The sequence below is a fragment of the Pyrus communis genome, chromosome 6 (assembly GCF_041283825.1).
Source record: "Pyrus communis isolate YQ-2024b chromosome 6, ASM4128382v1, whole genome shotgun sequence".
Taxonomy (NCBI): Eukaryota; Viridiplantae; Streptophyta; class Magnoliopsida; order Rosales; family Rosaceae; genus Pyrus; species Pyrus communis.
This window is the reverse complement of record NC_142570.1, coordinates 14,869,268-14,941,356: the sequence shown is the minus strand read 5'-3', so window position 1 is coordinate 14,941,356 and position 72,089 is coordinate 14,869,268. Positions and strand designations below refer to the sequence as shown.

Below are 72,089 nucleotides of genomic sequence, written 5' to 3'. Positions count from 1 at the left end.
GGAGCTCCCAAATGTGATTGTAAATGAGGGTGGAGAAACTAATGTCGAATGGTTTCTGTGAGTGGTGATAGTCACATTTTGCATGCATGTATAGCTTTCTTATTTGGCGTTTTTGTATTGTTTTTGGATTAAACTAGTTGCATTTTACTTTGTTTGGTGTTAGTGTGCAGCCAAGTGTGTAATAAGATCAATTGGAAGGCAAATGAAGGAATGTGGTGAAATTCGGCCAAATTGAGTGATTCTAAATAAAACAAGCATTGAAGTCAGATTAGGTGGTTTCAACACCAAAACATGCATTCACATGCATGTTCAAACACTTTGCACATGTTTCTTGGATTAAATATCCACATACCTGCAGATTATGTCCATTCCTTGCATCCTTTATTCCAGAAATTCCATTTCATGCCATCATTTCAGAAATCCAACCCATTCCTTTGTCCATGCCATGTGTTCTTCCCATTTCCAGAATTTGTACAAACATTTCAATTGTGGCAGATTCCACTCACTTGTTGCAGCAAGGGCACATGCATTTTGATTAAACAAACCTCATCTTTGCAGACCTTGTCCTTGCCGTGGGAACAACATCTCAGAAACCCATTCAAGTCCAGCTCATTTGATGCCTTTCCATCACTTATGCTCTGCCATCTGAGTTAAACAAAGGGCAGATCCAATCTGAATGTTGGGGGATCACACACACTCTATTTGGCTCCATTTTCTGTCCATCATACACACTAATTCGCCCTCTCCATTGCATTGCATTCTACATTCTTTTCCTTTCACAGAAACTGTCCATTACACTCCCATAACCCCCCCCCATTTCACCTATAAATACTCATTCATTCATCTCATTTCAAGGACAATTCATTCACAACAAAACTGCCTTGGGGCCGTGCCCTTCACAAAGTCCATCCATTACATTTCATTCACTCATCCATTTCAGAATGTAGACATCAAACTTCCCTTGTGCCGTGCTCTCCCTTACAATCCAAACACCATCCTTCCATTCCTCCACCACTTCCCAAACCATCCACACCATCAACCTATCCCTAGACCTTGTGCTACAACGAAGAGGAAGAGAAGAGTGCCTAAACGTTCATACAATTCAAGTTTGAGTTGTTGGAATGTTTAGGTGTTTCTTTGATTTCAAGGTTTAATTTCAATACTCTTTGTTTTGTAAGAATGAGGAATGGAAGATAAGAAGGCCTAAACGTTCATACAATTCAAGTTTGAGTTGTTGGAATGTTTAGGTGTTTCTTTGATTCTCTTTGTTTGTACCATGAGGAACTTTCTCTTTCGATGTAACCTTGCAAGAGTGCCATGTAGTTAATTCAGAATTCTCATTTAATCTATCTATTTCTTGTTTCATTCTCCAATTTAATTGTGACTTAGTGTGTTGATTTTAGTGCTTGATCATCATTTGAATTAACCACAGGTTGTTTAGCCAAGATTAAAGCACACATCATGCATAATCTTGGTGGATATGTGAATGAATGAAGGGAATGTTTTGCAAACATCCTGCCAAGTGTTCCCTTTGGTTTAGTGAATGTTTCTTATGCATTACATATTCTTGATTAGGAACCAAAGTTGCACATCATAATTAGGTTCATGATTAGGGACATTTGATCAAATCCACACATCATATGGCTGATCATATCTAAGTGAAACAAACTCAAGAAATAAGTAGAGGGATGAGTATAATCTGACTTAACAAGCATGGACTTGGTTTAGCAATGGTGAAATCGAATCTCTAGCTACATCTCTATTTGTGTTATCTCATTTCATTAGTTGTCGATTTATTCATTTTGTGTTTACTTCTTTTCCTTATGCTTTAATTTACAATCTGTCATTTAGTTTAATCAAAACATAAATCCCCCTTTACTTTAATGTCCAATTTAGTTAGAAATCATTTTAGTTTGTGCTTTTAAGTGTTTTGATTCATTTCATTTCCCAATTTCGTCCAAATTCACCAAAGTGCTCAAAACTGCCCAGAAAGTGATTTTAAGGCAGTTTTGAGTGTTTTGGGTGATGTTTGAGTCTTTTGGTTTGTTTTAGTGTTTTAAGTGTTTAGTTTTGCATTACTTGAGTCTAGTTAAGTGTTTTATATTGTGTTTTTACATTTGAATCAAGCCATAATCTTAAATTCGTCCAACATTGGATTTAAGGTCAGAAACTGCTTAGTTAGTGTTTTTAGGCAGTTTTGAGTCTTTTGAACTTGATTTGAGTCCTTTGAGTCTTTGTGAACATTTTTAACTTTGTTTTTACGTTTTTGAGTCAAATCCAAGTGATTAACAATCCCTCCTAATCCCCGGTCCAGAACGATCCCTACTTACATATATACTACAATTTGACGAAAAGAGGGTTTAATTTATGCGCGTATAATTCTCGCATCAAATTTTGGCGCCGTTGCCGGGGATTAGAAAATTTGCTAATTCCTTGGATTGTTCGTTTTTATTATGTATTTTAGTTTTAGTTTCTGATTTGTGTTTTGTTTTTTTTGTTCTAGGTACTAGTTTATGACTCGGAGTTCTCATACGATTCGTGAACATATCCTGGAGTGATTGGGTTCTTCGTCCGGCTGCAAGACATAAAAGAAAGCACTACTTGGGAGGCAACCCAATGCACTAAAAAAAAAAAAAAAACAAAGCATGTTCATATAAAAAAAAAAAAAGAGGATACTAAACATGGAGAAAGATGGAGCTTCACAAAGGTTGTTTACGTGAAGCCCCACTACGAGGCGTCGGAGCGGAAGGCATAGAAGCAGGAGGCATAGAAGCGGGAGGCATAGAAGCGGGAGGCATCGGAGCGGAAGCCATCGGAGCGGAAGCCATCGGAGCTAGAGCATTCCAGGCCTCAATACTTGGCCAAGCGCTGGATGACCCAGGAAAAATATGCCTCTGGAAGTAAGCCGCAAGCCTTTGACGGTCACTTTGACGGTCACTTTGCATACGACCATTGGATTCTTGCAGCTCATCAAGCTTCCTCTTCATGCCCGTCGAATAGTTGTTTGCAAGCACATGCAAACTTCTATTCTCGTACTTAAGAAGTTTGATTTCCTGCTTGAGACTTTCCACCTCTGCCATCAATGATTCCACCTGACGGGAGCGGGCAAGCAGGCGTTGGCCCATGTTGGACACAGAACTCGCACACTGGACACTAAGTGCGAGGGACTCTTGAACGGCCAACTCATCGGACCGTCCTGACAGCAGCCTGCTATCTTTTGGAGTAAGGAGGTTTCTAGCTACTATTGTAGCTGTTGTGGCGTCCTGCATCACGGAGTCTTCACCTGTAAGAAGACCGTTAGAAGATAAAAAAGAAGGACGCCATACATTACCTTGACGGGGCGCAACTGGATCGCTGCTGAGACTCAAATCTAAGCTAAGGTTCGATGGGTTTGCCATTTTTCAAAAGTGTTCAAAGAGATGGGGTGGATGGAGTTAATTCTCAAAGGGCCGGAGTCGATTTTCAAAGAATGGGAAATCTTCGGAGTGTGTTTGTTACGGTGATCGATACATCTATAAGAAGCCAAGGCGACGAGTCCATCGATTCAAAAAGCCGGAATTTCCGGCGTAAGTTAGGCGACGCGTTCTCGGCTTTTCAGAAACGCGTTCAACTTTGTCAAAAGTTCACGTGGAGGTCATCATCGCAGTTACACTTTTGCCGACAAGCGTAAATTTCGGCGACGCTTTCTCTGCTTTTCAGAAAACGCGTGCGACTTTGTCAAAAGAGCTCTGACAGAGCCGCGTACGCACTACTACGTGTCGTGCAGAAATCGAAGGGGCGTCGTGCAGAAATCGAAGAGGCGTCCGTTCAGAAATCGAAGAGACGTTTGTCGACACGGGTAAAAGAACACACTTGATATTATCTCTATATATGTCGACCTTCATCTTTTATGGCAAGGCAAACCTGAAGAAAATGCCCAACTCTTCCTCACCTCTGAGGGCGCACTCCCAGCGAAGCCTCTTGAAATACTCAATTTTTTCTCCCCCAAAGAAGATACCAGAAACCTGGAGTACAAATGAGGCAGAAGGAAACGGTCGATCGAAGCATGTGGAGACAACCACAACAAATACATGTGCTGCTTCATTCGCCATTTCTTCAAAAGCAAAGGTATCTCATATCATCAAGGTCTAAAGCAAAAGTATCTCATATCATGCTCTTTCCCTGTCCTTTTCTTTGTCCTTGTTATTACTCGCATGGCAAAGTAAAACGAAAGCAATCAGAGGCACTTGGAGTCAGTCTTCTGTTCTGGAACCGACTGCCTGGAATCCATTCCTGATTGCTTACCTAGCGTTGCTCTCGACCACTTCTGCAAGGGGAGCAAGCAAGGCAAGGAAAATGATACATTGAAGCATGTGGAGACAAACATAGGCTGAGTTATCCTCCAACCCTTTTCAATACAAATTGGAAAGATTGAACAAAGAAACAGACCAAAGGAGTAAGCTCAGACCTTCGGGGGAGACCAAAAGAATCCTGCTGCCCAGTTCAAGAGTAGCACAAAGGAAAATCAACGATGGGAGGAACCCCTGTGGAGTCAACAACATCAAGCCTCAATGCAATCAACAAGGAGAAGATGGAATTTACATTCCACAACCAGATTTGCGTCTCTAAACTCTTCTCTTTGTTAATTACATTTTGCCATGTTTAGTATGTTTAAGTGCTTTTTGTGTGTTTACTTATGTTTTGTGTGAATCTATGCTTAAAACATTGAGGACAATGTTTGATTTAAGTGTGGGGGGGTAACTAATGATGTTAATGCAAATTCGTGGGATTTTATCACCCATAACTTTAAATGTTGTTCCTTGCTGTTTTAAGGTGTTTTTAAGATGTTTTAGAGTGTTTTATTATGTTTTGTTTTTATAACTCCGAAAATCACATAAAAAGTTGAAAAATATGTTTTGAAAAGCCTAAAAAGAGTGTTTTGAGTCGTTTTTGTGTGTTTGTGTCTTTTGGTACCTTCCAACACAATGATAAGGATTTGGTTTGGGGGTGTGGGATGGAAGGTTTGTGTTTTGTGTTTGTTTTATGTGTTAGTTTCGGTTAAGAGTGTTTTTGCATGCTAATACGAATGTATATGAGGATTATGTTTGAAAACAAACGATTAGGTTGCTATGGAAAAGAGTTGCATCTTGTTGTCATTTATAAAGCTATAACTCTTGAAATTATGATGATAGAGGTACCATACTCAAATTCTAGAAGAAGAATAGTGGAGACTACCCTAGTGAGTTATTTTGAGCCTATTTGCTTCTTTGAGAGGGTTTAAAGTGTTTCTACTCCTATCTCTTTCTTTCAATTTCACTTTAAATGATCTCATTACTTCTATTTTGATTGGATGCTAAGAATTACTCTCTTTGCAGATACCATGTGTTTAGTATCATTCGTGAATGAACTCAATGAGATGATGTTAGGCTATGCATGTTTAACTACTAAAAGGCTTAAATCCTACCCATTTGTGTGTTCCATTCACCCTCGTTGCAGCCAAACACTTTAGCCCAAGTCTTTCATCACCCACACCACATTCTAGCCCATTACAAGCCATGCCTTATAGTTTGGGGAATACCAAGGTGATGAAGACTAAAAGTAAATTGAGCTTAGAACAAGATTGTGGCATGTACCGAGAGCACCTATGTTGAAGATGTTTCTAAAAAAAAGGGGGTTATAAAAAAAAAAAAAAAAAGAAAAGAAGAGAATTAAAATGGATACAAGTTCCAAATCTCCTCATTATAAGACATAGGGCCTGGATGCCAAAAACAAAGAAGAAAGAAAACAAATGCAAGTGAAGAGCATGATCCTCAAGAACACTTTGGTAAGCCCCAAGCTCTAGTATTTCATATCACTTCTCTCGTAACCTATAACCTAAGCCTTACATTACAATCTTGAGAAAGACCTAGCTGATCATTGAGGATGTATTCATGGGTGATGGTAAGTGTGTGTGTTATCTATATTCTTAGCATTTGATTCATTTCATGAGATCTACTCAGAAACTGTGCTTCCATTTCAGATTTCATATGTGAGAATTTTGATTTCATTGACATAATTTCACTCATATATGTTGTTGAGAGACTAAACCTTAAGATCTGAGTGAAAACTTGAGTGGATTCTGTGAGGAGTAGAGTTGAGGCGAATTCCTTCTTAAGCATTTGGGTATGGTGATCTTGAAGTTGTAAGACTTTGAGAAATATCTTTATACGTTTCAATTGATACGATTCTTTGAAGTGGCAATCTTTTGAGTTGAATGAATGACAAACAAAATCTTCATTGGTTCTTATTAGTTTGTTTAAAGCATGTTTTAACCAAGTTGTTTGCAGATTTTGTAAATGTTTGTGGGTGTCATCACTGTAAACCCTCAGGAGACACAACTCCTCCAACTAGGGACACCTAGGGGTTCAAAGGCTTGTTGCACATGCTCAGTGCAATCGTTTAGCCAGCGAAAGTGGTTTAGTTAGATGTTTGAGTTTTGTGTGTTTTAGTTTTAAGTTTGCTCGAGGACTAGCAAAAACCAGGTTTGGGGGTATTTGATAGTCACATTTTGCATGCATGTATAGCTTTCTTATTTGGCGTTTTTGTATTGTTTTTGGATTAAACTAGTTGCATTTTACTTTGTTTGGTGTTAGTGTGCAGCCAAGTGTGTAATAAGATCAATTGGAAGGCAAATGAAGGAATGTGGTGAAATTCGGCCAAATTGAGTGATTCTAAATAAAACAAGCATTGAAGTCAGATTAGGTGGTTTCAACACCAAAACATGCATTCACATGCATGTTCAAACACTTTGCACATGTTTCTTGGATTAAATATCCACATACCTGCAGATTATGTCCATTCCTTGCATCCTTTATTCCAGAAATTCCATTTCATGCCATCATTTCAGAAATCCAACCCATTCCTTTGTCCATGCCATGTGTTCTTCCCATTTCCAGAATTTGTACAAACATTTCAATTGTGGCAGATTCCACTCACTTGTTGCAGCAAGGGCACATGCATTTTGATTAAACAAACCTCATCTTTGCAGACCTTGTCCTTGCCGTGGGAACAACATCTCAGAAACCCATTCAAGTCCAGCTCATTTGATGCCTTTCCATCACTTATGCTCTGCCATCTGAGTTAAACAAAGGGCAGATCCAATCTGAATGTTGGGGGATCACACACACTCTATTTGGCTCCATTTTCTGTCCATCATACACACTAATTCGCCCTCTCCATTGCATTGCATTCTACATTCTTTTCCTTTCACAGAAACTGTCCATTACACTCCCATAACCCCCCCCATTTCACCTATAAATACTCATTCATTCATCTCATTTCAAGGACAATTCATTCACAACAAAACTGCCTTGGGGCCGTGCCCTTCACAAAGTCCATCCATTACATTTCATTCACTCATCCATTTCAGAATGTAGACATCAAACTTCCCTTGTGCCGTGCTCTCCCTTACAATCCAAACACCATCCTTCCATTCCTCCACCACTTCCCAAACCATCCACACCATCAACCTATCCCTAGACCTTGTGCTACAACGAAGAGGAAGAGAAGAGTGCCTAAACGTTCATACAATTCAAGTTTGAGTTGTTGGAATGTTTAGGTGTTTCTTTGATTTCAAGGTTTAATTTCAATACTCTTTGTTTTGTAAGAATGAGGAATGGAAGATAAGAAGGCCTAAACGTTCATACAATTCAAGTTTGAGTTGTTGGAATGTTTAGGTGTTTCTTTGATTCTCTTTGTTTGTACCATGAGGAACTTTCTCTTTCGATGTAACCTTGCAAGAGTGCCATGTAGTTAATTCAGAATTCTCATTTAATCTATCTATTTCTTGTTTCATTCTCCAATTTAATTGTGACTTAGTGTGTTGATTTTAGTGCTTGATCATCATTTGAATTAACCACAGGTTGTTTAGCCAAGATTAAAGCACACATCATGCATAATCTTGGTGGATATGTGAATGAATGAAGGGAATGTTTTGCAAACATCCTGCCAAGTGTTCCCTTTGGTTTAGTGAATGTTTCTTATGCATTACATATTCTTGATTAGGAACCAAAGTTGCACATCATAATTAGGTTCATGATTAGGGACATTTGATCAAATCCACACATCATATGGCTGATCATATCTAAGTGAAACAAACTCAAGAAATAAGTAGAGGGATGAGTATAATCTGACTTAACAAGCATGGACTTGGTTTAGCAATGGTGAAATCGAATCTCTAGCTACATCTCTATTTGTGTTATCTCATTTCATTAGTTGTCGATTTATTCATTTTGTGTTTACTTATTTTCCTTATGCTTTAATTTACAATCTGTCATTTAGTTTAATCAAAACATAAATCCCCCTTTACTTTAATGTCCAATTTAGTTAGAAATCATTTTAGTTTGTGCTTTTAAGTGTTTTGATTCATTTCATTTCCCAATTTCGTCCAAATTCACCAAAGTGCTCAAAACTGCCCAGAAAGTGATTTTAAGGCAGTTTTGAGTGTTTTGGGTGATGTTTGAGTCTTTTGGTTTGTTTTAGTGTTTTAAGTGTTTAGTTTTGCATTACTTGAGTCTAGTTAAGTGTTTTATATTGTGTTTTTACATTTGAATCAAGCCATAATCTTAAATTCGTCCAACATTGGATTTAAGGTCAGAAACTGCTTAGTTAGTGTTTTTAGGCAGTTTTGAGTCTTTTGAACTTGATTTGAGTCCTTTGAGTCTTTGTGAACATTTTTAACTTTGTTTTTACGTTTTTGAGTCAAATCCAAGTGATTAACAATCCCTCCTAATCCCCGGTCCAGAACGATCCCTACTTACATATATACTACAATTTGACGAAAAGAGGGTTTAATTTATGCGCGTATAATTCTCGCATCAAGTGGTGCATAAATGGAGAGAAATGGACAGTTTCTGTGAAAGTGTGAGAGTGTCGAATGCAATGGAATGGAGAGGGGGAATGAGAGTGAATGATGGACAGAAATTGGAGCAAAATGGTGTATGTAATGGAATGGATCCGAGATGGAGATTTATGAGTGTTATGGACAGAAAATGGAGTGTAATAGGCTGTGTGTGATCCCCCAACATTCAGATTGGATCTAACATTTGTTTAACTCAGATGGCAGAGCATAAATCAGATGGAATGATGGGTTTCTGAGTGTGATACCTGCAAAGCATGGACATGATCTGCAAGTGTGGTTTATTTAATCCAAAACACATGTGGAATGTCTGCAAGCATGAGTGGAATCTGCCAAAAGTGAATTGTTTGTACAAATTCTGGAAATGTGAAATGGGCACACGGCATGGGTAAAGGGATGAGTGAATTTCTGGAATAAAGGATGCAAGGAATGGACATAATCTGCAGGTATATGGATATTTAATCCAAGATACATGTGCAAAGTCTGCCACAAGGGAGTGGACAATCTGAAACTGTTAGAATAATCTGGAATTGGGTATGGAAGTGCACGGATTGGACATGAAAGAGATGGGAATGCAAAGGTGATGTGTAGAAATGTAATGGAGTGCACGGAACGGATGTTTGTGTTTGTTGGTGTCAAAATGGCTGAAATGAATTAAGTGATGGAAATGGGATTGTGAGGAATCTGATTTGGTGCTAGAATTGCATCAAATGATGGGATGATATGGGAACACATGGCCAAGGTTGTGACATGCATGTGAATGCATGTTTTGATGTTGAAACCACATAATCTGATTTCAATGCTTGCTTTGATTAGAATCACTCAATATGGCCGAATTGCACCATTTAACACTTCACATCATTTCTGGAATGTTTTTACTTCATTTGCTTTCCCTTTGATCTTAGTACACACTTGGCTGCACACTAACACAAAACAATGTAAAACGCAACTAGTTTAATCCAAAACATCACAAAGACGCCAAATAAGGGAGATATAGATGCATGCAAAATATGACTTATCAGTTGCATGATCTCATTATTCCTTGCTTGGTTGCTACTTAGAATGCAATTGTATCATGATAGAACTAAATGCTAGAACTTATATCCGTTTCATTCAAAGCATGATATTGATTGCATAACATATATCAAGATGAAGTTGTGTAGTTGCCACCATAGCCAAATAGCCTTACTTCCCATATTTCGTATATATTGTAAGTCTTAACCCCGTTGAGCCTCGTTTAACCTATTTTCTTTGCTAACCACATCAACCCTTACCTAGCCTAGATTAGGACCATCCGTACCCTTGTTCTTAAAAGATAGTGAGCATGACTTAAATGAATTCCTTTTGAGTACATTATGAAAGAAAATGAGTGTGGGGGAGAGAATGTTTTGTTCTTAAGCGTTTATGTATGTTTTGAGAAAAAAAAAAAAAAAAAAAAAATTGTGAAAAATATATGTAAAAGAAAAACAGAAAAGAAAAGAAAGAAAGGAAAAAGAACTTGTTCCCCCTTGATCAAAAGTTGAGTTTTCATTCAAAAGTGATTTCTACGTTAATTCAAATGCTTTGCTCGCTATTTCTTTGAGAACCTTTGTTTTCCATATACCTTCTTTAGCCAAACACCTTTAGCCCCGTTACACCCCTTTGACTTCTATCTTGATCGTTATGTGTTTAATAATGTGGAGTTTGGAATTGATATGAGCTTATGGAATCACTGGTTCTCATTCTAAGTAGTAGCATTCCATTCATGAGATCATATTCATGTCGTTATCGTAAATTCAGAAAATGCTTTCCTTGTTATAACATATGTGAGTGTTCGTCTACATGTTTACATCAATCTTCTCACATATAACTAGTGTAGGGTGTGTAGTCAGAAAATCTATGTGAAAATAGAGTGCATTCTAGTAAGGAATTGAGGGAATTCTCTAAGGCATGTTACTACATTCAAAACATGGTTTTAAATGCTTAATTGTGAACTAGTATGTGGTGACTATGAGTAAGAATGTACTTAAGTGTAAAAATGGCTAAAATCTGTGGGAATAATGATTTTTAACTTGTCATGTGCTTTGGAAATCCCTGAGACGTTTGTTGGAAGGTTTAGGTTGTGTTTTACTTGTTCGTTTTGTTTTGTTTCTGGTTTCTTTTGTTTTGTTTTGCTCGAGGACTAGCAAAGATAAGTGTGGGGGTATTTGATAGGAGCATTTTCATGCAACTTAAATGGCTTGTTCTCGTGCATTTACGTTATGTTTCTTTAGTTATTTTAGTACTTTAAGCTATTTTCGTGTGTTTGTAGGTCGAAAGGGCTAAAGGAGCAAAAAGATGCATTTTGGAGACTTTTGGAGCACTTTTGGGCTAAGGACGGATAGCTTATGCTTGAAGCCAAAGTGTTGGACGAAATTGAAGACCTAATTGGAGCCAAAGTGTTGGAACCTTGTTCTCTTTAGTTTTAGGACATTTAAACCTTTCCTAATCCCAATCATGCCATGCATAACACACATCCATTCTAACACATTGTCATTGCACATGCATTTCCTTCATTAGTTAACCCACATGCACTTATCACTTATCATCACCACATATCATATCACTTAATCACTTATCACTTATCATCACCACTTAACCACTTATCATATCATAACCACATATCATATCACTTATCACTTATCACTTAACATATCATCCACCTACTTCACCTACAACATCCACCTACTTCACCTACAAATGACATAGCCATATGTTCCCTCCACTACTCCTATAAATACCCTTGCATTCATTCATTCATGGACATCTCATTTTTCATACACAACACACCACAAACACTTCCATCTTCTCCCTAGCCGTGAGTCTCTCCATTTTCTGCACCATTCCCTTCCCTTTCTCCTCCATTTCTTCCATTTCCATAATCCCCCAATCCATTCAACACACCAACAACATCCCTTAGTCCTTGTGCTACAACGAAGACGAAGAGAAGAAGGCCTAAACGTTCATACAATTCACGTTTGAGTTGTTGGAATGTTTACGCGTTTCTTTGATTTCAATGTTTAAATTCAATTCTCTTTGTTTTGTAATGGAAGAGAAGAGTGCCTAAACGTTCATACAATTCAAGTTTGAGTTGTTGGAATGTTTAGGTGTTTCTTTGATTTCAAAGTTATGAGGAACTAAACCCTTTTTGGCTAGGGGTGATTTCAATACCATGTTTATTTATGTGATATGAATTGATGAATTCCGGTTATGAACTCTTGATTCGTGAATGCAATTGGCTTAACTATTTGATGATTAACTTATTTGTGTTTGTTGATTGAGGGTCGACACTTAATTAGCATGCATGAATACGTGGCTAAAGTTTAAGAAGGTTTCACATAATCGTTACTAACTTATACTTGAAAGTAGTGAAGGTCGCTTGTCACGATCGCGTTAAGTTTAATTCTTAGCATGAGTAACATGATGTCATAGTTACAAATGCTTTGTCAATGCTTATGGTTTTCATTATTCTTAATGATCTTCGATTGTATCTCTATTATGATGACATGTAGGGAACTTTTGAGAATGTTTTGGGTTGTCGAATGATGCCATCCAATCCAATAATATAAGGAAAATCTAAGGGTTAACTAGTGATGTCACGGTTAATTTGGGGCATTGTCGTTCATAATTCAATGAAGGAATAACTGGAAATTGATTCATATGCATAAATATCATGTGTAGAGAAAGAACCCTTAGCTAGCTTCCCATCCATTCATTTCCGTCAAATCCATATTTACAATTTGTTTTGTTTCCAAGTATTCATTTTAGTTTAAATTCGTCCAAATCCAATTCCCCCCCCCCCTATTTCGTTGAAGTCTTAGTCTTAATCTTTCTTATTTTTAGTTTTGCTTTCTTCGAGCATTAAATAGTGTTTTATATTGTGTTTTTATGTTTTTAAGTCAATTTAGAAGGTTTTAGCAAGCCCTCCTAATCCCCGGTCTAGAACGATCCCTCACTTATCCATTCTACTACAATTGTCAAACGAGGGTTTAATTTGAGTGTCAAGTAATTCTCGCATCAAGAAGAAGGAGTGTCGTGGCTTCCATAGGAGAAAGACCATCTTGTGCCGCAAGAAATCTGCATCCATTGGAGACTTTTAGAGTTCTTTCTTCCCTTGTTTCGTTTCCATGTTTATTTTAATTTGCTTTTCAATTGTTATGAACATGTGTAACTAAGTTTTTCTTAGTTAGAGGTGAATTCAAAGCCATGGGCATATGTTTTATATGAATTGATTTCCTCCAGATTTTGTTTCTTGAATTGTGGATGTGATTTACTTAATTGATTTATTGAGAACTTGTTCTTGTGTGTTGATTAAGGATGCATACTTAGTTTTCATACATGAATTTGATGCTAGGATATAAGGGAATTTCACTTAATCGTTATGACCTTATATTCATATGTAGTGGAAATCACTAGTCATGATTGTATTAAGTAAATTCTAGGCAAGAGTATCATGCAATTCATAGTTACGAATGCCTAGTCAATGCTTACGGTTTTCAAAAAGCTTAATGATCTTTGATTTCCTCCAGATTTTGTTTCTTGAATTGTGGATGTGATTTACTTAATTGATTTATTGAGAACTTATTCTTGTGTGTTGATTAAGGATGCATACTTAGTTTTCATACATGAATTTGATGCTAGGATCGTTATGACCTTATATTCATAAGTAGTGGAAATCACTAGTCATGATTGTATTAAGTAAATTCTAGGCAAGAGTATCATGCAATTCATAGTTACGAATGCCTAGTCAATGCTTAGAGTTTTCAAAAAGCTTAATGATCTTTGATTTTATCTCTAGTATGCAGTTCATGTAGGGAATTTGATAAGAATAATTTGATTGTCGATGCGTATTCCATCCAATTCAATGAAACTAGGAAAATCTGAAAGTTAATTTGTGCTTTTCACAATTAATTTGGGGCATTGTCATTCATGGTTTAAAGGGATAAAATTTGGAAATCAATTTGTGTTGCATATGTGCATGTGTGGAAAAGGACCCCCTAACTAGCCTTTTTCCCATTCAATTCACCTAATTTAGTGCCTAATCTGTTTAGTTTACAATCTGTCCATTTTAATTAATTTCGTCCAAATCAATTCCCCATTTTATTAAGTGTGTTAGATTAGTTAGAAAAGTGTTTGAATCTGTCCAAATTAGTGTCTTGAGTCTAAGTTAGTTAAATTTCGTCCAAATCACCCTTTAGAGTCTAGTTTGAGTCTATTTGAGTGTTTTGGGCTGTTTTGAGTCTTTTTAAGTTGTTTTGAGTCATATAGGTCTAGGTAAGTGTTTTAAAGTTTAATTTTGTGTTTTTAAGTTAGTTTAGAGTAGATTAGCATCCCTAGTTAATCCCCCGTTAGACCGATCCCTACTTGCATTTATACTACAATTGTCACAAATAGGGTTTAATTTGTGTGTCAATATAATTTTCACATCAGGTATTTAGTGCATGAATGTGATTTTTTGGATAGGGTTTTCAAGTAAGAACAAAGAGGCAGCTCCAAGCTGAAAACAACTCTTTTATGAAAATGTAAAACTCCTAACCAAAACAAATGAGCATATAAAATGAATTTAAGCAAGCAATTTGAAAGATAGATTTAGAATTATTCGATGAAGAACATTACCCATAAAATATGCTTGATGCTCCTTAGAGATATGAGATAGAGGTGAAAATAATGCTCTCAAAAAAATGTTTCCAATCTCAAACCCCAAAAACCAAATGAACCCTAGCTTGAACTTTATAAAGAGTGTTTGATGTTTAGACAGAAAAGGGACCAGAAAAGCCACGTGTCATGTGCAAAATCAATCTTGAAAGATCTAGGGCTGAAAAATCATTTTCGGGAAAAAGCTGTCAGGTGGCTGATAGGAGCATATTCATGCGACTTAAATAGCTTGTTCTCGTGCATTTACGTTATGTTTCTTTAGTTATTTTAGTACTTTAAGCTATTTTCGTGTGTTTGTAGGTCCAAAGGGCTAAAGGAGCAAAAAGATGCATTTTGGAGACTTTTGGAGCATTTTTGGGCTAAGGATGGATAGCTTATGCTTGGAGCCAAAGTGTTGGACGAAATTGAAGACCTAATTGAAGACCAAAGTGTTGGAACCTTGTTCCCTTTAGTTTTAGGACATTTAAACCTTTCCTAATCCCAATCATGCCATGCATAACACACATCCATTCTAACACATTGTCATTGCACATGCATTTCCTTCATTTCAGCCACACTCCCACATATCATTACTTATCATCACCACTTATCACATATCATACACTTATCATCACCACTTCTACATATCACTTACCACATATCATTCACCACTTATCATTCACCACTTATCATATCATACACTTATCATATCATATACTTATCATTCACTTATCATATCATACACTTAATTAATTAACCCACATGCACTCATAATCATTCACACTTTGTCACTCACATGCATTTCCTTCATCATTTCCAACCCACATGCACCCTAGATTCTAATCAGCCACTCCACATGCATTTCCAACTTAATTCACATGCATTCCATCCTTTAAAACATTGCACATGCACTCATCATCATAACCTAGCTGTCATGTTTCCCCTTTCATCATTCCCTCACATTCTTTAAATCAGCCAACACATGCATCCACCTTTCTCCCATCAGATTTCCAACATTGCACATGCATTCCCCTTACAATTTCAGCCATCCTAGCTGTTTTGCACATGCATTCACTTAACCTAGCTGTCATGTTCCCTCTCCCATCCATTCATCTCCCTATAAAAACCATACACACTTCACACAACATGGATTCATTCTCATTCACTCTTCCATATTCCAGAAATTCGTCAAAACCTCTCCACACCCTTGCAGCAGCCACCAAAACACTTTTCTTTTCCCTATTAATCCAAACACCACTCCCCAAACCATTCACACCACCAAACCTCACCTTAGACCTTGTAATACAACAACGAGGAAGAGAAGAGTGCCTAAACGTTCATACAATTCAAGTTTGAGTTGTTGGAATGTTTAGGTGTTTCTTTGATTTCAATGTTTAAATTCAATTCTCTTTGTTTTGTACGTATGAGGAATGGAAGAGAAGAGTGCCTAAACGTTCATACAATTCAAGTTTGAGTTGTTGGAATGTTTAGGTGTTTCTTTGATTTCAAAGTTATGAGGAACTAAACCCCCCTTTGTTAGGGGGTGATTCGAAATATATATTTATGCTTGCATTTTGATTTGATTACTTCTAATTGCGTTTCATAAGTTGTGGTTTCAATTTGTTTAACTGTTTGATTGATAACTTATTTATGTATGTTTAATTGAGAGTGCACGCTTAATTTTCATGCATGAATATGACGCTAGAATATAAGTGAGTTTCACCTAATAGTTACGAACTTATATTCACAAGTAGTGGAGGTTGCTTATAAACAATCGCGTTAAACGAATTCTTGGCATAAGTTTCATGCAATCCATAGTAACGAATGCCTCGTCAACACTTATAATTTTCATAGAGCTTAATGATTCTTGCTTGTATCTCTTCTATGCATTCATGTTGAGGACTTGTGGGGAATGTTTTGAATTGTCGCATGCATCATCCAATTCAATAACGTTAGGAAGATTTGAAGGTTAATTAGTGCATCACGGTTAACTTGGGGTGTTGAGAATTCATGGTTTATTGAAATGCAATTGGAAATCATTTTATTATGCAAGTGTAACATGTATGGAGATGAACCCCTTAGCTAGGTTCCCATCCATTCATTTTCATTAAATTAATCTTTACTATCTGTTTTTACTTACAATCTGTTCATTTTATTTAATTTCGTCAAAACCTAATTCCCCCTTTACTTTAATGTCCAATTTAGTTAGAAAGTGTTTTAGTTTGTGTTTATAAGTGTTTTGATTCATTTTGTTACACAAATTCGTCCAAATTCACCAAAGTGCTCAAATCTGCCCAGAAAGTGATTTTAAGGCAGTTTTGAGTGTTTTGGGTGATGTTTGAGTCTTTTGGTTTGTTTTAGTGTTTTAAAGTTTAGTTTTACATTCTTTGAGTTAGTTTAGTGTTTTATATTGTGTTTTAACGTTCTTGAGTCAAGTTATTACTTAATTTCGTCCAAATTTGTGTTTGTGCTCAAAACTGCCCAGAAAGTGGTTTTTAGGCAGATTTGAGTGTGTTTGTGTTGTTTTGAGTCTTTTGGTTTGTCTTAGTGTTTTAAAGTTTAGTTTTGCATTCTTTGAGTCTAGTATAGTGTTTCATATTGTTATTTTACGTTTTTGAGTCAAAATCCAAGTGGTTAACAATCCCTCCTAATCCCCGGTCCAGAACGATCCCTACTTATACTTATACTACAATTTGACGAAAAGAGGGTTTAATTTGTGCGCGTATAATTCTCGCATCAAATTTTGGCGCCGTTGCCGGGGATTAGCAACTTTGCTAATCCTTTGGATTGTTATTTTCGTTTTCTTATTAGCTTTAGTTTTAGTTTTTGATTGGTGTTTTGTTTGTTGAATTCAAGTACTAGAGAAGCACAACATGGCACTTGATAATGCTTCTCTTTTGTCACAGCTCATGGAAAGGTCCCAAATGCAAAGCGTTGGTACATTTGATCTTCAATCAAGGAACGACGTGTTTTCCAATACTTACAATTCGGATTGGAGTGATCATTCAAACTCTATGTGGTGGGAACCTCAACATGTTCAACAAGAAGGATATTGGCAGCCATATGAGGAGTTCTATTCAAGACCTATGCAGCCACCACAACCTCATATTCAATACGCCCAACCAAACTCAAGTTCGTCAATAGATTATAATCGAAAGCTTAATGAATTAATTTGTTTGGTGCAGGGCTCACAAAATCATGACAATGAGGCTCAACAAGGAGGATATTGGCCGCCATATGAGGAGTTCTATTCAACGCCTATGCAGCCACCACAACCTGCCCAAAGCGATGTAGGTAATTCAAGTGATAATGATAAGATTTTTCAATTACTTACTACTTTGACGCAGGGAGTCCAACTTCAAAACAAAGATAGGGAAAATCAAGACAAAAGGTTGGACTACTTGGAAAAGCAAATTGGGCAGATAGCGGAGTTTGTAGAACAAATTTGCGACCAAGGCGAACTCCCTAGTTCAACCATTGCAAATCCGAAGGGAGAATTTGAAACCACCAATGCTATCATGTTGAAAAGTGACAAGGAGGTTGGAACGGACCCTCAACCATCAAAATCAAATCACAAGGAAGAGGAATACACCTAACCCACGGCAAGAGTGGAAACACCTTTGCCGGAAGCACCTATTGCTCCTATGCCATCAAATTCGGGTAAGGTTGTTCCAAAATTCATTATTTCTAACCCCGTTCCAACAAAGATCTCTATTCCTTGCAGGTTCATGACTTCCAAGGAAGAAGAAGGTGAAAAAGACATCTTGGAAGGCCTTCCAAAGGTGCAAAGTATGGAATATCAAGAATTCGTTAAAAAGGATATACTTGAGACAACAATTCCCAAACACGTTGGATTTTCTGGTCCTACAATGTTCAAAGAAGATGTGTTTATCCTTGAGTTCATGTCGGAGCACACAGGTAAGCCGCCTCCCCGAATTTCAATTTTCTTTTATACTAATATGTCGTTAATGATTCAGGCATCCACTCTAGAATTTAAACTATTACCGGATCATTTCAGGTATCACCGCCCATTCAAAGACCAATTCCATGCCGTTTGATTTGAATAAAAAAAAAATAAAAAAAAAAAAAAAGAAATAGAGATAAAAAGAAAAATAAAAGAATGTAACTTTCACAAAGGTTGTTTGCTTGAAGCCCCACTCCTTGGCAAAACTCTAGAAGCAGGAGTCATCGAGGCGGAAGTCATCGAGGCGGAAGGCATCGGAGCGGAAGGCATCGGAGCGGGAGGCATCGAAGATAGAGCATTCGAGGCCTCAATACTTGGCCAAACGCTGGACGAGCCAGGAAAAATGTGCCTCTGGAAGTAAGCCGCAAGCCTTTGACGGTCACTTTGACGGTCACTTTGCATGCGACCATTGGATTCTTGCAGCTCATCAAGCTTCCTCTTCATGCCCGTCGAATAGTTGTTTGCAAGCACATGCAAACTTCTATTCTCGTACTTAAGCAGTTTGATCTCTTGCTTAAGACTTTCCACCTCTGCCATCAATGATTCCACCTGACGGGAGCGGGCAAGCAGGCGTTGGCCCATGTTGGACACAGAACTCGCACACTGAACACTAAGTGCGAGGGACTCTTGAACGGCCAACTCATCGGACCGTCCTGACAGCAGCCTACTATCTTTTGGAGTGAGGAGGTTCCTAGCTACTATTGTAGTTGTTGTGGCGTCCTGCATCACGGAGTCTTCACCTGTGAGAGGACCGTTAGAAGATAAGAAAGAAGGGCGCCATACATTACCTTGACGCGGCGCGCCCGTATCACTGCTGAGACTCAATTCTAAGCTAAGGTTTGATGGGTTTGCCATTTTTTCAAAAGTGTTCAAAGAGATGGGGTGGATGGAGTTAATTCTCAAAGGGCCGGAGTCGATTTTCAAGAATGGGCAATCTTCAGAGTGTGTCTGTTGTGGTGATCGATAGCTCTATAAAAAGCCAAGGCGACGCGTCCACCGATTCAAAAAGTCGGAATTTCCGGCGTAAGTTAAGCGACGCGTTCTCTGCTTTTCAGAAAACGCGTTCAACTTTGTCAAAAGTTCACGTGGAGGTCATCATCGCAGCTACACTTTTGCCGACAAGCGTAAATTTCGGCGAGGCTTTCTCTGCTTTTCAGAAAACGCGTGTGACTTTGTCAAAAGAGCTCAGACAAAGCCGCGTACGCACTACTACGTGTCGTTCAGAAATCGAAGGGGCGTCGTGCAGAAATCGAAGAGGCGTCCGTTCAGAAATCGAAGAGACGTTTGTCGACACGGGTAAAAGAACAATACCACCACTTGATATTATCTCTATATATGTCGACCTTCGTCTTTTATGGCAAGGCAAACCTGAAGAAAATGCCCAACTCTCCCTCACCTCTGAGGGTGCACTCCCAGCAAAGCCTTTCGAAATACTCAATTCTTTCTTCTTCCCCAAAGATGATACCAGATGCCTGGAGTACAGATGACCCAGGAGGAAATGGCGGATTGAAGTGTGCTGATTCGTTCACCGCTTCTTCAAAAGCAAAGGTATCTCATATCATCAAGGTCAAAAGCAAAAGTATCTCATATCATGCTCTTTCCCTGTCTTTTTCTTTGTCCTTGTTCTTACTCGCATGGCAAAGTGAAAGAAGCAATCAGCCGGCACTTGGAGTCAGTCTTCCGATCTGGATCCGACTGCCTGGAATTTATTCCTGATTGCTTACCTAGCGTTGCTCTCGAGTAGTCATCATCAACGGTTGATACACTTCCAGAGAAGGGACCACTCCTGCAAAGATTGAACAAAGAAACAGATAAAAGGGGAAAGCTCAGACCTCCGGGGGAGACCAAAAGAATCCTGCTGCCCAGTTCAAGAGTAGCACAAAGGAAAATCAACGATGGGAGGAAACCAGTTCAAGAATGAGCCTGTGGAATCACAAAGATCAAAGCCTCAATGCAATCACCAAGGAGAAGAGGGAATTTACACTCCATAACCAGATTTGCGGCCCTAAACTCTTCTCTTTGTTAATTACATTCTGCCATGTTTAATATTTTTAAGTGCTTTTTGTGTGTTTACTTATGCTTTGTGTGAATCTATGCTTAAAACATTGAGGACAATGTTTGATTTAAGTGTGGGGGGGTAACTAATGTTGTTAATGCAAATTCGTGGGATTTTATCACCCATAACTTCAAATGTTGTTCCTTGCTGTTTTAAGGTGTTTTTAAGTTGTTTTAGAGTGTTTTATTATGTTTTGTTTTTATAACTCCGAAAATCACATAAAAATTTGAAAAACATGTTTTGAAAAGCCTAAAAAGAGTGTTTTGAGTCGTTTTTGTGTGTTTGTGTCTTAGGGTACCTTCCAACACAATGATAAGGATTTGGTTTGTAATTACATGACTGTTAAAAAGAGTTATAAACATAGAGAAAAGTTTGATTTACTCTTGGTATATGCTTGGTTATGGTTATAATATATGACTTCACATGCAATCATAAAAGAAAAATTCGTTTTTGTAACATGCTTGAAGGAAGGAACTCAAACAAACGCTACAACCCTGTGAGACTCGAGCCATTACTTTCTTTGGAGAGTTATTCTCTGTGATTTCTTGTTTTCTAAAGTCGTTGCATGATCTCATCATTCTTTGCTTGGTTGCTACTTGGAATGCATTTCATTATAGTTCCAAATACTAGAACTCATGCCCAATTCATTCAAAGCATGATATTGTTTGCATAACATACAATAAGATGAAGTTGTTAGTCAAGCCAAAGCCAAAAAGCCTATCCCTTTTCATATTTCTTATTTGTTGTAAGTTTTAACCCTTTTGAGCCTTTTCAAGCGTATTTTCTTTGTTAACCCCTTGTTCTTAAAGGATAGTGAAGCATGACTTAGAATGAACTCCTTTTGATCAATATACTGCAGAAAATAAGTGTGGGGGAAGATAATAGGGCACGGCCAAAGAATGAAATAAAGAAAAAAATTGTTGAAAAGAAAGAAAAAAGAGTTGAAAAATAAGTGAGAATGATCTCACAAGCATTGGTTATTGAAGGAAGGGTCCAAAAGAGTGAATTTGACCCTAGTTGTTGCATGAATCTTCCCTTGTGTTTAAAAGTTGATTTCTGCCATTAAAAATGAGTTTAAGTGTCAATTTCATTACTTCGCTTCCTATTACTTTAAGAACCTTTGTTTTACTTTACCTTTCTTTGTTAAACCATTACCCTTAGCCCCGTTACAACCCTCAACTTCTATCTTGATGTTATGTGTTCAATTTGTGGAGTTTGAATTTGGTATGAGCATATGGAATCACTGGTTCTCATTCTAAGTAGTAGCATTCCATTCATGAGATCATATTCATGTCATTATCGTAAATCCAGAAAATGCTTTCTTTGTTATAAACATATGTGAGTGTTTAGTTTCATATTTACATCAATCTTCTCACATATACTTAGTGTAGGGTGTGTAATCAGAAATTCTGTGTGAAAATAAGAGAGTATCTTGTAAGGAATTAAGTGAATTCTCTAAGGCATGTTACTACATTCAAATGTTGTTTTAAATTGATTAAATGAGAACTAGTATGTGGTAACTATGAGTAAGAATGTACTTAAGTATAAAGATGGCTAAAATCTATGGGACTAATGATTTTTAACTTGTCATGTGCTTTGGAAATCCGTGAGACGATTGTTGGAAGGTGTAGGTGGTGTTTTGTTCGTTTTGTCTAGTTTCGTGTTCTTTTGTTGTTTTGTTTTGCTCGAGGACTAGCAAAAGATAAGTGTGGGGGTATTTGATAGGAGCATATTCATGCGACTTAAATAGCTTGTTCTCGTGCATTTACGTTATGTTTCTTTAGTTATTTTAGTACTTTAAGCTATTTTCGTGTGTTTGTAGGTCCAAAGGGCTAAAGGAGCAAAAAGATGCATTTTGGAGACTTTTGGAGCACTTTTGGGCTAAGGATGGATAGCTTATGCTTGGCGCCAAAATGTTGGACGAAATTGAAGACCAAAGTGTTGGAACTTTGTTCCCTTTAGTTTTAGGACATTTAAACCTTTCCAATTCCCTTATGCCGTGCATCTCCACCTTTCTCACATATCATATCACTTATCATTCATCACATATCATATCACTTATCATTCACCACTTATCATTCATCAAACACATGCATTCACATGTTTTCACAATCTGCCATCATTACAACCAAAACCGTGCACATGCTATCACCATGCATTCACATGCACTTGTTCCTCCATCATTCCATCCTTTAAAGCATTGCACATGCACTTTAAACATTCACCCACATGCATTTCCACCCACATGCTATCCCATTTCAGATTGTCATTTCCCCTTTAATCAACACATGCATCCCCTCACCAAGAAATCATTCATTCCACATGCAATCAGAAAATCCACTTCATAACACATGCATCTTGGCAGATTTCACATGCACTCATGCACATTCACCTTAATTTTCAGATTATTCCTTCATCATTGCACCACACATTCATTGCACATGCTTTCACATTCAACACACATGCAATTCCAGATTTCACATGCACACACAAACATTAGCACATGCAACCTAGCTGTCATGTTCCCCCCATTTCACCTATAAATACTCATTCATTCATTCTCATTCATACACAATTCATTTCACAACAGAAATTGGTCCCTTGGGGCCATGCCCTTCACAAAAGTCCATCCATTCCATTCATACACTTCATCCATTGCAGAAATGTAGACCATAAACCCCCCTTTGTGCCGTGACTCTCCCTTATAATCCAAACACCATCCATCCATTTCCATAATTCCCCAATCCATTCAACACACCAACAACATCCCTTAGACCTTGTGCTACGACGAAGAGGAAGATAAGAGGACCTAAACGTTCATACAATTCAAGTTTGAGTTGTTGGAATGTTTAGGTGTTTCTTTGATTCTACATCAGTTTTGCTTCAAGGGTTCTTTCTTCTTAGTAATTCTATGTTCATTCATGTTTAATATTTTTATGTTAAATCCTTTGCAAACATGAATTGTAACTAATCCTCCTCTAGGAATTCGATGTAGCTTTGCAAAGTTTGCCATGTAGTTAATTCGGAATTCTCATTTAATCTATCTATTTCTTGCTTCATTCTCCGATTTAATTGTGACTTAGTGTGTTGATTTTAATGCTTGATCATCATTTGAATTAACCACAGGTTGTTTAGCCAAGATTAAAGCACACATCATGCATAATCTTGGTAGATATGTGAATGAATGAAGGGAATGTTTTGCAAACATCCTGCCGAGTGTTCCCTTTGGTTTTGTGAAAGTTTCTTATGCACTACATATTCTTGATTAGGAACCAAAGTTGCACATCACAATTAGGTTCATGATTAGGGACATTTGATCAAGTCCACACATCATATGGCTGATCATATCTAAGTGAAACAAACCCAAGAAATAAGTAGAGGGATGAGTATAAACTGACTTAACAAGCATGGACTTGGCTTAGCAATGGTGAAATCGAATCTCTAGCTACATCTCTATTTGTGCTATCTCATTTCATTAGTTGTTGATTCATTCATCTTGTGTTTACTTTATTTCCTTATGCTTTAATTTACAATCTGTCATTTTAGTTAATTTCGTCCAAAACTAAATTCCCCTTTACTTTATTGTCCAATTTAGTTAGAAAGTGTCTTAGTTTATGTTTCTAAGTGTTTTGATTCATTTTGTTACACAAATTCGTCCAAATTTGTGTTTGTGCTCAAATCTGCCCAGAAAGTGGTTTTTAGGCAGATTTGAGTGTGTTTGTGTTGTTTTGAGTCTTTTGGTTTGGTTTAGTGTTTTAAAGTTTAGTTTTGCATTCTTTGAGTCTAGTATAGTGTTTCATATTGTGTTTTTACGTTTGAATCAAGCCATTCGTCCAACATTGAGTTTAAGGTCAGAAACTGCCTAGTTTGTGTTTTTAGGCAGTTTTGAGTCTATTGAACTTGTTTTGAGTCCTTTGAGTCTTTGTGAACGTTTTTAACTTTGTTTTTACGTTTTTGAGTCAAATCCAAGTGATTAACAATCCCTCCTAATCCCCGGTCCAGAACGATCCCTACTTATACATATACTACAATTTGACGAAAAGAGGGTTTAATTTGTGTGCGTATAATTCTCGCATCAAATTTTGGCGCCGTTGCCGGGGATTAGAAAATTTGCTAATTCCTTGGATTGTTCGTTTTTATTATGTATTTTAGTTTTAGTTTCTGATTTGTGTTTTGTTTTTTTTGTTCTAGGTACTAGTTTATGACTCGGAGTTCTCATCCGATTCGTGAACATATCCTGGAGTGATTGGGTTCTTCGTCCGGCTGCAAGACGTAAAAGAAAGCGCTACTTGGGAGGCAACCCAATGCACTAAAAAAAAAAAACAAAGCATGTTCATATAAAAAAAAAAAAAGAGGATACTAAACATGGAGAAAGATGGAGCTTCACAAAGGTTGTTTACGTGAAGCCCCACTACGAGGCGTCGGAGCGGAAGGCATAGAAGCAGGAGGCATAGAAGCGGGAGGCATAGAAGCGGGAGGCATCGGAGCGGAAGCCATCGGAGCTAGAGCATTCCAGGCCTCAATACTTGGCCAAGCGCTGGATGACCCAGGAAAAATATGCCTCTGGAAGTAAGCCGCAAGCCTTTGACGGTCACTTTGACGGTCACTTTGCATACGACCATTGGATTCTTGCAGCTCATCAAGCTTCCTCTTCATGCCCGTCGAATAGTTGTTTGCAAGCACATGCAAACTTCTATTCTCGTACTTAAGAAGTTTGATTTCCTGCTTGAGACTTTCCACCTCTGCCATCAATGATTCCACCTGACGGGAGCGGGCAAGCAGGCGTTGGCCCATGTTGGACACAGAACTCGCACACTGAACACTAAGTGCGAGGGACTCTTGAACGGCCAACTCATCGGACCGTCCTGACAGCAGCCTGCTATCTTTTGGTGTGAGGAGGTTCCTAGCTACTATTGTAGCTGTTGTGGCGTCCTGCATCACGGAGTCTTCACCTGTAAGAAGACCGTTAGAAGATAAGAAAGAAGGGCGCCATACGTTACCTTGACGCGGCGCGCCCGTGTCACTGCTAAGGCTCAATTCCAAGCTAAGGTTCGATGGATTTGCCATTTTTTTTTAAGTGTTCAAAGAGAAGGGATGGAGTTAAATTTCAAAGGGACGGAGTCGATTTTCAAAGAATGGGAAATCTTCAGAGTGTGTTTGTTGGCGGAGATCGATAGCCCTATAAAAAGCCAAGGCGACGCGTCCACCGATTCAAGAAGCCGGAATTTCCGGCGTAATTTAAGCAAAGCTTTCTCGGCTTTTCATAAGGCGCATTCAACTTTGTCAAAAGTTCACGTGGAGGTCATCATCGCAGCTACACTTTTACCGACAAGCGCAAAGTTCGGCGACGCTTTCTCTGCTTTTCAGAAAACGCGTGCATTTTTGTCAAAAGGAGCCGCATCTGCACTACCACGTGTCATTCAGAAAAAGAGGGGGCGTCGTTCAGAAATCGAAGGGGCGCCTGCTCAGAAATCGAAGAGACGTCTTCAAAGATCGAAGAGGCGCCACTATTTCAAAAAGCCGGATTTGCGGGATCAAAACGTTTGTCGACAAGGGTAAAAGAAGAGTACCACCACTTGATATTATCTCTATATATGTCGACCTTCGTTTTTTTATGGCAAGGAAAACCTGAAGAAAATGCCCAACTCTCCCTCACCTCTGAGGGCGCACTCCCAACAAAGCCTTTCGAAATACTCTAATTCTTCTTCTTCCCCAAAGATGATACCAGATGCCTGGAGTACAGATGACCCAGGAGGAAACGCTGGATTGAAGTGTGCTGATTCATTCACCGCTTCTTCAAAAGCAAAGGTATCTCATATCATCAAGGTCTAAAGCAAAAGTATCTCATATCATGCTCTTTCCCTGTCCTTTCCTTTGTCCTTGTTATTACTCGCATGGCAAAGTAAAACGAAAGCAATCAGAGGCACTTGGAGTCAGTCTTCTGTTCTGGAACCGACTGCCTGGAATCCATTCCTGATTGCTTACCTAGCGTTGCTCTCGACCACTTCTGCAAGGGGAGCAAGCAAGGCAAGGAAAATGATACATTGAAGCATGTGGAGACAAACATAGGCTGAGTTATCCTCCAACCCTTTTCAATACGAATTGGAAAGATTGAACAAAGAAACAGACCAAAGGAGTATGCTCAGACCTCCAGGGGAGACCAAAAGAATCCTGCTGCCCAGTTCAAGAGTAGCACAAAGGAAAATCAACGATGGGTGGAACCCCTGTGGAATCAACAACATCAAGCCTCAATGCAATCACCAAGGAGAAGATGGAATTTACATTCCACAACCAGATTTGCGTCTCTAAACTCTTCTCTTTGTTAATTACATTCTGCCATGTTTAGTATGTTTAGTTGCTTTTTGTGTGTTTACTTATGTTTTGTGTGAATCTATGCTTAAAACATTGAGGACAATGTTTGATTTAAGTGTGGGGGGGTAACTAATGTTGTTAATGCAAATTCGTGGGATTTTATCACCCATAACTTCAAATGTTGTTCCTTGCTGTTTTAAGGTGTTTTTTTTAAGTTGTTTTAGAGTGTTTTAGTATGTTTTGTTTTTATAACTCCGAAAATACCATAAAAATTTAAAAAAATTGTTTTGAAAAGCCTAAAAAGAGTGTTTTGAGTCGTTTTTGTGTGTTTGTGTCTTAGGGTACCTTCCAACACAATGATAAGGATTTGGTTTGTAAATTGCATGACTGTTAAAAAGAGTTATAAACATAGAGAAAAGTTTGATTTACTCTTGGTATATGCTTGGTTATGGTTATAATATATGACTTCACATGCAATCATAAAAGAAAAATTCGTTTTTGTGACATGCTTGAAGGAAGGAATTTAGAATAACATTACAACCCTGAGAGACTTGAGCTTTAAACATTCTTTGGAGAGTATTAATCTGTGATTCTTGTTTTCAAACTCGTTGCATGATCTCATTATTCTTGCTTGGTTGCTAATTAGAAGGCGTTTCATCACTTAGTTCCAAATGCTAGAACTTGCATCCATTCCATTCAAAGCATGATATTGAGTGCATAATATATATCAAGATGAAGTGTGTAGTGAAGCCATCAACCAAACAGCCAACCCATGCACTATATTTTGTAGGTCATAACCCCCATTGAGCCATTGTTAGCCTTTGTTATTTGTTTATCCATATCATCCCTACCTAGATTAGAACCACCCATACCCTTGTTCTCGAAGCATAGTAAGCATGATTTTGAGGGAATCCTTTCGATTATGCAAAACGACAAGTGTGGGGGAATTTGTGTGTGTGTGTTGATATGCCATAAAAAAAAAAAAAAAAAAAAAAAGAAATAAGGCATGAGTGAGAATAAAAAGAAAAAAAAAATTCGTGGAAAAAGAAAAAGAAAAGAAAAAGTTGTGAAAAGAAAGAAAAAGAGTATGAAATAAGTGAAAATAAGCTCACATGTTTGTGGTAGTTGAAGAAAGGGTCCAAAACGTTGAATATGGCCCTAAGAGTTGTGTGAATTTTCCCCTTGTGTGTCTAAGTGAGTTTCTGCAATCAAGAGTGATTCTAAGTGTCAAATTTCATTACTTTGCTTGTTATTGCCTAAAGAACGTTTGTTATCCTTACCTTTTATTGTTAGCCAATCACCCTTAACCCGTTACAACCCTTATGCTTCTATCTTGATCATTATGTTTTCAATAATGTGGAGTTTGGAATTGATGTAAGCATATGGTGTCCCTGGTTCTCGCATCTAATTAGTAGCATTCCTTTCATGAGATCATATTCATATACATTCCAGAAAAGTGCTTTCCTTGTTATAAATATATGTGAGTGTTTAGTTTCATATTTACATCAATCTTCTCACATATACTTAGTGTAGGGTGGGTAATCAGAAATTCTGTGTGGAAATAAGAGAGTATCTGGTAAGGAATTAAATGAATTCTCTAAGGCATGTTACTACATTCAAAGGTTGTTTTAAATTGATTAAATGAGAACTAGTATGTGGTAACTATGAGTAAGAATGTACGTAAGTGTAAAGATGGCTAAAATCTGTGGGACTAATGATTTTTAACTTGTCATGTGCATTGGAAATCCGTGAGACGATTGTTGGAAGGTGTAGGTTGTGTTTTGTTCGTTTTATCTAGTTTCGTGTTCTTTTGTTGTTTTGTTTTGCTCGAGGACTAGCAAAAGATAAGTGTGGGGATATTTGATAGGAGCATATTCATGCGACTTAAATGGCTTGTTCTCGTGCATTTACGTTATGTTTCTTTAGTTATTTTAGTCCTTTAAGCTATTTTCGTGTGTTTGTAGGTCTAAAGGGCTAAAGGAGCAAAAAGATGCATTTTGGAGACTTTTGGAGCACTTTTGGGCTAAGGATGGATAGCTTATGCTTGGCGCCAAAATGTTGGACGAAATTGAAGACCAAAGTGTTGGAACTTTGTTCCCTTTAGTTTTAGGACATTTAAACCTTTCCAATTCCCTTATGCCGTGCATCTCCACCTTTCTCACATATCATATCACTTATCATTCATCACATATCATATCACTTATCATTCACCACTTATCATTCATCAAACACATGCATTCACATGTTTTCACAATCTGCCATCATTACAACCAAAACCGTGCACATGCTATCACCATGCATTCACATGCACTTGTTCCTCCATCATTCCATCCTTTAAAGCATTGCACATGCACTTTAAACATTCACCCACATGCATTTCCACCCACATGCTATCCCATTTCAGATTGTCATTTCCCCTTTAATCAACACATGCATCCCCTCACCAAGAAATCATTCATTCCACATGCAATCAGAAAATCCACTTCATAACACATGCATCTTGGCAGATTTCACATGCACTCATGCACATTCACCTTAATTTTCAGATTATTCCTTCATCATTGCACCACACATTCATTGCACATGTTTTCACATTCAACACACATGCAATTCCAGATTTCACATGCACACACAAACATTAGCACATGCAACCTAGCTGTCATGTTCCCCCCATTTCACCTATAAATACTCATTCATTCATTCTCATTCATACACAATTCATTTCACAACAGAAATTGGTCCCTTGGGGCCATGCCCTTCACAAAAGTCCATCCATTCCATTCATACACTTCATCCATTGCAGAAATGTAGACCATAAACCCCCCTTTGTGCCGTGACTCTCCCTTATAATCCAAACACCATCCATCCATTTCCATAATTCCCCAATCCATTCAACACACCAACAACATCCCTTAGACCTTGTGCTACGACGAAGAGGAAGATAAGAGGACCTAAACGTTCATACAATTCAAGTTTGAGTTGTTGGAATGTTTAGGTGTTTCTTTGATTCTACATCAGTTTTGCTTCAAGGGTTCTTTCTTCTTAGTAATTCTATGTTCATTCATGTTTAATATTTTTATGTTAAATCCTTTGCAAACATGAATTGTAACTAATCCTCCTCTAGGAATTCGATGTAGCTTTGCAAAGTTTGCCATGTAGTTAATTCGGAATTCTCATTTAATCTATCTATTTCTTGCTTCATTCTCCGATTTAATTGTGACTTAGTGTGTTGATTTTAATGCTTGATCATCATTTGAATTAACCACAGGTTGTTTAGCCAAGATTAAAGCACACATCATGCATAATCTTGGTAGATATGTGAATGAATGAAGGGAATGTTTTGCAAACATCCTGCCGAGTGTTCCCTTTGGTTTTGTGAAAGTTTCTTATGCACTACATATTCTTGATTAGGAACCAAAGTTGCACATCACAATTAGGTTCATGATTAGGGACATTTGATCAAGTCCACACATCATATGGCTGATCATATCTAAGTGAAACAAACCCAAGAAATAAGTAGAGGGATGAGTATAAACTGACTTAACAAGCATGGACTTGGCTTAGCAATGGTGAAATCGAATCTCTAGCTACATCTCTATTTGTGCTATCTCATTTCATTAGTTGTTGATTCATTCATCTTGTGTTTACTTTATTTCCTTATGCTTTAATTTACAATCTGTCATTTTAGTTAATTTCGTCCAAAACTAAATTCCCCTTTACTTTATTGTCCAATTTAGTTAGAAAGTGTCTTAGTTTATGTTTCTAAGTGTTTTGATTCATTTTGTTACACAAATTCGTCCAAATTTGTGTTTGTGCTCAAATCTGCCCAGAAAGTGGTTTTTAGGCAGATTTGAGTGTGTTTGTGTTGTTTTGAGTCTTTTGGTTTGGTTTAGTGTTTTAAAGTTTAGTTTTGCATTCTTTGAGTCTAGTATAGTGTTTCATATTGTGTTTTTACGTTTGAATCAAGCCATTCGTCCAACATTGAGTTTAAGGTCAGAAACTGCCTAGTTTGTGTTTTTAGGCAGTTTTGAGTCTATTGAACTTGTTTTGAGTCCTTTGAGTCTTTGTGAACGTTTTTAACTTTGTTTTTACGTTTTTGAGTCAAATCCAAGTGATTAACAATCCCTCCTAATCCCCGGTCCAGAACGATCCCTACTTATACATATACTACAATTTGACGAAAAGAGGGTTTAATTTGTGTGCGTATAATTCTCGCATCAGCACCCTAGATTCTAATCAGCCACTCCACATGCATTTCCAACTTAATTCACATGCATTCCATCCTTTAAAACATTGCACATGCACTCATCATCATAACCTAGCTGTCATGTTTCCCCTTTCATCATTCCCTCACATTCTTTAAATCAGCCAACACATGCATCCACCTTTCTCCCATCAGATTTCCAACATTGCACATGCATTCCCCTTACAATTTCAACCATCCTAGCTGTTTTGCACATGCATTCACTTAACCTAGCTGTCATGTTCCCTCTCCCATCCATTCATCTCCCTATAAAAACCATACACACTTCACACAACATGGATTCATTCTCATTCACTCTTCCATATTCCAGAAATTCGTCAAAACCTCTCCACACCCTTGCAGCAGCCACCAAAACACTTTTCTTTTCCCTATTAATCCAAACACCACTCCCCAAACCATTCACACCACCAAACCTCACCTTAGACCTTGTAATACAACAACGAGGAAGAGAAGAGTGCCTAAACGTTCATACAATTCAAGTTTGAGTTGTTGGAATGTTTAGGTGTTTCTTTGATTTCAATGTTTAAATTCAATTCTCTTTGTTTTGTACGTATGAGGAATGGAAGAGAAGAGTGCCTAAACGTTCATACAATTCAAGTTTGAGTTGTTGGAATGTTTAGGTGTTTCTTTGATTTCAAAGTTATGAGGAACTAAACCCCCCTTTGTTAGGGGGTGATTCGAAATATATATTTATGCTTGCATTTTGATTTGATTACTTCTAATTGCGTTTCATAAGTTGTGGTTTCAATTTGTTTAACTGTTTGATTGATAACTTATTTATGTATGTTTAATTGAGAGTGCACGCTTAATTTTCATGCATGAATATGACGCTAGAATATAAGTGAGTTTCACCTAATAGTTACGAACTTATATTCACAAGTAGTGGAGGTTGCTTATAAACAATCGCGTTAAACGAATTCTTGGCATAAGTTTCATGCAATCCATAGTAACGAATGCCTCGTCAACACTTATAATTTTCATAGAGCTTAATGATTCTTGCTTGTATCTCTTCTATGCATTCATGTTGAGGACTTGTGGGGAATGTTTTGAATTGTCGCATGCATCATCCAATTCAATAACGTTAGGAAGATTTGAAGGTTAATTAGTGCATCACGGTTAACTTGGGGTGTTGAGAATTCATGGTTTATTGAAATGCAATTGGAAATCATTTTATTATGCAAGTGTAACATGTATGGAGATGAACCCCTTAGCTAGGTTCCCATCCATTCATTTTCATTAAATTAATCTTTACTATCTGTTTTTACTTACAATCTGTTCATTTTATTTAATTTCGTCAAAACCTAATTCCCCCTTTACTTTAATGTCCAATTTAGTTAGAAAGTGTTTTAGTTTGTGTTTATAAGTGTTTTGATTCATTTTGTTACACAAATTCGTCCAAATTCACCAAAGTGCTCAAATCTGCCCAGAAAGTGATTTTAAGGCAGTTTTGAGTGTTTTGGGTGATGTTTGAGTCTTTTGGTTTGTTTTAGTGTTTTAAAGTTTAGTTTTACATTCTTTGAGTTAGTTTAGTGTTTTATATTGTGTTTTAACGTTCTTGAGTCAAGTTATTACTTAATTTCGTCCAAATTTGTGTTTGTGCTCAAAACTGCCCAGAAAGTGGTTTTTAGGCAGATTTGAGTGTGTTTGTGTTGTTTTGAGTCTTTTGGTTTGTCTTAGTGTTTTAAAGTTTAGTTTTGCATTCTTTGAGTCTAGTATAGTGTTTCATATTGTTATTTTACGTTTTTGAGTCAAAATCCAAGTGGTTAACAATCCCTCCTAATCCCCGGTCCAGAACGATCCCTACTTATACTTATACTACAATTTGACGAAAAGAGGGTTTAATTTGTGCGCGTATAATTCTCGCATCAGTGGCCATGTGGGTTGTCTTAAAGTGTGTGCCCAACTCGCGTGAAAACAGTGATAAATTTTGACTAGACAAAACCACTAGATAGAGTCAACTGGAAATAATGGCATGAAATGCATATTTATGAATAAACCTTTGATGTAAGAAGGTAAGCTCTTGAAATGATATTTCTAGCAGCAAGATCCCAAAGTAGCATTTAACCCCAAATCTAACTAGAGCATGGTGGTACAATTTACAACATTTGACAAGAGAAGTCAAACAATAGATCTAGACTTCACAGATCCAACATGAGCCTAGTGTTGGTTCTTGGCCTAGGGATGGTGATTGACTTTAGTTACGCGTTTAATCAAATTAAGGCGTGTTACCCTATTAGGCGTTGAACCAACTGCTCCAATTTTCATGCATATCAAATAAAATATAAAAGGAGTACTATAAAGTAGAGAAGAGCTTATGCACTTTTTACAACACATTTGATCAAATCATATTACAACCAAAATATAATCTACGAATCCCCATGGTTCAAACAAATTTGAGAGACAGACAATCACATAGCTCAATTAACGTAGGCTTAGGTTCATAATCACTCTTTCTTTAATTAATGAAACACTTTAACTAATTAAACTAGAATGCAACAATATCATTTGGTTTTTGTATCCATAGAAATTTAGATGGAGATAAATGAAATGAAAATTCAATTCTCATGTAAAGAGGGAAAACTATTTCGTCCTCTAGCCAATTTGGGCCAAAATGCAATAACCTCAACTTTTGGGCCATTATGCATAACACAAACTTTTGGGGTCGCTTTGTAAAAACACAAGAGTCCACAACTTCATGTAATTACAAATAGAACCCAAAAATTTCAACAATTACAAAAACTTCGTTAAAAGAACAAAACAAGTTGATCTTTAGTAATTTTGAGCCTTTATGCAAAACCATAAACTTTCGGGTCAAAGTGAAAACTTTATTTAATTGCAAGAAAGCTCCAAAAGACCCCACTTGCATAGGTTGGCCGATTTTGGTAGAGAGAGAGAGAGAGAGAGAGAGAGTGAAATTTTAAAAGATTTCAAACTTTGAGGAAAGAGAGAGGAAAGTTTGATGAGTAGAAAAAGATCAATCTAATCACACAAACCAAGAAAAACAAAGACTTAACAAAACATAAAGTAATTTTGCACCAAAACTTCCCATCTTTTTGTTCTTGCTATGAACATGAGGAACGCAACAAGGACAATGAAGAATATTCATGAAAAACCCATGAAAGCACCATAAACAATTTTCACCCAAAGACACCCGAAAACTCTCTCAAACTAAAGAGCAATAACATGTGGGTACTTAGGGGTTCTTAATGTCATTTTAAAACTATTTTAACAAGACATACATAAATGCAAAGAATGTACCCATTGATTTGGCTAAATTTCCCTAACAAAAAGGCACCAACTTTTAGCCCCAAAACTCATCGTCAAACTACATCTACAACTTTTGAGATGGCAAATTTTCATGCAAAATTTACATTAAAAGAAGAAAAATAAAACTTGTAACTATTACAGCAAAACCCAAAAGGGTTCATCAATTACTAGACCTAGGCTCTTGATACCACTTGAAGTAAAATATTTAATAAATTGAGTTCATTGAGCAACATAATACATGCATTTAACAATTAAACGGTGGAAGTATGCTTGTATGCACTTTAAAACAAAGCTTAAACCATGAAATTCAAAGCCTAGTAGTGGTGGTGAACCAAGACTCAACTATAAAACAAAGAGAGTTGAGAAACTGTATATCTTTGAAGCACCTCTTTACTTAGCAAAGGTTATTCACCAATGAGAAGGCCTTCATTCCTTTGCCTCCTCGCTCCTTGGCTCCATGGATAAGGATGAAGGAACTTTGCTTCTTGATTTCTTGGATTTGGAAGGAAGAATGGGTTCTCCAAAAGCCCCCAAAGGAGAGAACCTCTAAGTTCCAACACCAAGGGTGGTTGAGGAAGAAGATGAGTGAACATGGATGAAGAGAATGCTAGCAATTTTCACCCATATTTTCCGGCCTTCTGGAGGAAGGAGAGAGTTTTGTGTTTCTCTCTTTACCTTTAGAAAACCCTAATGAAAGATGGAGCTATAAAGTTGTCTTTATATCTCATTGTAAATGAGTGGCAAACTTGTAATAAGTGAATCATCACTCCTTTCTCTCTCTTGACCCATTTTGTGTGTGTGTTTGGGTTAATTCTCATTTTACTTTTAGTTGTCATACAACTTAAACTTAATGGGCCCTGTGGACCAAAACCTATTTGGGCTTTGAAACCTGAAACTTACATAAAGGCCAATACGAACCTTTCGTATGATTAATTAACATATTAATTAATCCTTGTCTTATATAGTTAAACTATTTAGTTTTCCTTACTCATATTCGTTAAATCCTTCAATCATTACCTTACACGGTGTGAGATCCATTAGGTTCCTTTTAGCAAGGTAGTGGGCGATTAGAACTCTTACTAATCAACTATGAATTGAAAATTACTTTCAATTCTCCCTTTAGTGATTATACACCTTCATAGCTTCCACAAACCATGAGTGACACCTAGCAGTGTGTCATGACTAACCCAGCTAATCAAAAAAGGTTGGAGAGAACTATTCAATTTGAGATTACATTACACTATGGTCTTTCTCTAATTCTATATTGTGGATCACATTGTTTGGCTGATAGTTTATTCATGTCTACCATCCAATATGATTCTCTTGTCTATATGATTACCTTGAATAAGATTTGGAACAACTTCCTAAATCTCATTCATACTCTAGCCAGAGATTCTTAATCATATCATAGAGTATTCTCCCTCAATGATTTGAAGGTTATAGATCCCTTGTTGTACATTTACATACCCACATGATAAGTAGCTTAGCCCCGTGTCGTGGACACTCTTAAATGGAATGCCTTTAACACAGACAAAGACTAAGGATCTAACCACAAGACAACTATGATGTCTCAGGTCAAAGAACTACTTTGCATTATCCCAACCTTGAGTTCTCATGTGACATGAGTATGAAAACTCCTTGTTGATCGCATTCAGTGGACTTAGTCTTTATTGGGAACCTACATACTTGTCTTTCATCATTCGTACCAATGACTCGAGCCAATTACTCTCATGCGAAAGAAGACATAAAATGTACTGATCCAACGAATTGTCAATGCCCAATTGGCAATCTTATGATTGGGAATGTTTAGGATCTATGTATGAAGGAGAATGGTCTTATGAATCTAACTTCTTTAGATCACATTCTCCTAATTACATATTCATTGGACTTATTGTTTAAGCGTATAATGCTTAATTAGACGACTTTAAACAATAATCTTTGCCCTAGAGTAAACTAGTTTTAGCTTAACACGTGAAATATCTGTACAATATTGTTTTATGATTGGCTTTAGGACACATTTCCAACAACCTCTGCTAAAGTCATTTAAAAAATAGTTGAATAATAGACCTAGAGAGCAGATATCTATACGCCATCCATAGAAGCAAATACACAGCATTTATAAGGAGAAGGGGTATGGGGATACAGTGCCGCATATGGTGTTTTGGACCTTGTCGTATTACAACCCGGCACGATGACTCTAATGCGGCCGGGGGCGTCGATATTGCGTGGCTTCTCCGACAGTTTGGTTAAGTTGTAATGAATCAGGTAGTTTACTTTTCTTTGGGTTCAGTTCATCGGATTGGATTGGATTAGATGCCTGATTGGATCGTAAAGGCTAACTTTTTTTTTTTTTTTCTTTTTTTTTGCCCTTTTATCTGTACTAGAAGTCGCACTTGTAGCTTGGATTCAATTCAGCATGTAAATTTTAATACAGATTCACAGAACCAAGAAGCAGCCGTCGGCAGGAACCCAAATTAGCTCCTTCAAGAATGTCCAGAGCTACCGGTATCAATAGGTAGGGGTTTTTATATTGAATGTTGAAGGGGGTCAAAAGAAAAGAATATGGATACAATCAGCAGCATCTACGAATACAGATTGGCCTGGTAACGGTCCGAATGTCATTCCCAGCCCTTCCTGTCGATTCTACATTCATATCTGTAGATCATCCAACGAGAGCTCGTGTGCAGTCATCATCTTTAGTTTCTACAACATTTTGGGAAAAAAACAGTTTGTTAGGGGAGAAAGAGCGTCTCAGAATCAAGCGTTAACAGATCAAAACTATAATGTATTACCGCAATAAATGGAGCAGGATCCTCGAGACATGAGGAGCCTAGAACAACTTCCCTCTTCAGTTTAGCTGTGAGCTTGTGGCAAACCCTAAGCTGAAAATGAAACACAACTTATAAACTCACTAAACTAGAAACAGCGGCAATCGCAACTTCATTTAGGGACAAGTGGAACATTTTCATACCTCCGATCTAGTAGCCCCACCTACTATAACTACAAATATGCGCTGGCCCATCTTTTTGAAATCACTCGATGCATGCCGTAATACTGAATCGCTGTAGGTGCAGAAGGAGAGAATAGTTCAATAAATCATTCAAGGGGCTCTCAGAGTTGCTACTTATGAAAGATTTCCATAATGCAACAGTCCAAAAGTAGCTCTAGTTATAAGGGGCGCTCTAATTAGCTTAACAGAAAACTAAAGGAATACAATAAAAGTGATGACTGGTCCATATTCAAAATAATCAAGTAGAGTGACATGATACCTCGAATACCCATCATCAGAATTTCGAGGCCGGGCCCATGTTGGCGTCCGTCTTGATCTCATTGAATGAGCAGCTGGAGGATGATTTACTGCCGCTACATGTGAAGTCCCAGGAAAAGTTGGACTTGGGTCATTCAAACATGGATATTCTTCCTTTGACAGTTCACCTTTACTAAGGTTTTCTACAAGTTCCTGAACGAAGAGATGATTCAGATATACTAATTGATAACTCGTACAATCATTGAAACTGAGTTTCATGATATATTCATGACATCTTGTGAAGATTATAAGACGGCGCCCTTAATTGCTTCTCTTTCTAAAGCAGTCACTAAGTAGCATGCTATGCATATTCAATGGCATGAGAATTTGCATACGACATATCTCCACGCAAGTTTCACCAGAAAATGTCACGTGAATGCCCAACTAAAATACCAAGAAAACATTATAAATGGTCATGTTTTGTCAACTCATCAGTTTGGTCCTTAATGTTTCAAACTCAGTCCCTTACCTATTCCTCTACTCATCAATATTGTCCCTGATAAAGTCGATTACAAAATCTGTTATTGTGTTGATGTGGCATTTGTGTGGGACCTACAAAGCCAATTACTGTGATGCCACATGGATTAATAAAACTTCAGTTCTTTAAGAAAAAGTTCATGATTGTAATCTTTCCTTCTTCTTAGCTTACAGCTTCTTCTTCTATGAGAACTGAAGTGGTGAGGTCAACCGAACCCACGGAAAGCCTACTGAAGAAGGAAAAGCAACCATATCTCCTTGGCAAACAAGACGCAACCGAAGCTATGTGCATAGTCAAATAGCTTAAAACTTTGACAGAAAAAAAAGAAGATAAAACGAATAAAAACAAAAGAAGATAAAACTAATAAAAACAATAAGATTGTGGTTGGGGGTCAAGGAAACCTGGGGCTTGTTTTGTGGGGTTGGACGGCGTGGTAGAGAGGGAGAGAGAGTGAGAACGAGAGAACAGTGAGCTTTGAGTTTGGTGGTGGTTGAGCTACAGGGATGGGAGTGGGAAGATGAAATAATAAATTCGTCTTCAACCTGCTTCCATACCTAGTTCAAACACAATTCCGATTTCCTCTCCCCCATAGTACTCATTCACAAACACAATTTTCATTCTCGGAAACAATCCAACCCAATTGGATGCATTCTAATACTTTATCCATTCAACCATTTTCGGCAAAATGGATAAATGAATAATCAGTTAAACATATATTTTTAGATTCCAGTGGATATATAATGAATAGACAATTCAAAAATTATTTATTCATTCAATTGTTTCTCGGTACTTCCCATCCCATGAAATCAATAGAAAATGTTTTTCATTGTAAATCAATTTGTGCACAACAAATCGTAAGATAATTCTAATTTCACAGGATGAAGGTGTTTGTCATGATTCGCTTGAGGAAGAAGGGAGGTTAAGAAATGAATTTTTTTTATTAGTTTTACAATTATAAACTATTAGTCTAAGAATTCAATTTTTATTAATCCATGTGGCCTTATATGATTGGCTTTGTCAATCCTATGCCGAAGCACGTCATTACACTAACAGATTTTGTAATGGAGTTGGATGTCAGGGACAACAATGATGGGTAGAGTAATAGATAAGGGAAGACATTGATGAGTTTGAAATATTAATGAACAAACTGATGAGTTGACAAAACATAAAGGACCATTTGGTGATAAAAAACCCAAACAATACCTACCCAACCCTACTGCAATTTAAATATATATCATTACTACCACAACTAATATTTTTTTTGATAGAAATAAAAAAGCTTAAAGAACATGGTCATCGATTTAACTGAGAGGCAACTCAATTACATTTTGTTTTGGTTGTCCCAAAAACAAGAACTGAGATAGTTGAGAGGCAAATTGGAAGAGTCACCATAGACCAACAAACTCTATATAGCTGTTCTAATCACATGACATTTACCCAGACCATTCACCCATATAGACTAAGTGGGCTACAAAATAATCAAAAAGGGGTACCTCTATTATGGGATAAAAGCGCGCAAGCTGCCATGTTTCTCCTTCACTTGGACGTTCCTTCCTAGCTCCACGTTTCTTCTGAAATTGAATAGCCCCTTGTTAGATATTGATTGAACAATTGAAAGAACTCTCAAAGATTCTGTATACATTCACCTTATGAATGTCAAACTTCAGAGAAAAAGCCCCTGTGCTTTTTTTGGTATCTGGTGCTCCCCCAAGTAGTTTCATATTATTCACGGCATTCATATCATCCGGTGGTAATTTTGCTAACTGAAAACAAGAAAAGTACCACAGTAAACACTTGAATGAGATTAGATACACTGATTGACCTCAGGTGGTACCAACCTTCATCAAATTGAGACCCTTCTCGCCCTCAAATTTCTCAGGATAAATGGCTGCAAGAATCATCAACAAGCGCAACTTATTTTCACCAGTTGTATCCTGCATAAAAATGGTATATAAAGTTTACAGAACACAATGACAATGAATCTTGCATACTCGTATACTTCTAAAGTTTCTTACATCTTTTGTCGTCAAAAACTTGATCACATCTTTCATGCCCGCATCTCCAAAAACAAGATCCTGCTCCAACTGCCCAAGTTCTCGAAGCCCAAACTCCCGGATAATTCTGTTAACCTTTCCTGCAATCTGGAGAAATAAAATAATATTTGCCTAAATCCATGATTTCCACGTTCAAAGTCAACAGCTCAAACTTTCTTTCTGCCATTCAATATGCTATCACTTCTGTTGTGATTCGTACTCCATCCATTGACTTTTTAGTTTGTAATTTGTATTTGCTGAGTGAGTTACTTCTTGGTTTGCTTAAAAATGAAGCCTCATCCAAAGACAAATTTATCTTACAGTTGGACAGTGCAAACATTGAGGTGGAAAAAGAGCAAAAAGTGGAATACATATGTGAGATTTGGACAGCACTTATTCAAGAGGCAAAAGGGCGGCCACATGAATATGTCTAGATGTATAAAAGTCGTTCATTTAACAGGTTTGTTCTGTTTTAAGAATCTTCTTAGCTAATTGAATTATAAATAAACTACAGCAATGGTCACATTATTTATAATTGTCGTCAGAAATACTGAACAGAATCCCTTAACCAAAGTTTTGAATTTTGATGGTGGAATTTTGCTAATCAAACAGATACTTCAAATGAACTAACCTCTACGTGAAGGGAGAGTTTGTCAATTTGTTCACTATATTGTGGCAATGCTTGAACCATCTTTTGCAAATCCCTTGTAGATAGTTCGCGAGCATCTCTATATAACACGTGAGAATTTAGGTGAGAAACAAAACACAACAACACGAACTGGCATACCAATAGACTTGCCTAAGCTTTGAAAGTTTAAACAGAAAAATGATGTTGATTAAGTTGAAAGAGAAAATCTCATATCCTTTTTCTTGGATGCAGACAGTAATATTATGAATTATTTTAGAGGATGTAAGTAATCCAAGATTTTTGACCAAGGCCCGAAGAACAATTTTATACCCTTCATACAATAACCCCACCACAAGCAGCTCGTTCGATCTATCAATAGTAACTATAAATCCCTCATATATAAGCTTCACTATATATATAGTTTACGCATATAATATGAGTTTTCTACTTAAAAAAATCAAAGTGCTCAGCACCAGAATTTAGCTGTATTAACCACGAATCCATTGCAAAAATGTCTGGTTGGCAGACCCTACGAGGAGAAACTCCTTGCACCAATGAAATACACATGATATGATGTGAGGCACACATATCTTCATCACGTAACAATGATTTGCACAAATCAAGGATTAGCACTGTGCCAATATGTAATGTCTATAAAATCCAGCCAAGCAGTCCCATGTATTGGCATGGAATTTCTTGAGCTGGTCCTTGTTTTATGAGAACTTAGTACTTGACTATTCAAGAAAAACCAAACTATTTTTAACCAGAAACACTCCTACCCAGTTAAGAAATCCATTATGGACAAAAGAACAGGCGAATTTTGCGAGCCACTACAAAATTAGGCTCTGTTTGTTTGACCAGAATGATAGAATGATTCAACCAGAAGAGAAGTTACACAGTTAGCCTGACTCCAGTATTTCTATCAGCCCACTGAACAGGGTGCGTAAATTCCTTATGTTTCATTTCAAACTAGTCAAAGATTGTGTATTAATGGAATAGCAAAACAAATTCCACTCATGATCTAAATCCTGGAAAACAAGGTGTTACAGCTATTCCTTACTCAAAGAAAGTTAGAAACAAGTATATAATTAGAATTCATTTAAAAAAAACAAAAGAGAAGTTAAGAAATATATACACGCGAACCTTGAACCGTGGATCTGTGCAGCCTTATTCCTTGATACGAAGTTGGTCATTTTCTCATGCAGTCGTTCACTAGCCTGACAAAGGTCAAATGAAGGGAAAAAAAAAATTAATTAATTTATGCCTGTGTAACCCTGAAAAATACAAATAGGCACAGGACATACATCTGCTATATGTGCGTGGCGAAGCTCAAGCCAGACAGGATCATGATCCTCTAAAAGAACCTCTTTTTTCTCAGGTGGACCACCAGTTTTGCTTGGAACCTATAAACAATCCCTTTATAAAGCATCCAAAAGAAACAAAAACACAAACTTTGAAAGCACATCCATGTAAATGGACATTTCAACTTACCTCATGCACGTACTTATTTCCATCCATATTTAACAGGTCATGACACATGGCATCATATGTCCATTCGTGTATGAGAGGTGCAATCTGAAAATTCAAGTGAGTATTCATTATAATAATAAAGTGAATACCACTTTGCATGATATGCTTTTATAACCAACACATGCACCTAAAAACCTGATCGACAGATCTGTCAAGGACAAGCAACTCGCATGTTTCTGCCTCAGGGAAGTTCTTAATTGTATTTTTATATTTCATGAGACAATCCCAGATCCCAGCCGCGAGCTTTGTAGGAATTAAATCACGAAAAGTGGTCATTGTGGTGGCATCAAGTGACTTTGCAGCTCGATAACGCACACAAGGAAATTCCTAGGAAATAAAAAACAAATAGGTGTTTCAGAAAACCTGAACCGAATATTCAATCAAAATTTAACATCATTATAACAAGTACCCTTAACGAAGCAAAAACTGTGGCAACACGAGCAGCCATCACATTCAAACATGCAACACCTCTGCGTGAATCCTCCTCATCCCCATAAAGTTCCTCTAAAGCCCTCTCATTGTTGGTAACAAAAGCCTGTGCAAAGAAATTACAAAACAGAAAAGCCATGAACTTTTTTTTTTTTTCCCAACGAATGGCTGTAAATGCTTACGAACATTGAATCTTAATATCACTTGAACCCCAAATTTAAATATACATTAAACAAAAATTCTTTTGAAAAGGATATAATATAAAATGATGACCACAAATAAACCAAAACTTTGACTGCAGTAGCGTCACATACCTGACCGTCTATTGCAAAATATTCCAAATTCATCTGCAAATTTGCCCAAATCAGCATCTTCTTACTTTTGACCAACAACAAAGAAGACAACTGACTGATACATAAAATTCTGCTAACTTATCAATCTAGGATATGTTTGAAAAATAACTATAACCTCGATCAATTTAGCTATGCGAGTTAACACAGTTCCATCCTTCTTGATGTGACTAACTAATTCTCTTGAAATAGGTGAACTAAAGAAAACAAATGCCCTAGGAAGACAAGAAAAGAAGAACCATTAGAACCTTCAAGCCTCAACATGATAAAAACCACACAAACAAATAGAACAAGGCAACTGATATTGCTGCACATACTTCCTGTACAATGGTGATCTTCCCGACATGTCTGACAAGAACATGATAACACTGCAAATTAACATCAGAGAGAGAAAGTTAGAGAGGCTGCCATATATGGCTGATGTTAAAAAACCAACAGGAAATAGATAATTATTCAAACAATCACTTCGGCATTATATTAAGCAGAAAAAAAAATTATTTCACATTTTACTCGTGGGAAATGCTCAATCAAAGAGGTGAGAAAGAAACAAAGGAAAATTTTAGGAAAATATTTCCCTCTACGGACAGGGAAACAGATGGAGTAAGAACAGAGAATAACTGAACAACCCTAAAGTTAAAAATATAGTTAACAATTCAATCGAACTTTAGGTCTCAAACTTGTGATTTGTCAAGTTTTGTCTGGCCCTCACTATTCCTGAAACCTTAGGTTGTACAATGTGTTACAATAATTGTTCTACATTCTAACATCCCTTCACGTGTGGGCCTCTCTCCAGCCTTCAAGAGCCCAAACATACATAAATTGGTAGAGTTGTAGGATCTTACTCTAATATCATGGAACATTGCTTAGCTACCAATGTTCCCAAAAGTTAAGTTGTTTGGATGATCTCTGGAAATAGTTTTATATTCTAACAAGATTCATCAAGAAATATACTGCCAACATGCTACAAAAATAAAAACATTCAACAGATAGGTTCTCTCCCTCTCTCCAGTAAAAATTAAAAAGTATTACTTCTCTTTGGTAGGCTGCATAAAGTATATAGCATCCATGGAGGGCAATGGCTGCCTTCGCCTGAATATGTCTTCAACCACTGCAAGAAAATACGAATTGTAGTTACAAGTTAAAAACAACCCACCAACTTAAGTTTTAATAGAAGCCCATCAACCAATATATCATGTTAAATGATTGGCCTCAGAAAATAAGTGGGAGACAAAAAACAGGGCAACCACTTGTCAGCTTAAAATGGCAACAATGTAATATTCACAATTCTATGGCCACACATCACACGCCGAGAACAAAATTGCCTCAATTCAATGTCCTCGACACTACACAACAGATATAACTTGGTAGCTTGTCAAATAAAAAATAATCAAATACCATGCAGTGACCAGTCAGCAGCTTCAGATTAGGGCTTCTACAATAGCACTGACAATTTTATAGTGTGGAATATTGTATCACACATTTAGTAAATGCTACCAGAATGGGATGCGCAATGGCTTTTGATATATAGCCAAAGAAATGCAGCACCTTGTTATATAGTTAGGTAAATGTGACTGACAAATAACTGCTAAGTATTATCGAATACCATGACGATGCAGCATCCTCTTCATGCGGCTGGTAAAAATAGATTGGCCAGATAGCAGATACCAAGGCAATGCACTAAAATACAAAAATATAAAGTAAAACTTTTCAGGGAGAGTCCTTTTGATTCTTACATGAAACACCTTCATCTGTAATGTCAGCCATTTTGCATGCGTAAGACATTATCTTAACAGTAAGTTTGTCCATGATAAGTACCTACAGCAATAGCGATCACATAACAATTGCAACTAAACAAAGAAGAATATCATCACATGGAAAATTATCATCAGTTTATAAGAGAGATAGTGGGTTCACCAGATAAAAGAGAGAAAATAGTCCTTTACCCTAGAGATACACCAGTTATATCTCCCAACTATTAGAGAGTACATTCAGGGCTTGATCAAATAATTCACTTACAAGCTCTATTCCAGAGTACACGATAAAAATAAAGTAGATTTTATCAATTATAGACGAGAAAAATACCAACAAGTAGTATACACAATATAAGCACACAGAACACATGTATTTCCTGTTGAGGTTCAGAAACTTTCCCAGTTCATTATTATGTCTACGAGTGTTACAAAACAAATACTTTCATAAAAGATGTACTCCCCCATTCATAGATCCTATAATCTCTGGAACATATGTAAGCACCTTTTATTATGCAAACATAAACTTATAGTCACAAAAACTACGTAAATCAAATTTGTACCACAATTGACATCATAATACTAGTTGCATTTACCTTCCAGGTTGCTTTTGAATCCCCTGTTTTGCAAGACCGAAGCATTTCAATTAACAATCCTAAACACAACATTTCGGAAGTCAGTCACAAGCAACAACTAACCACCATCAATTATAAACAACAGTAATGGAGTGATCTTAGTCCATATCTAGAACAAGCTGGTCGACCTCGCCCAAAAATAAACATTAACTGCTATACCTCCACCGATACAAAACCAGTCTAGCTGCTGCACATTGCACTGCAGCGGATCAGTGCTCCTCTTACATTGAACATCCAATACAGATTTTTCCCGCCCTACCGAAATCCCAATAGGCTAGCCACCTCATTCTCACCGTACATTTCATCCATCCAAATCTTCGCGATTTACTAATTGTGATTACTAATTGTTGTCACAGATTATTACAAACTCCAAAAAATCATTGAGCTTGTAGTTTCTACTGCTATTTTACTAAATCACAGAAATAGTTCAGTAACCAATAAGTTTCTGAACCAATTACAATACAAATTCATCAGCTTAGAGCTTGATTCAGATGCTAGTATTAATTAAATCGATAATCAAAGAAACTGAAGTGGAATTTAAACGAAAGCGAGTAAGGATAGAGGGAGGGAACTCACGGTCGCGGCTGATTTGCTTGAAATTCTTGTAGTCGCCGCCGTATGAAGACGAGGAGTCGGAGTCAGAGAACGACATGGTCCGAGCTTTTTCTCCTTCCCTTCCTTTCCAGGCCGATCGATTCGCGGGAAGAAAGAGTCGGACACGGGGAGGGGAGAGAGAGAGAGAGAGAGAGAGAGATCGCGCAGTGGCGGAGGTCGGAGGAGAGAGGGGAAATGAAATTTGCTTTTCTTTTTTCTTTTGTTTCCTTAAGTGGAAGTTAATTGGGGAAAGGGAATGGGAATTTGATTCCGGAGGTTTGGGGGTGGTGATGACGTGTTGACTTTGAACTGGCAAATGCAATTCGCGTTTTGGCTGAATGGAGGAGAGAGACAGAGACGGACAGAACCAGGAGAGGAATTGAGAAAAGAAAAGACTTGTTGACTTTGATCTCTTCTTTGCTGCTGGTTTTCTAGAGTCTTCGATAGCTCGTTAGGAGTGATTTTAAAATAATTGAAATTGTTTTTTTGAGAAAGTGTTGAACTGTTTCTTATATGATGCACATTTATGTACTTTTTGCAGAAAGTATTTTAAATGTTTTTTTAAGATTTATTTGTATTTTAATCAAGGATTGGTTTAAAAAATATTTTCACCAAAAAGTGTTTTCATATATTTTGAAAACACTTCCAAACAGACCCTAAATTAAACATTATTGTGATATTAATTATAGCACATGTGTTTGCGTAAATCACTAGTAGATTGTATTTAGGTTATTAGAAGATTTTATCCATTTATGATTGTATTGCTTGCAAGTCAAGAAATTCTATCATGTTTACTATAAATAAAAGCACAAGGCATAAAAAATAAAAAACAGAATTCCTCGAGCCTTTCTCCATCTCTCTCTGGTGCACTTTCTTTCTCCCTTCAGTAAAATAGGCCATAACACTTTATCAAGCATGCTCTTGATAGTTATTCTACCTCAAACTCGTTCACAAGATTCTGTTCGCCTCCTAAATTCGCCATGGGCCTCGCGGGCATGCCAGGAATATGCTCGAATAAGAAACTGGTGGATGCGAGCATGCCACTACTAGATGCCGCTAGTCGACGGGATTTGAATGATTGAGATTGCATTTGAGTTCGACTTCTAACCAAGAGATTGTGCCATTGAGTGGGAGTGGCTCAAATCAAGGTTCTTTCTTTGCCTTAAAGATATGGACTTCACTAACGTGGAGAGATGTAACAATAAGTAAATGACAAGTTTGCTAGAAGTGTAAATGACAAAGGAAAGTAAATGACCAGTATTGTAGATTGCTTGTAATTTAAATGACTGAAAATGCAGTTTTACATAAATGTAATTATTTAAAGTACAGAGCATTATAAGTACAAAGGGATGCCAAATACAACGTTCGAGCTTGTTCCCAATAGATCAAGCAAGTTGCTCTAGTCTTGTGGCAATTTCTAGTGGTTTGGGGAATGACTTTGAAGGTTGTAAATAAAAATACAAAGGAGATTGATACTACTGAGTGAGCAGTAGAGCTAAAAACAAGGAAAGTAAAGGGTGCTTGGCTAAAAGTAAATGTTTACAAGGAAATTGAGGAGCTGATTTGAGTAGAGTTGCTTGATTGATTGGTTGAGTGTCTTTAATCCTTTTGCCTCTGCTTCTTTATATAGAGAACTGAGAGAGCCCCTTTGCTGTGAACATTGAACTTGTGGAGAGAAGCTCCACTGCCAGCTTGCACATGAAATAATATTAAAAGAGGCCAACTCACATTCCCACCACATGTCTATTAATCCTACTTGCAATAAATTAATATTTAGAAGAAGCAAGTTGGCTTCTTTCCTCCACATGTCCATCTCCCATGTCTACTAACATCCTCACTCACAATAAAACCACCACTTCAAACCATGTGGAGAAACATTCCCACATGCAACTTTTAGTATATTTGCACATTAATACCCCAAAATGTCATATTTTCACTTTTAATTCCAAATAAGTAAAATTGTGCATATTTTAGGTGCAAACAGATTCATCATCACAATCTAGGTTATTCTAAAACACGATCTAAATTGTTGACATATTTTTAGCCTGATTGCTGATGTGAAAATTAACTTGACACACTCAAATTAAAACCCTATTTGTGACAATTGTAATATATATGCAAGTAGGGATCGTTCTAGAACGGGGATTAACTAAGGATTCTAATCAACACAATTAAGACTTAAAAACACTAATTTAGACTCTATAGACTTAAAACAGCAACAAACACTCAAAAAGTCTCAATTCTAGACCTAACAAGCTGTTTTGACGAAAATAAAACTTAACTTGACTCAAAAGACTAAAAGAAAACAGATTTTGACTCAAATAACAAGACTAAATGAAAAGGGGATTGTTTTTTACGAAATTAAAACTTAAAACAGAAACTTTGTATAAAACGCTTTGTAAAAACGAATTTGGGTGAATTAAATGGGTGAAAGGCTAGTTAGAGGGTCCTTCTCCACACATGATATATGCATATGAACCAATTTCCATTTATTATTCCTTTAGACTATGAATGACAACGCCCTAAGTTAGTTGCATCGCACAACTAACCATCAGATTTTCCTTATTTCATTGAATTAGATGGAATACGCATCGCAACCAAATTATCTTTCTCAAGTTCCCTATATGAAATGCATAATAAAGATACATATCAAAAGTCATTAAGTTCTATGAAAATCATAAGCATTGACAAGGCATTCAGTACCATGAAACGCATGAGACTTATGACAAGGATTTACTTAACACGATTGTGACTAGTGATGCGAAAATTAACTTAACACACAAATTAACCCTCTTTTGACAATTGTAGCATATAAATAAGTAGGGATCGTTCTTACACCGGGGATTAGGAGGGATTGCTAAACACTCTAACTGACTCAAATAAATAAAACTGACCTTTAAAACACTTAAACTCACTTAAAAAGACTCAAACACGTTCACAAAACTCAAAATAGGCTAAAAACACTCAAAACAGCCTTAAAAACACAATCTGGGCAGTTTTGAGCCTAAACACAAATTTGGACGAAAATTGATTCTAACTTGACTCAAAACTCTTAAAAACACAATCTAAAACATATTTGGACCAATTAGACACTCTAAGACAATTGGGGATTTGGTTTTGGACGAAAATCAAACAAACAAAACGAATATGTAAAATAGGCAGATTTTGACGAAATTGGTAGAATTAAGTGGATGGTGAGATGGCTAGGAGGTTTTTCTCCACACATGGCATACTTGCACATAATACAATTTCCAGTTGTTTAATCAATGAATTCATGAACCTCAACACCCCAAATTAATTAGGTACGCTTAAATTAACTATCAGATTTCCCTTAGGTCATTGAATTGAATGGAATTAGCGCATTGCAATCAAATTATTCCTTAAAAGTTTTCTATATGAAAGCGCATAATAGAAAGACAATCAAAGATCATTAGGTTCTATGGAAATCATAGGTGTTGACGAGGCATTCGTAACTATGAAAGCGCATGATACTTATGCCAATAATTTACTTAACATAATTGCGACCAACAATCTTAACTACTCATGGATATGAGTTCCCAACGATTAGGTGAAGTTCCCTCATATCCTAGCATCATGTTTATGCATGCAAATCAAGTGTGCACTCTCAATTCATATACATAAACTAGTTTTAATTAAAATAGATAAGTAAATTGAATTCATCATTCATGAAATCACAACTGAAAGTAATCAAATCATCATGCAAATATAACCATGGTTTCGAATTTCCCCCCTAGCCAAAGGGGGGATTAGTTCCTCATGCTTGCACAACAAAAAGTATTGAATTTAAACATTGAAATCATAAGAAAGAATACACCTAAATGCTCAGCAATCCAAGATGAATTCGATGCACAGATTGGCTCCTCTTCCTCCTCCTTGCTGCGGCACAAAGTGTGGGTGCTGGAATTGGTGGTTTTGGATGGTGTTTCCTTGTTTAGAGGGATGGAGGATGGTTGATTATGGTGGGGAAGGTGCGGCAGAGGTGTATGGATGTGTAGAATAGAGAATGGAGGTGCGGCACAAGGGTTTCTGAATAGCATAAGGGGGTGGTACGAATTTGTGGCTGAAAATATGTTTATATAGTCCTAGGGTTCATTAGATTAGGGTTTACTTAGCAGATTTGGTGGATTAGGGCCCTAGAATTCGGCCATGGGTTGTCAAATCCACCTAGGAAGAGGTTTTTGGCCCACATAGTTTTATAAAACGAATTGTATACCCAAATCCACAAGGATTAGGCCTTGGAAATCAGAATCCCAAAGGGATTGGGCCTAGGGAGGTGCGGCTGACTTAGGGGAGAGGGTTGCTTGGCTTGCAAGGCAAGCCAAAGCCTTCTAGAATGGATTGGGGCGCCACTTTTCTAGGGCTTATAGAAAGAATAGGTTTTGTGGCAGATTTGGGCCTTCTAGAATAGGATGCTTCTAGAAATAGGTTCTAGAATTATCCATTTAGGTCCCCATGCAATTAGGATTAAGACATGATAAGGTTTGGATAAGATAAGATGAGATAAGGTTTGGATAATGTTTTGGATAATTGGATAATGTTGGATAAGGTTGGATAATGTTTAGATAATGTTTTGGATAAGGTTTCCTCTTTTGAGCTCCTTCCTTATCCACTTTGTCCTTAGCTTAGTTCCTTCCTCTTCTTATCACATATCTAGCCTCTTGAAGTTCAAATTCGTCCATCCATGTCAGCCCATATGCAAGCTATCCCCATAGTGTCCAAAATAGCTCCAAAATGCACCAAAATGCACTTTCTTGATACTTTGACCCATAGGACCTACAAACACACGAAATTGAGTTGTAATACGACATTAACTAAGAAATAATAGCACAAATGCACAAGAATAAGGTAGTTAAGTCGCCTAAATATGCTCCTATCAAATTCCCCCACACTTATCTTTTGCTAGTCCTCGAGCAAAACAAATAAACAAAAGAAACAAAACATATAATCTAAACCTTCCAACGTTCGTCTCAGGGATTTCCAATGAAACATGACATGTCAAAGATCACCACTCACATAGATTTAAGCAATCCTTACCCTCGAGCATACTTAATCATAGTCACAATTCACTAGCTTGCATTTAATCAATTAAAACAACATTTTGAATGTAGTAACATGCCTTAGAGAATTTCCTCAATTCCTCACCGGATATACTCTCTGTTTTCACTCAGATTTTCTGACTACACTCCCTACACTAGGTATATGTGAGAAGATTGATGTAAACATGTAGACGAACACTCACATATGCTAGAACAAGAAAAGCATTTTCTGGAATTATTAACATGTATGTATGTGATCTCATGAATGGAATGCTACTACCTAGACACGAGAACCAGGGATACCATATGCTCAAACCAATTCTAAACTCCACATATTGAAATACATAACAATCAAGATAGAAGTCTAAGGGTTGTAACGGGGCTAAGGTATTGGTTAACAAGGAAAGGTAGAGGAAACAAACATTCTTAAAACAATAGTAAGCAAAGTAATGAATTAGGCACTTAGAATTCCCTTTAGAATGCAGAAGTCAACTTTGAATACCCAAGGGGAAGTCACACAAAACTTAGGGCCATATTCAAACTTTTTGGACCCTTTCTTCAACAATCAACACTTGTGAGTTCTTTCTCACTTCTTTTCTTTATTTTCTTCTTTTTCACGATTTTTTTCTTTCTTTTTCTTTCGTTCTCTTTTTTTTTCTTTTTTTCTTTCTTTTTCCCGTGCCCCTTTTAAGACTTTGGCACACACACACTCACAAAATCCTTTCCCCCACACTTGTTTTCTGCAAGAATGTCACTCAAAAGGAATTCCTTCTAAGTTATGCTCCACTATACTTCAAGAACAAGGGTATGGAAAGTCCTATTCTAGGCTAGGTAAGGGTGATGTGGTTAACAAGAAAATAGGCTAACTAAGGCTCAAAGGGGTTTAGACCTACAATACAAATGACAAGGGTGGATTCGGCTATTTGGCTATGGTGGTGACTACTACACAACTTCATCTTGTTATTTGTTATGCTAATCAATTTCATGCTTTGAATAAAACGGGTATGAGTTCTAGTATTTGGAACTATAATGATGAAACGCATTCTAAGTAGCAACCAAGCAAAAAATAATGAGATCATGCAACGACTTTTAGAAAACAAGAATGCACAGATTAATAACTCTCCAAATAAACGTTTAGGCTCAAGTCTCTCAGGGATGTAGCGTTTGTTTGAGTTCCTTCCTTCAAGCATGTTACAAAAACTGATTTTATCCTTTGTGACTACATGTGAATTCGTAAACTATAACTACAACCAAGCATAAACCAAAGAGCAAATCACACGTCCATCATTGTTGTAACTCTCTTTAACAGTCATGCATTAAAAACCAAATCCTCATCATTGTGTTGGAAGGTACCCTAAGACACAAACAAACACACAAAAACAACTCTTTTTGGCTTTTTCAAAACACTTTTTTTCAATTTTTTTTCAAATTTTCGGATTTTTACTTCAACACACACCAAAACAGCTTAAAATGCACTAAAAACACTTAAAAACAGTGAGAAACAACATTAGAAGTGATAGGTGATAGAATCCCACGAATTTTGCATAAAACACTTGTTTACCCCCCCACACTTAAATCAAACATTGTCCTCAATGTTTCACACAAAGACTCACATAAAAGCAAACAAATAATAAACAACTAAGCATGATAAAATAAACAGCAAGGAGAAGGGTTTAGAAACGCAAATCTGGGTTTGGAGTGGAAGTTCCATCTTCTCCTTGTTGAATGCATAGGTGGCCTCCCAAGAAGCGCTTGCTTTAACGTCTTCCAGCCGGACGAATACGCCATGCTAAGCTTCACTAGTAGTACCCACGGCATAGAGGGGTACATCATCCACAACATGCTCCTTGAAATTCTCATAGTATGGCTCTATGAATGGAACGGGGTAGTGATCCTCCCTAATTGTGGTGTTTTGGTTCCTAAAGTCCATATAAATGCTCCCACCACCTTGAAATCGACTGGGTACCTGCACCAAAGAAGGTAACAACCTATTAGTTGAAATGGGAATTGGAATTGGGATTGGAGACTTACTAACATATTGTGATGGAGGCTCAAAAGTAGCAGCCACATCAACAAAGTCACTATGGCTACTCTCGGCCAGATTGGATGGTTTTAGGGCAACCACTCCAATTCCCTCTTCAATGGTGGTTCTTGATGCATCCTTCTTGATAGGTGTGGATTGTTCCTGCCCTATATCCTTATGCACATCAATGGCAAAACAAGAACGAACATCATTAGGCTTCTTAATAGAGTCATAAACATTGAATTTAATTATATCACCACCAAACTCCATTGTTAATACTCCATTGGCCACATCAATCTTCGTTTGAGCTGTTTTCATGAATGGTCTTCCAAGTAGGAGTGGCAAGGGTGGAGAATGAACCGAGTCTTCCATTTCAAGTACATAAAAATCAGCCAGAAAGATTAAATGATTGACCTGCACTAAAACATCTTCCAAAACACCCTTTGGATAGGCATTAGATCTATCGGCCAATTGAATAACCACGCCATCATTTTTTAACTCACCTAGGTTCATAGATGCATAAATTGAGTAAGGCATGACATTAATAGATGCACCTAAGTCTAGCATGGCATGTTCAAAACGATTATTGCCAATAACACAAGGAATTGTAAAACTACCCGGATCTTTGCATTTAGGGGGCATTTTACGTTGTAAGATGGCTGAAACATTTTCACTTACCTTTACAACCTCTTTGTTCGAAATTCTCTTCCTAGTAGTGCAAAGTTCTTTTAAAAACTTAGCATACCTTGGAACTTGCTTAATTGCATCCAAAAGTGGTATATTGACTTGTACTTTTCTAAATGTCTCTAAAATGTCCTTTTCAACCTCCTCCTTCTTTGTTTGCATGAATCTGCGAGGAAAGGGTGCATTTGGAGGAATAACATTAGAAATAATCGAATTTGGAACATTCTTACTCTTGGAAGCCGAATGGTGTAGGTTAGGTGGCTGCGGCATGGTACTTTCTACCCTTGCCGTGGCTTGTTCTTGCTCCCCCTCCTCAAATTGCAACTTTTCGTCCTCCGTTGGGGCGGTTTTAGAGGGTTGTGAGCCCGTTCCAACTTGTTTCCCACTTCTCAAGGTGATAGCCTTAGTGGTTTCAAAACCTCCTTTTGGATTGACGATGGTTGAGCTAGGCAACTTGCCTTGCTCTCTAAATTGGCCCATGAACTCAGCCATTTGTCCCACTTGTCTCTTCAATTCAGTCACCTCTCGAGCTTGATTTTGCACTTCATTGGCGTAATTGTGCATGTCCTTTGCTTGTTTTTCTTGCCCCTGCGCCAATGTAGTTAGTAATTGAATAACTTGAGAATTATCAAAAGACGAACCTGAGTTGTTTTGGGACAATGGTGGTTGGTTGGATTGGTATGGCCGTGGGAACCCAGGGGTGTTTTGTTGAATTCCCCTTTGTGGTGCAGATTGTTGGGACTCTCTCCACTTGAAATTAGGGTGATCTCTCAATCCGGGGTTGTAGTTGTTGGAGTACGGATCATATTTGGGTTGGTTTTGGCCTTGGAAACCAATGGCGTTGGCAGATTCCCATCTTCCATTCTCTATCAATTGAGGGCATGTCTCAGATGGATGCCCTTGCATTGAGCATACGCCACATACTTGGTTTTCTTGTGATTTTGACCCCATGACAACCTGAGACACAAGAGAAGTAAGATTAGCCAATTGTGATTGAATGTCGGAAATTGCACTTACCTCATTTACACTTTGTTGCTGCCGTGGCATGTCTCTTTGGCCAACTCCTTCGTATTGTTGAGCATTCAAAGCTCGGTTGGCAATGAGAGTCTTGGCGGCCATGGGTGTTTTGTCCACTAAAGCTCCACCCGCTGAGGCATCTAGCATTTGACGTTCAATTGGTAGAAGCCCTTCGTAGAAATATTGGAGAAGAAGCTCCTCCTTCATCTGGTGCTGTGGACATGAAGCAACAAGGGTTTTAAAACGTTCATAATAAGTTGGAAATGATTCACCTTGATCTTGCTGAATGCCACTAATTCTTTTACGTAAAAGAATGACTCGAGAAGTTGGGAAAAACTTCTCCAAAAACGCCCTTTTCATACTCTCCCATGATGTGACCGTTCCGGGAGCCAGTTCATACAACCAATCTTTAGCCTTTTCCAAGAGAGAAAAGGGGAAAGCCTTCATCTTCAAAATGCTCCCATCAACATTCACCGGGGTCATACTTGAGCAAACAACCTCGAACTCCTTCAAGTGTTTATTAGGATCTTCCATAGACAAGCCATGGAACTTAGGAATATGATGCAATAAACTGGACTTGAGTTCGAACTCGTCAGTCTTGTCGGGGGCTGCCCTTGGATATTGAATGCATAGAGGCATGGCATTAACCAATCCCGAAGCGGAAAGCTCCTTGATTGTTCGGTTGTCGGCTGCCATAACTTGTTCTTCCTCAACAACCCTTGCCGTGGCCCCCTCCTCCACTTGTATTTCGTCCTCTTCAAGGTCTGGTGCAGGTGGAGGTGGTTGAGGCTCTTGTTGATTCTTCTTTCTTCTCAAGGCTCGCTCAAAATCGTCGTCAAAGTCTAAGATATGCACATGAACCGGTTGAGAACTCCGAGTCATAAACTAGTGCCTAAAACAAGGAAACAAATAGGTCAGAAACTAAAATAAATAACAAACTAATAACACACGAAAATAACTAAAAAGAAATAACAAGGGATTAGCAAAGTTGCTAATCCCCGGCAACGGCGCCAAAATTTGATGCGAAAATTAACTTAACACACAAATTAACCCTCTTTTGACAATTGTAGCATATAAATAAGTAGGGATCGTTCTTACACCGGGGATTAGGAGGGATTGCTAAACACTCTAACTGACTCAAATAAATAAAACTGACCTTTAAAACACTTAAACTCACTTAAAAAGACTCAAACACGTTCACAAAACTCAAAATAGGCTAAAAACACTCAAAACAGCCTTAAAAACACAATCTGGGCAGTTTTGAGCCTAAACACAAATTTGGACGAAAATTGATTCTAACTTGACTCAAAACTCTTAAAAACACAATCTAAAACATATTTGGACCAATTAGACACTCTAAGACAATTGGGGATTTGGTTTTGGACGAAAATCAAACAAACAAAACGAATATGTAAAATAGGCAGATTTTGACGAAATTGGTAGAATTAAGTGGATGGTGAGATGGCTAGGAGGTTTTTCTCCACACATGGCATACTTGCACATAATACAATTTCCAGTTGTTTAATCAATGAATTCATGAACCTCAACACCCCAAATTAATTAGGTACGCTTAAATTAACTATCAGATTTCCCTTAGGTCATTGAATTGAATGGAATTAGCGCATTGCAATCAAATTATTCCTTAAAAGTTTTCTATATGAAAGCGCATAATAGAAAGACAATCAAAGATCATTAGGTTCTATGGAAATCATAGGTGTTGACGAGGCATTCGTAACTATGAAAGCGCATGATACTTATGCCAAGAATTTACTTAACATAATTGCGACCAACAATCTTAACTACTCATGGATATGAGTTCCCAACGATTAGGTGAAGTTCTCTCATATCCTAGCATCATGTTTATGCATGCAAATCAACTGTGCACTCTCAATTCATATACATAAACTAGTTTTAATTAAAATAGATAAGTAAATTGAATTCATCATTCATGAAATCACAACTGAAAGTAATCAAATCATCATGCAAATATAACCATGGTTTCGAATTTCCCCCCTAGCCAAAGGGGGGATTAGTTCCTCATGCTTGCACAACAAAAAGTATTGAATTTAAACATTGAAATCATAAGAAAGAATACACCTAAATGCTCAGCAATCCAAGATGAATTCGATGCACAGATTGGCTCCTCTTCCTCCTCCTTGCTGCGGCACAAAGTGTGGGTGCTGGAATTGGTGGTTTTGGATGGTGTTTCCTTGTTTAGAGGGATGGAGGATGGTTGATTATGGTGGGGAAGGTGCGGCAGAGGTGTATGGATGTGTAGAATGGAGAATGGAGGTGCGGCACAAGGGTTTCTGAATAGCATAAGGGGGTGGTACGAATTTGTGGCTGAAAATATGTTTATATAGTCCTAGGGTTTATTAGATTAGGGTTTACTTAGCAGATTTGGTGGATTAGGGCCCTAGAATTCGGCCATGGGTTGTCAAATCCACCTAGGAAGAGGTTTTTGGCCCACATAGTTTTATAAAACGAATTGTATACCCAAATCCACAAGGATTAGGCCTTGGAAATCAGAATCCCAAAGGGATTGGGCCTAGGGAGGTGCGGCTGACTTAGGGGAGAGGGTTGCTTGGCTTGCAAGGCAAGCCAAAGCCTTCTAGAATGGATTGGGGCGCCACTTTTCTAGGGCTTATAGAAATAATAGGTTTTGTGGAAGATTTGGGCCTTCTAGAATAGGATGCTTCTAGAAATAGGTTCTAGAATTATCCATTTAGGTCCCCATGCAATTAGGATTAAGACATGATAAGGTTTGGATAAGATAAGATGAGATAAGGTTTGGATAATGTTTTGGATAATTGGATAATGTTGGATAAGGTTGGATAATGTTTAGATAATGTTTTGGATAAGGTTTCCTCTTTTGAGCTCCTTCCTTATCCACTTTGTCCTTAGCTTAGTTCCTTCCTCTTCTTATCACATATCTAGCCTCTTGAAGTTCAAATTCGTCCATCCATGTCAGCCCATATGCAAGCTATCCCCATAGTGTCCAAAATAGCTCCAAAATGCACCAAAATGCACTTTCTTGATACTTTGACCCATAGGACCTACAAACACACGAAATTGAGTTGTAATACGACATTAACTAAGAAATAATAGCACAAATGCACAAGAATAAGGTAGTTAAGTCGCCTAAATATGCTCCTATCAACTAGCAACCTCCACTACTTGTGAATATAAGTGAATAACTATTACATGAAACTCCCTTATACTCTAGCATCAAATTCATGCATGCAAATTAAGTGTCGACCCTCAACCAACATACATAAACAAGTTTTGATAACTTAGATAAGCAAATCACATTTAAGACTTAAGAAACAATAACTGGATATAATCAATTCATATAAGACATATCATGGCTTCGAATTCACCTCTAACTAAAAAGAAATTAGTTCCACATGTTCATCATAATTGAAAACCAAATTAATATAAACATTGAACTAAAACTAAGGATAGAATACACCTAGAAACACTCACTCCAATGGCATGCACGACACTCCTTGGATGGCAGATTGCACAAGTTTTCTTCTCCTTCCTTCCTTGCTTGTGGCACTAGGGTGATGTGGTGTGAATTATGGTGTTTGATGGCTAAAAGTATGAATGAATGAATGAGTGAATGGATGGTTTGAATGGTGCGGCAAACACTTGTATTTATAGGGCTAGGGAATACACAATTTCTGAAGAGAAAAGGATTGCACAATCCTAAGAGGAAAGGGTTAATGCTTTTAGAAACTAAGGGGGAAAGGGATAGGAAATTCGCCAGAAATTAGGGCTTCTAGAAACTAGGTATTTTGTGGCAAAAAATAGATTTCTAGAAGGGATAAAGGGTGTGGCACCTATTTAGGAGGAGATAGGGTCTTGTAGAACCATATATTTAGGTGTTCTAATGTGAAAGTAAGTCCTCTTTGCAGCAGGAATTAAGGTAGCAAAAGATTAGGATAGGATAAGATAAGATAAGGTTGGATAAGATAAGATTGGATAGGATAAGGTTGGATAATGTTCCTTATTTCTTGCTCTTTCCTTATCTTCTTTGTCTTTGAACTTCTTTCTCCAGATTTGTAGCATTTCCTAGCCTCTCTTGACTTCAATTTCGTCCATCCACTTTGCTCCATAGTTAAGCTATCCAATCCATGCCCAAAACTGCTCCAAATGGCTCCAAAATGTACTTTCTTGCTCTTTTTGCCATTAGGACCTAAAAACATACGAAAATAGCTTAAAAGACTATAATAAGTAGTAATTAACTAACTAAATGCAAGGAAACAACATAGCTAAGTAGCATAAATATGCTCCTATCAATTGCATGCAACATTCATTATTGATCATATACTATAATTTTTGATTACCGAATTATATATTCTACTCAAATTGTTTTTTGCAATTATATTAGTGCTTCATAATTGTAATGAATTGCATCTATGTGAATAAGCAAAGAAAAAGAAAAGAAAACTTTAAATCATGCTGGAGTCGCGACTTAGAGTTGCACTCACGCTGCACTGCTTAGTCACGGGCATACACCATATGGACCAAGCTCTTATTTTCCAAACCTTAGGTATGAAACAACGTTGTTTTTGGCATCTTTTTCATCTTGACTTAAGCCACCGTGTGGGTTGGCCCATAGTCCACCCTGCCACTGCCTTTACCATAATCTAATGAATTCCAATTTCCTTGACAATCCGGAGTCGTCCCAAGGCTCCGACGACTTGGATTAAGATTTCTCTCGAAATCTAATCGGATTTTTTGAGATTTCCATCAAATCTCATTGGTTACTCCTAACCAACCTTTTGATCTAAGATAGCCACCTTTAACAGCGGCGTCGTTGTATTACCGAAAATCCAACCCCCAACCTCGCTGGGTCATTCTCTTGCACACTCGAGGCTTTTTTACCTCCGCCCTAATCCAACCTAGCCCATCTTTAGGTTTGGTCACCGAATCGTTTTTGTGCCCCTTATTTTGTGCCATTTTTTTAAAATAAAAATTTCAAGCCTAGTTTTGGGTTTTTAATTCCTTTGGACTTTTAGCCCAATCACTCAATTTTTTTCCTTTATGGACTTGCAGTCCAAAAACCATTTTTTTTTCTTCTAGGCTTATTTACTTTGGCCTATATGAAACCCTGAACCCTATGTATCAAGATTTGATTTTCACTTTTCCTTTCTTAGCCCAATTTTTGGGGCTGGGTTCTGTCATGGGAATAAACAAGCGTGCGTTTGATAGCCAATAAGCTTCTGATCTTTTAAGTACTCATTTTCATGGTCGTAATAATGTGTTATATGTGTTTATTTTCTTAAGTTTTAAAGGGTGTCAAACGAACACTCGTTTGTTCCCATGAATGTTGAAAATAGTCCAAATACACTCTAAACAGAAAAAAAAAATGTGTACTTTTGACACCCAATATGCTTTTGATATTTTGAATACTATTTCTTATGGTCCTACTAGTGTAATATATTTGTTTATTTGCTTCAGTTCCAAAGGGGGTCAAACGCACGCTCGTTTGTTCTCACGAATGCTTAAAACAGTCCAAATACACTCCATAGGAAAAATTGGGTACTTTTGAGACCCAACAAGCTTTTGATCTTTTGACTACTCATTCTTATGGTCCTAGTAGTGTTGTATATGTGTTTATTTGCTTAAGTTCCAAAGGGTTCCTATGAACACCGGAAACAATCCAAATACACACCAAATAGAAAAATTGTGTCCTTTTGATACCCAATAAGCTTTTAAAGTTTTGAGTACTCATTCTTATTGTCCTCGTAGCGTATTATTTATGTTTATTTGTTTACATTCCTAAGGGTGTCAAACGCACGCTTGTTTGCTCTCGTGAATGTCCAAATAGTCCGAATACACTCCATAAAGAAAAACTCTGTACTTTTGACACTCAATATGTTAGAAGTATGCCTACAAAGCCATTCATTTGTTGTAATAGTTTTTGAAATACTTATTATGTTAAACTCTTGTTAAGTTTAATGGAAGGGCATTGTTCATTAATAATCACTATTTAATGTGTTATATGTTTAATCAATAATAGAATCCAAGAAATGTGATCCACCTAAGAGGAAAGTGATATAAGTGTTAGATCAATGAGACCTTTCTATTATGTTCATTCCTAAAACATTCCTAGCCATATGATTGTCAAATGGGCATTGACAATCCGCTAAGGTTAGTATGTGTTATATCAACGCAATCGGGACTATGACAAGTCTCAAAGTCATTAGTGTTTGGACACTAAGACAAACACATAGGTACTCCAAAGGTTGATGAGTACACTGAACAATGATCAATGGAGAGTTATGATATATATGTCATGTAATAACTCTGATAGGAGCATATTTGCGCGACTTTGTTAGCCTATGTCCTTGCATTTACTCAGTTAGTTTATATTTATTAGAGTGTTTTAAGCTATTTTCGTGTGTTTGTAGGTTCAAATGGCAAAAGTGGCAAGAAATGGCCAGAATGAGCAATTTGGAGCAGTTTTGGACTTGGATTGGATAGCATGTGTATGAAGCATAATGGATGGACGTTTTTGGTGACAAATGATGCTAAAAATGTGCTACTGATAGGAGCATATTTAGGCGACTTACTTAGCTTATTTCTGTGCATTTATATTGTTAATTCATAGTTGTTTTAGTAGTTTAAGCCATTTTCGTGTGTTTTTAGGTTCATATGGCTAAGGAAGCAAAAAGATGCATTTTGGAGCATTTTGGAGCAAAATTGGACTTGGAATGGATAGCTTATGCTTGGAGCCAAAGTGTTGGATGAAAGTGAAGGCCTTGTATGCACTTGAGGACACAAAACAATGGCCCTAACCCAATTACACAACCTTGTCGTGGGCTTAACCCTATTTCCCTTCCCTTGCCATGCAAGGGGGAGCAATTTGGGTCCATTTTATGCACTTAAACCCTAGCCCAATTACACACCATTGCAACCATTTCCCAACACTCATCCTAAACCATGCATAACCTACAATTTCAGCCACATGCACCTACACAAACACATTCTATGCCGTGCAAAATCCATCCCACTTTAACCTTGCAGCCACATGCATTCATCCTATCATTTTCTGCACATTCATTTCCATATTCCCTCTTTAATCCACATGCATTCTTAATCATTCACCCTAGCTTGTATCCACATGCTTTCCCAACAAACAAATCAGCCACATGCACACCAAACCCCCCCATTGCCGTGCATCCCTTAGCAATTCCAGCATTCCACCAACTTTTCCTAGCTGTTTTTCACATGCATCCCCTCACTCTTTAATCATTTCCAACCTAGCAACCCCTTTAATCATTCATCCTAGCTGCCATTAACATGCTCTCCCATCCATTCTCTCCTTATAAAACCATGCAATGCATTCATACAATATATTCCATTTTTCACCACAAATCAAACACAAAACACACAACTTCTCCCATTCTTTGCCGTGCCTTACTCCCCATCCACCATTCCAGAAATTCAACCTTCCCATCCCTCCAAAACACTATCCCACCACCACACATCCACTCCTCCATACACCTAAAGCCCTAAACATTTCCTTAGACCTTGTGCCACAACAAAGAGGAAGAGAAGAGGGCCTAAACATTCATACAATTCAAGTTTAAGTTGTTGGAATGTTTAGGTGTTTCTTTGATTTCAATGTTTAATTTAAATTCTCTTTCTTTTGTACGTATGAGGAACTAAACCCCCTTTAGCTAGGGGGTGATTCGAAACCATGTTTATGCTTGCGATATGAATTGATTACATTTGGTTGGAATTTCATAAGTTGTGGATTCAATTTGTTTAACCGTTTGATTGATAACTTATTTATGTATGTTTATTGAGAGTGCACGCTTAATTTTCAGGCATGAATATGACGCTAGAATATAAGTGAGTTTCACATAATAGTTATGAACTTATATTCACAAGTAGTGGAGGTTGCTTATAAACAATCGCGTTAAATGAATTCTTGGCACTAGTTTCATGCTCATCATAGTAACGAATGCCTCGTCAACACTTATAGTTTTCAGATGCTTAATGATCTTTGATTGTATCTTTATTGTGCTTTTCACGTAAAGGACTTTTGGAGAATGTTGTGAATTGCGTTGCGCAAACCCATCCAATTCATTAACTTTAGGAGAACTTGACGGTTAATTTAAGTGGACCTAATTAACCCGTGGTGTTGAGTTTCATAATTTATCGAAAGACCAACCGAAAATCAATCTTGTATGCAAGTGTAACATGTGTGGAGAAGATCTGTTTGTTTGTTTTTTTTTCTTTTGATATTTGATTTAGTTTTATTTCTTTGATTTCAGGTACTAGAGAAGCAAGACATGGCAATTGCTAATCTTCAAGCTCAAATAGCGAATCTTACTTCTCAGTTGTCACAGTATGCTGAAGGGTCGACAATGCAAAGTGTCCCTACATTTGGTGGTTCTTATAGGCAAGAATATCAAGCAAATCAATGTCCACAAAGAGATTGGAGTGATCATTCAAACTCCATGTGGTGGGAATCTCAACAAGTTCAACACGAAGTATATTGGCAGCCATATGAGGAGTTATATTCAACGCCTATGTAGCCACCACAACCTCATATACAATATGCCCAACCAAACTCAGGTTCGTCAATAGATTATGATCAAATTCTTGATGAATTAATTTCTTTGGTGCAGGGCTCACAAAACCAAGCCAGGGAGGCTCAACAAGGAGAATATTGGTAGCCATATGAGGAGTTTTATACAATGCCTATGCAGCCACCACAGCCTCCCCCACAACAATACCAACCAAATTCAGGTTCGTCATTGGATTATGATAAAATTCTTCGAATACTAACTTCTTTGGCACAGGAAGTACAAAATCAAACCAAGAAATTACAAAATCAAGCCCAAGTGATGAGCGAATTAAAGAATCAAATGGGACAAATCGCGGCATTCATGGGGCAAATGCAAGAACAAAGTGAACTATCCGACTCAACTGTTGAAATTGCTGAAGCTATCACTTTAGAAAGTGGCATGAAGGTTGGAGATGAACCCAAGACGTCCAAACCAAGCCAAAAGATGGATGAACAGCTGCTGCTCGATGAAGAGGAAGATAATAAGGCCACAGCAAGGGAAGAACCACCCTTTCCGCAGCCACATATGCCGTCCACTACAACAAAGGTAAGCCCAAATTAATTTCATCTTGACCCGGTTCCACCAAATGTCCTTATTCCTTGCAAGATCATGCAATCCAACGAAGAAGAGGATGAGAACGGCATCTTCGAAACGTTTCCAAAGAATCAAGAGCAAGAAGTGGCTGGGGAATGTCCAGAATTCATCAAAGAAGATATACTTGAGACAACAATTCCCAAAGAAGTTGGATTTTATGACACGGGACAAGTCATAACTCTCAAAACACCAAATCTGGCTGAATTTTCTAGTCCTACAACTTTCGAAGGGGTGTTTATTCTTGAGTTCATGTCAAAGCACACAGGTAAGCCACCTCCCCGAATTTCAATTTTGTTTAATACTAATATGTTGTTAATGATTCAGGCACCCACTCTAGAATTTAAACCATTACCGGATCATCTCAAGTATCACCTCCCATTCAAAGATCAATTCCATGCCATGGGGCCTAGTGATAGGATTAAAAGCACACCACAAAGTAGCACACAAATGTCTTATTAATTTTCCTTATTAACAATAATATTTGTCAATTGTAGCATATGAAAATAACGGTCTTTCCCGCAGAAGATTGTTTTATCTAACTACTTAAAATGTCACAAAAACTGGACTGTTGTCCCTACTGACCAGCCACCGAAAAATAATTATTAGACCGACTTACACTTATCTAAAGTCTACGAAATTTTATATGCAGATACTAGACACACAGAGCTACACTCACACAAATATTTGGGATTTTTGGAGTTGATTTGCTATTTAAATTAAATCAAACAAAAACAGGACAAAAACAGATTTTTAAGTAGTTCACAAATTAAGAAAAACGAGTTAGGGGAATTGTTATCCCCCACCAAATGATCATACAAACATGTTATGTTTAATTCAAATTCTTTTTATTTCCGGATGAAGATGCTCAAGTTGGCTCATTGTTAGAACTCAACCTATTACTCTTTCTTATGTAGTATGTTAAGAGAATGGCATTTCCAACTTAACTTAGTCCCTAGCATGCAATCTAGAATGGCGTGTTCATAGATTTAACAAGTAGAAATCATTAAGAATGAAAAGAGTTTGAGTTATCACAAGGCATCGTAAGTACTAGCGTTGTCTTACTTATCCTAGAAATTGATTCACATGTTAATCGCAAATTAACAAGTACTACTCTAGAACATATGTAGGTCCTCATTCGACAAGGGCAGGCACACACGTATTCATAGCATTAGAATCCTAGATATGCTTACTAAGTATGCATCCGTAGAAAACACATAAAAAATTCATCCATTCATAAAAGTAATTCAAACGAAATGTCATAACAAACTTGCAATCATATTAGGGGCTTCAAAACAGCCCCTAACTACTAAAAATTAGTTACACATAATTCTCAAATTAAACCAAAAGAAAGACATGAGTTTGAGAAGATAAAACCGAGAGAAGAGAATGCCAAGATTTCCTCCTTCCTTTCCTTCCTTGCCCAACGCAGTAGCCTTGCCTTTTTTCCTTGCTTTTCTTCTTTTTTTCTATCTTTTTTTCACACTTTTTCTCCCTCTTTGCTGCTGCAACCTGTAGCCCTTTTCTTCTTTTCTGCTGCCACAGTTTTTTCTCCATAACTCACCCCACTAACAGCCATTTAGTGATGACAATAAGTGAGAGGAAATGCTAAAACAATTGTAACTTTTTGGGCAGCCTTTATGCCCATTACTCTCACTTAATTTTTCATTTCTGATGCGAGATTTATACGCACACAAATTAAACCCTCTTTTTGTCAAATTGTAGTATATGTATAAGTAGGGATCGTTCTGGACCGGGGATTAGGAGGGATTGTTAATCACTTGGATTTGACTCAAAAACGTAAAAACAAAGTTAAAAACGTTCACAAAGACTCAAAGGACTCAAAACAAGTTCAAAAGACTCAAAACTGCCTAAAAACACTAACTAGGCAGTTTCTGACCTTAAACCCAATGTTGGACGAATTTAAGATTATAGTTTGATTCAAACGTAAAAACACAATATAAAACACTATACTAGACTCAAAGAATGCAAAACTAAACTTTAAAACACTAAAACAAACCAAAAGACTCAAACAGCACCCAAAACACTCAAAACTGCCTTAAAATCACTTTCTGGGCAGATTTGAGCACTTTGGTTACTTTGGACGAAATTGGGTAATAAATTGACTCAAGACTCTTAAAAACACAAACTAAATTGATTTCTAACTAATTTGACATTAAAGTAAAGGGGGATTTAGGTTTTGAACGAATTGAAATAAATGCACAGTTTCTAAACAAAACAGAATGTAAAAATGAAATTGATGAAATGGAATGAATGGATGCTAGCCAAGGGGTTCATCTCCATACATGTTACACTTGCATAATAAAATGATTTCCAATTGCATTTCAATAAACCATGAATTCTCAACACCCCAAGTTAACCGTGATGCACTAATTAACCTTCAAATCTTCCTAACGTTATTGAATTGGATGATGCATGCGACAATTCAAAACATTCCCCACAAGTCCTCAACATGAATGCATAGAAGAGATACAAGCAAGAATCATTACGCTCTATGAAAATTATAAGTGTTGACGAGGCATTCGTTACTATGGATTGCATGAAACTTATGCCAAGAATTCGTTTAACGCGATTGTTTATAAGCAACCTCCACTACTTGTGAATATAAGTTCGTAACTATTAGGTGAAACTCACTTATATTCTAGCGTCATATTCATGCATGAAAATTAAGCGCGCATTCTCAATAAACATACATAAATAAGTTATCAATCAAACGGTTAAACAAATTGAATCCACAACTTATGAAACGCAATTAGAAGTAATCAAATCAAAATGCAAGCATAAACATATATTTTGAATCACCCCCTAGCTAAAGGGGGGTTTAGTTCCTCATGGTACAAAACAAAGAGTATTGAAATTAAACATTGAAATCAAAGAAACACCTAAACATTCCAACAACTCAAACTTGAATTGTATGAACGTTTAGGCCCTCTTATCTTCCTCTTCGTTGTAGCACAAGGTCTAAGGATAATTTGATGGTGTGAATGGTTTGGGGAGTGGTTGGAGTGGCTGCAATGGAGGAGAAAAGTGTTTTGGTGGCTGCTGCAAGGGTGTGGAGAGGTTTTGACGAATTTCTGGAATATGGAAGAGTGAATGAGAATGAATATATGTTGTGTGAAGTGTGTATGGTTTTTATAGGGAGATGAATGGATGGGAGAGGGAACATGACAGCTAGGTTAAGTGAATGCATGTGCAAAACAGCTAGGATGGCTGAAATTGTAAGGGGAATGCATGTGCAATGTTGGAAATCTGATGGGAGAAAGGTGGATGCATGTGTTGGCTGATTTAAAGAATGTGAGGGAATGATGAAAGGGGAAACATGACAGCTAGGTTATGATGATGAGTGCATGTGGCTGATTTATGAAGAGTGACTGCATGTGGCTGCAAGGTGTGAATGATTATGGGTGCATATGGCTGCAATGGATTAGGAATCCTTCAATTTCGTCCATTCCTTTTGCACCAAACATAAGCTATCCATTCCAAGTCCAATTTTGCTCCAAAATGCTCCAAAATGCATCTTTTTGCTTCATTAGCCATATGAACCTAAAAACACACGAAAATAGCTTAAAGTACTAAAATAACTAAAGAAACATAACGTAAATGCACGAGAACAAGCTATTTAAGTCGCATGAATATGCTCCTATCAAATACCCCCACACTTATCTTTTGCTAGTCCTCGAGCAAAACAAAACAACAAAAGAACACGAAACTAGACAAAACGAACAAAACACCACCTACACCTTCCAACAATCGTCTTACGGATTTCCAATGCACATGACAAGTTAAAAATCATTATTCCCACAGATTTTAGCCATCTTTACACTTAAATACATTCTTAATCATAGTCACCACATACTAGTTCACAATTAAGCATTTAAAACCATGATTTGAATGTAGTAACATGCCTTAGAGAATTTCCTCAATTCCTTACTAGAATGCACTCTATTTTCACACAGATTTTCTGACTACACACCCTACACTAGTTATATGTGAGAGATTGATGTGAACATGAAAGACTAGTATCTCACATATGTTATAACAAAGAAAGCATTTTCTGGATTTACGATAATGACATGAATATGATCTCATGAATGGAATGCTACTACTTAGAATGAGAACCAGTGATTCCATATGCTCATACCAAATTCAAACTCCACAAATTGAACACATAACATCAAGATAGAAGTTGAGGGTTGTAACGGGGCTAAGGGTAATGGTTTAACAAAGAAAGGTAAAGTAAAACAAAGGTTCTTAAAGTAATAGGAAGCGAAGTAATGAAATTGACACTTAAACTCATTTTTAATGGCAGAAATCAACTTTTAAACACAAGGGAAGATTCATGCAACAACTAGGGTCAAATTCACTCTTTTGGACCCTTCCTTCAATAACCAATGCTTGTGAGATCATTCTCACTTATTTTTCAACTCTTTTTTTCTTTCTTTTCAACAATTTTTTTCTTTATTTCATTCTTTGGCCGTGCCCTATTATCTTCCCCCACACTTATTTTCTGCAGTATATTGATCAAAAGGAGTTCATTCTAAGTCATGCTTCACTATCCTTTAAGAACAAGGGGTTAACAAAGAAAATAAGCTTGAAAAGGCTCAAAAGGGTTAAAACTTACAACAAATAAGAAATATGAAAAGGGATAGGCTTTTTGGCTTTGGCTTGACTAACAACTTCATCTTATTGTATGTTATGCAAACAATATCATGCTTTGAATGAATTGGGCATGAGTTCTAGTATTTGGAACTATAATGAAATGCATTCCAAGTAGCAACCAAGCAAAGAATGATGAGATCATGCAACGACTTTAGAAAACAAGAAATCACAGAGAATAACTCTCCAAAGAAAGTAATGGCTCGAGTCTCACAGGGTTGTAGCGTTTGTTTGAGTTCCTTCCTTCAAGCATGTTACAAAAACGAATTTTTCTTTTATGATTGCATGTGAAGTCATATATTATAACCATAACCAAGCATATACCAAGAGTAAATCAAACTTTTCTCTATGTTTATAACTCTTTTTAACAGTCATGCAATTACAAACCAAATCCTTATCATTGTGTTGGAAGGTACCCTAAGACACAAACACACAAAAATGACTCAAAACACTCTTTTTAGGCTTTTCAAAACATATTTTTCAAATTTTTATGTGATTTTCAGAGTTATAAAAACAAAACATACTAAAACACTCTAAAACATCTTAAAAACACCTTAAAACAGCAAGGAACAACATTTTGAAGTTATGGGTGATAAAATCCCACGAATTTGCATTAACAACATTAGTTACCCCCCCACACTTAAATCAAACATTGTCCTCAATGTTTTAAGCATAGATTCACACAAAACATAAGTAAACACACAAAAAGCAACTAAACATACTAAACATGGCAGAATGTAATTAACAAAGAGAAGAGTTTAGGGATGCAAATCTGGTTATAGAGTGTAAATTCCATCTTCTCCTTGGTAATTGCATTGAGGCTTTGATCTTTGTGATTCCACAGGCTTACTCTTGAACTGCGCTGCTCCCATCGTTGATTTTCCTTTGTGCTACTCTTGAACTGGGCAGCAGGCTTCTTTTGGTCTCCCCCGAAGGTCTGAGCTTACTCCTTTGGTCTGTTTCTTTGTTCAATCTTTCCAATTCGTATTGAAAAGGGTTGGAGGATAACTCAGCCTATGTTTGTCTCCACATGCTTCAATGTATCATTTTCACTTGCCTTGCTTGCTCCCCTTGCAGAAGTGGTCCCTTCTCCGGAAGTGTGTCAACCATTGAAGATGACTACTCGAGAGCAACTCTAGGTAAGCAATCAGGAATGGATTCCAGGCAGTCGGTTCCAGAACAGAAGACTGACTCCAAGTGCCTCTGATTGCTTTTGTTTACTTTGCCATGCGAGTAATAACAAGGGCAAAGGAAAAGATAGGGAAAGAGCATGATATGAGATACTTTTGCTTTAGACCTTGATGATATGAGATACCTTTGCTTTTGAAGAAGCGGTGAATGAATCAGCACATGTATTTGTTGTGCTGTTTCCTCCTGGGTCATATGTACTCCAGGCATCTGGTATCATCATTGGGGAAGAAGGAAGAATTGAGTATTTCGAAGGGCTTTGCTGGGAGTGCGACCTCAGAGGTGAGGAAGAGTTGGGCATTTTCTTCAGGTTTGCCTTGCCATAAAAGACGAAGGTCGACATATATAGAGATAATATCAAGTGGTGGTATTGTTCTTTTACCCGTGTCGACAAACGTCTCTTCGATTTCTGAACGGACGCCTCTTCGATTTCTGCACGACGCCTCTTCGATTTCTGCACGACGCCCCTTCGATTTCTGAACGACACGTAGTAGTGCGTACGCGGCTCTGTCTGAGCTCTTTTGACAAAGTCGCACGCGTTTTCTGAAAAGCAGAGAAAGCGTCGCCGAAATTTACGCTTGTTGGTAAAAGTGTAGCTGCGATGATGACCTCCACGTGAACTTTTGACAAAGTTGAACGCGTTTCTGAAAAGCCGAGAACGCGTCGCCTAACTTACGCCGGAAATTCCGGCTTTTTGAATTGATGGACGCGTCGCCTTGGCTTCTTATAGATGCATTGATCACCGCAACAAACACACTCTGAAGATTTCCCATTCTTTGAAAATCGACTCCGGCTTTTTGAGAATTCTCTCCATCCACCCCATCTCTTTGAACACTTTTGAAAAATGGCAAACCCATCGAACCTTAGCTTAGATTTGAGTCTCAGCAGCGATCCAGTTGCTCCCCGTCAAGGTAATGTATGGCGTCCTTCTTTTTTATCTTCTAACGGTCTTCTTACAGGTGAAGACTCCGTGATGCAAGACGCCACAACAGCTACAATAGTAGCTAGAAACCTCCTTACTCCAAAAGATAGTAGGCTGCTGTCAGGACGGTCCGATGAGTTGGCCGTTCAAGAGTCCCTCGCACTTAGTGTTCAGTGTGCGAGTTCTGTGTCCAACATGGGCCAACGCCTGCTTGCCCGCTCCCGTCAGGTGGAATCATTGATGGCAGAGGTGGAAAGTCTTAAGCAAGAGATCAAACTGCTTAAGTACGAGAATAGAAGTTTGCATGTGCTTGCAAACAACTATTCGACGGGCATGAAGAGGAAGCTGGATGAGCTGCAAGAATCCAATGGTCGTATGCAAAGTGACCGTCAAAGTGACCGTCAAAGGCTTGCGGCTTACTTCCAGAGGCACATTTTTCCTGGCTCGTCCAGCGCTTGGCCAAGTATTGAAGTCTGGAATGCTCTAGCTCCGATGCCTTCCGCTCCGATGGCTTCCGCTCCGATGCCTCCCGCTTCTATGCCTCCCGCTCCGACGCCTCGTAGTGGGGCTTCACGTAAACAACCTTTGTGAAGCTCCATCTTTCTCCATGTTTAGTATCCTTTTTTTTCTTTTTCTTTTTTTTTTTTTTTTTTTTTTTTTTTTTTCTGAATCAATCGGCATGGAATTTATCTTTGAATGGGCGGTGATACTTGAAATGATCCGGTAATGGTTTAAATTCAAGATTGGATGCCTGAATCATTAACAACATGTTAGTATAAAAGAAAATTGAAATTGGAGGAGGTGGCTTACTTATGTGCTCCGACATGAACTCAAGGATAAACACATCTTCTTTGAACATTTCAGGAACTTTGCCCTTGGACAGATTTGATGTGAGGATTGGTCCTTGTCTTGTGTCATAAAATTCAACTTCTTTGGGGTTGTTTGCCTCAAGAACGTCCTCTTTGATGAATTCATGAAATTCCCTACTTTGCACCTTTGGAAGTGCTTCCAAGATGTCTTTTTCACTTTCTTCTTCCTTGGAATTCATGAACCTGCAAGGAATAGGGATATTAGGTGGAATGGGGTTAGAACTAATTAAATTTGGAACAACCTTACTTGAATTAGATGGCGTAGGAGCAATAGGTGCCTCCGGCAAAGGTGTTTCCACTCTTGCCGTGGGTTGGGTGTATTCCTCTTCCTTGTGATTTGATTTTGAT

The 72,089-nt window shown here is 37.5% G+C and overlaps 1 protein-coding gene and 1 pseudogene across 1 annotated transcript; one reads left to right on the top strand and one right to left on the bottom strand.

Moving 5' to 3' along the window:
* Nucleotides 1-36,890: 36,890 nt before the first annotated feature.
* Nucleotides 36,891-46,607, bottom strand: LOC137710478 (SNARE-interacting protein KEULE). Its single transcript, XM_068449508.2, has 21 exons — nt 46,105-46,607; nt 45,490-45,548; nt 44,879-44,960; nt 44,175-44,253; nt 43,463-43,513; nt 43,264-43,360; nt 43,110-43,142; nt 42,776-42,901; nt 42,502-42,693; nt 42,328-42,411; nt 42,141-42,239; nt 41,980-42,053; nt 40,840-40,936; nt 40,191-40,316; nt 40,014-40,109; nt 39,822-39,938; nt 39,669-39,746; nt 37,660-37,850; nt 37,362-37,452; nt 37,183-37,272; nt 36,891-37,093 (listed from the first exon to the last, which is right to left on the bottom strand). Exons 1-21 carry the CDS (start codon nt 46,178-46,180, stop codon nt 37,040-37,042), a joined length of 1,992 nt encoding a protein of 663 aa, XP_068305609.2. The 5' UTR covers nt 46,181-46,607; the 3' UTR covers nt 36,891-37,039.
* Nucleotides 46,608-63,212: 16,605 nt separating this feature from the next.
* On the top strand, nt 63,213-64,055 carry LOC148696337 (uncharacterized; annotated as a pseudogene).
* Nucleotides 64,056-72,089: the final 8,034 nt, after the last annotated feature.

What these genes read in the sequence shown, in the direction of transcription:
- LOC137710478 (XM_068449508.2), bottom strand. Translation starts at nt 46,180, where the DNA reads ATGTCGTTCTCTGACTCCGACTCCTCGTCTTCATACGGCGGCGACTAC. An exon ending in GAAATAAGTACGTGCATGAG is followed by an intron (nt 42,240 to 42,327) that starts GTAAGTTGAAAT and finishes GATTGTTTATAG; the next exon opens with GTTCCAAGCAAAACTGGTGG. An exon ending in AGTTTTTGACGACAAAAGAT is followed by an intron (nt 40,110 to 40,190) that starts GTAAGAAACTTT and finishes ATTTTTATGCAG; the next exon opens with GATACAACTGGTGAAAATAA.